General features: G+C 40.2%; 3 pseudogenes; all 3 read left to right on the forward strand.

Annotated features, from left to right (window-relative positions):
• Positions 1 to 3,786: 3,786 nt before the first annotated feature.
• Positions 3,787 to 6,036, forward strand: LOC149022988 (dynamin-related protein 4C pseudogene; annotated as a pseudogene).
• Positions 6,037 to 40,654: 34,618 nt separating this feature from the next.
• Positions 40,655 to 42,853, forward strand: LOC149022989 (dynamin-related protein 4C pseudogene; annotated as a pseudogene).
• A 21,850-nt stretch (positions 42,854 to 64,703) lies between these two features.
• LOC149022990 (dynamin-related protein 4C pseudogene) lies at positions 64,704 to 67,307 on the forward strand (annotated as a pseudogene).
• Positions 67,308 to 72,089: the final 4,782 nt, after the last annotated feature.

Here is a 72,089-nt window from a genome sequence, read left to right on the forward strand (position 1 = left end):
CGGCCTCCTGAGCAATCAAGGCACTATTGTTGGACTTCAGGGCGGTTAGCTCCTCTTCCAACCTCTTGTTGCGCTGATTGGCTTCCTGAAGAGCAGAATAGTCTTGTCGAGCAGAGTCAATGCTTTGACCCATAGATTGGACCAAAGCACAAGCCATCTTGCACACAAAAAGGCGAGGAGTTTACAAATGAAATAAAGAAAAGTAACCTTCAGTACAAGAAAGAAATATCCATACATCACAGTAATACTGTGTGCTTGCAGACGACCAAAACTTTGAAGATATTCAAAGTCGGATGGAAGGATAGCTCCACCAAGCCACTCATTGGCAACTCTAGACATCGAGGGAGACTCACCCCGGAATACTGAAGAGTTTCCATCCAATGACCAGTTTGGTCGAAGAATATTGGTGGAGCCCGAGGAGCCTGAAGCCCTGAGCTCAGCTGGAACCTCTTGACCAGAAACATCCTCTCCGAAAGAGGGGTGAGGATCAGAATGATCCGAGCTCTTCTTACTGGCCACTTTCTTTGTTGGTCGGGGAGGGAAGTCGGAAGGGTTATCTTTCCGAACATGGGAAGATGACTTATCTTTAGCAACAGTCTTCTTATCCTTAGATGGAGAAGCCTGATCAGCCCGTACTTTGTCTGGCTTGGTCGGATGTTTTGCCTCCACCTCCAACATAGTAACTGCAGCATCAGCAAGATCATCCTCACCGAGCAACACCGCATCACCTCCCGAGTAAGTTAACTTGGCAAAATATAGATGAATTAAAGCAAAAAGCAAAAGCATACATCTTACCGGTCAAGAAACCCCAATGATGAAGAATATTAGGATATTCCGGACAAAATCCATTCACAGCAAGCAAGTTCCGATCTTCAGTAGGGATCATCCGAATACGATCCCGTGCTTCCTGCTCGGATGATGAAAGGGGAGGAGGAATATTTGAACCTTTCCTAGGACTTTTTGGCCAAGAGGTCGGAAAATCAGAAGGAGAAGGAGGGCGAACAAAGAAGTATCTAGACATCCAACCCTTAGTATTGGAGGGAAGGGTGCCTATCCCAACAAAGTTACCCTCCCATCCAGACTGAAGAGCAATTCGTTTGGAAAGATAGAACCAACGACTTTGCTCTTGTTTCTTATGCATAAAAAATTGAAGGAACAAATTTAAGGTCGGAGTCACACCGACCTCCTTCTGTTTACAAAAGCCCCAAAAACAAACTATGTTACGCCAACTATTTGGCCCTAACATCCCTGGACACATCCCAAATTGATTAAGAGTATCTACAAAATCTGGGTGCACGGGAAGCCTAAAACCACTGACAAAGGCATCCTCAAACACAGCAAACTCCCCCAAATGAGGTCGGTGAGCCTGATCAGAGGAAGCAGGGACTCTAAGCACAAAATTATCTGGGATGGAATAACGAGCTCGAATGAGTTCCAAATCACTCTCCGTCAGCTCGGAAGGATAAAAACTGGGACCTGAACTACTTGGATCAAAATCTATATGTTTGGAGGTCCTAGGACGACTTCTTTCAAAAGCAAGTTTGGAAGGAGAAAGATTTGTCAGCCATCTTAGCCTGTTTTTGTTAAACCGGCCACAAATACTTAAAGTCCTAAACTCCTCATCACTAAGTAAGTTCGGACGAACACCAGGAGACAAGGAAGGGTCAACAGAGGTATCACTCTCAATATCACTATACCCCGAAGAGGAAGCCTCACTGCCCCCAGGTCGAACAGTCTCATTCTCAGAAGACGAATGACCAGAAGAAGTCATAGAGGGTCTAAAAGCTCTCTTTTTAACACCCATCACTAAGTGAAAGCTATGGTTACAGAAGTGTAAATGGAAGAAATAACAAGCAGAGTCCAAAGAAAAGGAAAAAGAAAATACGCTCAGAATGTAGCACGAAACAAAAAACAAAGACCATTAAAATATTCGTGAAGAAAAAAGGAACTCACTTGTAAGAGGATCGAAGAACAGAGCTTCTGGGAGGTCGAAATAAGGTCGTAAGAGTTTTGCAGCCTTCGTCTTCTCCACAGACACAATAGTAAGCACAATAAAAGTGAAGTGGAAGAGGGAAGGACAGATTTATATACTTCCTAAAACATCCAAATCTAATGGATGAAAAAAGAAAAAGTATAAAAAGTCCTAATCTAATGGCTTTAAAGGCATCCACATCCAACGATCTCGTACAAGATCTCTTCATGAAGATTCCAATCTAGCGCTGATGATCTGGAATTGTAAACGGTTAATCTTCTCAGATTTTTAAATCCTAAAAGGTCATTATTAAAGGTGCCACATGTCATTGAAGGAGAACGTGCAGAAAAGACGTGCGCCGTTGTTTTCCAGTTTACGGCGCAGCATTCTGTCAGATGACGTCAACCCTAAGACTTCCAAAATTAGGTTGTAAATGTACCCAAGTAACGCTGGTCAGAAGTGTTGGCGTGCTCGGTCACTAAATCTCTAAAACCCGAACAAGATAAAGCTCGGATTTCAAAGACTGGGGGGCTTATGATAAGGAAAGAATAAATAAACTTAAACCAGTTCGGTTTGAGCACAATCCGACTAGTTCGGTTTGAGCCTAGTCCAACCAGTTTGGATCACGTTAAACCGATCAGGTCAAGGTCGGTCGTATAAGTACAAAGGCTGAATATAAGGTAAATCTGAATAAGATTCTAGCCAAAGAAGCAGTATTCAGTCACGACTCAACTACTCATGTTTGAGTAGGACTCAATGACTAAGAGTCAGATCACAACCTAAATAAGGTTTGAGTCTCATTCAAAACTCATACATAGAAAACCTATAAAAAGGTAAGGGAGCACAAGAGAAAGGTACGCTGAATAGAACTATCACTATTCGTATTATTATTGTTCATTACTTTCTTGTCTTCCTTAGTTGGATTCCTAACTAGATCGTCGGAGGTGAAAACTCGACCTCCACGGTCGAGCTCATCCTTGCAGGTTCAACCGGCTGAAGGGACGAATAGGATTGTGCAACAACAGTAACAATAGAATATTTTAGGTATTTTAGTCTTATCATACATATTGAACAATCTTAGGGGCATTTTAGTTTCTATAAGTTTAAAATTTGAAAATACTTAATGGTGACTAAAAATGTTAGTTTGGTTGGAACTCACACGTAATATATTGCACAAAAAAAAAAATCTAATATTAGTTTATGATTCACTAAAAAACCCACATGTAAATTTTTTTAAAAAAAAAAATTTGTGATTAGACTTGAAAATGAGTTCAGGCCCAAGTCTTTCTTTTTCGCTAAAACATAAAAGGCACAATATATTAAATGAAAGAGACATATATCCCTTCGGGTGTAGCCTTAGTGTAGAATAGAAGAATATACTTGAAGGGATGTTTATTTGAAAAAGAAACAAGAAAATGAGAACATAATGGGGGTAAGGATACAGGGCAAGACAAGTATCAGATTCACGGAGTACTCCTCATTTCAAGCAAGAGACATATCCCTTCGGGTCTACACTTATAATACGCTTAATTGAGAAAGAAACATGAAAGATGGGAATATAATAGCAAATATAGGCAAGAAGACAAGTATCACTTGCGTCCAGTACTCTCATCTAGTACGGAAAGGAACTAAGGATGGGAATAAATATAGGAAAAGACAAGTATCACTTTCATCTACATTCTGCAAGTCTTGCCATAAAAAAATTAATAATAAATAAAATCTTCAATGTTAAGTCTTCTTCAAAATCATGTCAAGTTGCCTTTAAAATGGTTTCTCTGCTTCTTCTTCTTCTTCCTCCACTCTGTGCCCCACAACCCAAACGTCAATCCCCATTTATTCGCTTTGTTCCCAACCCTTTGCTTAATTCCCTGGAAATGACATCTATTCCTATTTTTGTTGACCAAATGACGAAATTTGGTTTGGAAAACGCGGATGATCATTATCTTGAAGTTGCACCAGAGTTGATCAAACCCATCTCATCCGTGCCACTCTACACCTCTTACAATGAAAGGATTCGACCTTTGCTCGACACCATCGACAAACTACGCCAACTCAATGTCATGCAAGAAGGCATTGAGTTACCCACCATCGTTGTTGTTGGTGATCAATCTTCTGGCAAATCCAGCGTTCTTGAATCCCTTGCCAGCATCAGTTTACCTCGAGGTCTCGGCATCTGTACTCGGGTTCCCCTCATAATGCGACTTCAGAGACACTCATCACCTGAATCTGAACTTCACTTGGAGTATAATGGTAAAGAAGTTCTTACAGATGAAGATCATGTAGCACAACATATTCAAGATGCCACCACTGAGATTGCCGGTTCCTCTAAGGGAATTTCCAATACTCCGCTCACTCTTGTTGTGAAGAAGATCGGTGTTCCTGATCTAACCATGGTTGATTTGCCTGGCATTACTAGGGTTCCTGTTCGTGGCCAACCTGAAGACATCTACGAGCAGATTTCAAACATAATTATGGAGTATATAACTCCACAAGAGAGCATTATTTTGAATGTCTTATCTGCTACTGTGGATTTTCCCACCTGTGAATCGATTCGGATGTCGCAACGCGTGGACAAGACCGGGGAGAGGACCTTGGCTGTTGTGACCAAGTGTGATCAAGCACCTGTAGGTCTGCGTGAGAAGGTTATTGCAGATGATGTCAACATTGGGCTCGGTTATGTCTGCGTGAGGAATCGAATTGGAGAAGAATCGTATGAGGAAGCAAGGGAGGAGGAGGCAAGGTTGTTTAAATCCCATCCCCTTCTCTCCAAGATCAACAAATCGATTGTGGGTATCCCTATTTTGGCCCAGAAGCTGGTGGAGATCCAAGCAAATAGTATTTCCAAGTGCTTGCCAGGTATTGTGAAGAAGATCAATGAAAAGCTGTCTTTCAATGTTTCCGAGCTTGACAAATTGCCCAAACATTTATCCAATGTCACAGATGCAATGACTGTGTCTGGGCAGATTATTAGTTCAACAAAAGAATCTCTCAAGAAAATTCTCATCATGGGTGAGTTTGATGAGTACCCAGAAGAGAAAGAGATGCATAGTACAACTCGAATGGCAGTTATGATCGATAAGTGCTCCAAAGAACTCCACCAAAAGAGCATCAACCCCAGGGCAAAGTTCTTAGATGAGGAAATTAAGGTGTTAAAGGAAGCGAAAGGGATTGAGCTTCCCGATTTCATCCCTCGCAGTGCATTTCACATCATATTAAGGCGCAGAGTGAAGGAAATATCGAAGATTCCTGTTGAATTTGTTGAGGAGACCTGGTCTTATATCGGAGCTGTTGTAGTGCAAGTCTTGACGTCTCACGCTGATGGGTATCCACTGCTTCGATCTCGGATGAGAAGGACAGTGCAGAATCTGGTGGACAAAATGAAAGGGGAATCGATTGACCGAGTGAAGGAGATGGTGGAGATGGAGAAGCACACAGCTTATACATGTAACCCAGAATACATGTCAAGATGGAGCAAGCTCATGGCAGACCAACCAACCTTTATGGAGAGATTGAAGAATGGATATGAATGTTCGCAGTTAGATGGAGTGGGTAAAGTAGAATTTGGTCATCTAAGGGAGTATCATCAGGACCTGTTGGGCAAGGCATTTGATCTAAGAATGAAAATTACTGCTTATTGGGAGTCTGTGGTGCAGAGATTGGTGGATTGGTTGGCTCTTTATCTTGTGTTTAATGTTTGGAAGCTAGTGAACAAAGAGATGGAGAAGGATATATTGACTGAGTTGTTGGGGCCTGATAGCGGTGGTATTGAACAGTTGCTGGAAGAATCTCCCTCCATTGTTGCAAAACGAGAGAGGCTCAACGACAGTATCGATTTATTGAGAGAATCAAAGAAGGTTGTACAAAAGATCATGGATAAAGTTGAAATTCCCAGCAATGACTTCTCTGCCAAGCTTGGGTGGTTTCTGAATTCTGCTCTTATCCCTTCGTCTAAGAGTTGATGGTGTCTAGTTTCCTACTTTTGTATGCTCAATATTTTTATGTTTTACATATACTATCTGGAAGTGCTATAATATTATTGTGCCAAGGGGCTTACTATTTGCTTCTAAGGGTTCTACTACTATGTAGAGTTTGCTAGTATGTAGGTGAAATATTTGCAATGGATCGAAAGAGTAGTTTGAACAATTTAGGTGTGTTTTGGTTTTGCAGTTTTTTGGAATCGGACTCCAATGGATCATGATTCTAGATTAAAATAACCGTTTGGTTTAGAATTGACTCAAAATCCACGTAATACTACGGAATCAAGTGATTCCACAATTTAGTCTAAAGTAGGTGATTTTATGGAAGTTGGTTTCCAAATAGAATCATTAAATTGGAGCACTACAAGAAAACGGACCTACGGCGGCATTTTGGAAACGCCACCATAAGTCTAAAAATGCCTCCATAAACCTTTCTAGGCACTTCAAAAAATGCAAGCAAAAGCATTACCGTATTGTTACAACGACACTAAATGCAAACGCTAGTGATGGTGACTTGCGACGAAACATTTACCGGCGTTTCGGGAGTGCCATTATAGTGTTTTATTTGCCGGCATTTATACAAAATATGCCATTTATCATATTTGTGGCATTTATCAAAAGTTAAGTAATGCCATTAATATTATATATGTCCTTCATTCGGTAACAGTCTTTTCTAAGAAAAACATTTTTTTCAAGAATCGTTTCTAGCGTTTTTATAAAAGAACGGTGGTTTGAGTACAATGTTGATTATTTGGTAAAATCTAAGCTAAGAATGTTTGAGAATGTTTGTGGAACAAATGGGCATTTGGTACATTTTGTCCTTAAGAACGAATTTTTTGATAAAAAAAACGTCATTGCTACATTTATGAAATAAATTAGAAAAAAAACCATTTTGAAGTCTAAAACACCACATTTTAATATTTAAAATACGAACATTCATAGATTGTTTAGTTATACTTAATGTAAAGTAAACCAACCACAGCTTCAATGCATGAAATAGGTAAATTGTGAGTCTCAGACTCGTGCAGGTAAGTTACACTTAAGGCAACCTGATTTAACTGCAAAATTATGGTCGAAGTTAACTGTAAAGCAGCTCATGTGGTCGGCATTTTATTCGGCTTTTAACCACTAAACTAACCCACCATTTGCAGTATATTATTTAGATTGAAATACAACATCTATAGGAATCTAGAAATCATTACCAAACTAGTAGAGAGTTTCATGGTGATCATTGAATTAGGTAGAAATGACTTCATCTCAAGTAAGGTGCTCGCATCCACTGGAGGCTAGGGATGGGTGAAAGGTTTGTTAAGCTGTTTAGGTCTAAGCACCAAACATTACTCCATGGTTTAGACGATGCGTTAAGCCTCGTTTAAGACAATGAAGGAGATTCCTAGTGGATTCCTGTCGAACTCATGAGGTTGAAACTTCTTGTCCCTGTTGGAAATGCTTTAATGTTTGTTTTTTCTAAACTTATTTATGGATCAGATTCGGCTTGAATACACCATTATTTGAATCATATAAGCAAAATCGCTATCCGAATTCAATTCCATATTTAGCGGAAATTTACTGAAGGTATTTGAATTTGAATCCGAAACTTTATCAGATATCTGATTCAATAAACTATATGATTACTAATTGTCATTTTTTTTTTATTTATCATTTCCGGTTTCCGATTTCCAATTTTCGTGTTACCGATTACCAATTTTCAAAATTGCTTATCAACCCTTTTTACAGAGGAAAAAAAAAAAATGCTTAATACTTTACTGTAACCAGATAATTTTTTATCTGGATATTATTTGACCTGATAAGCATTTATCCGAATGTGAATCCAATTGTTTACCGAACAGATATAGATATTTTCGATAAATTGTTTTTTTTTATTCAAACATCTTTAAATGAATACGAATGTGAATTTAAAGGGTCTAATCTTTTATCTTTCAAATTTGTGGTTGGACTTGAAAATGGGTTTACCCTCATGTCAAGCAAGAGACATATCCCTTCGGATCTAGCCACTCCAAACACATACCATTCCATTATCATATTTAGCCTATATTTGCCAATCTTCCCATCTTCAATTTTTCTTTTCAAATGCACCTTGAGGTGTAGTTTTCTATCGTTCTTTGACTTCTTTATGGTATCAATTCTCATTCTCTATCATGCTTATTTAAAAGAAATAAGTATAAGAATTCATTATTGGTCAAGAATGAAAAATGGTATGGTGAATTTTGTCGAAAATAAATTATGGAATGAAAAATAAGTTTGGTGTCAAAAAAAAAAATTGTTAGTAAATAATAGTGAAGAAGTGATAAAAGAGGGGGAAAAAAATATGATTTTTATAATAAAAAAATATGTATTGACTATTTTACACTTATTTTAACTATAAAATTATAAGTAAACTTGGGCATAAATTAAGAGAATGAAATCCTCACCATAATTCATAATAGACAAAAAGTTCATTGTTGATTTTGGAAGTTTTTCTATTATTTTAAATAAAAATAAAACTGATAATAGATGCCAAACAACTTAAAATAAAAATATAAAAAAAACCTCATAATTGAGAATGATAATTGATACCAAAAAGAGCCTTCATCCAATACGAAAAGAAACCATTCCCAATGACTACTTGAAACGTGTAAAATAAAACAACTATCTTTACTAACGCTTAGAACCTGGAATCTACACCTTCGTCAAGTTAAGTTAGCTTTAACTTTTAAGATTGTTTTTTTGCTTCTCCCCCCCCCCCCCCCCTAAACTCTACAAACCTTTTTCCTTTTTGGTTAATGTACTCGACAAACCTCATAACCCAGTTCTTCGCTCTCTTTTTTTATTTTTATCTGAGGTTCATCTGAACTAGCTGGTGACACCTCAATTACATCCTCAAGGGTGAGATTTATCATCTACAAGGGTCAAAGCCATGATCTCTCCACTGAGAAGTATGAATCTTACCACTCTACCAACCCTGCATTGATTATAATGACTCGTGGTTGGTAACCATGACTACCACATGCCATTAGAGACACAAATTTCAAGATAACTAAAAAGAATCCAAACTAATGTGAAATTCTGTCATCCAAGTTTGCAAACAAGATTTGGGTTTCCTCCACCCAACTGAATATTAACAGATCCTTATCTCCACTTTAAAGTAATGTTTAAAGATTCTTATCTCCATTTCAAAGTTTTTACAAATGCCAAACATTTGCAGACACTCTGAACAAATTACATATGCTTGGTGGGAGAGAGAGAGTAGTGGATTTGATTTTAGTCTATGGAGAAGTCAAGACAGAGAATAGTGGAGACTTTAGAGATATATTTGACTTAAAAGACAATTAATTTGAAAAATATTTAGGATTAAGATAGACTATTGGATCTTGAGAAGCTCAATCTCATTTTTTTGGATTCACATCTTCTACGATCCACAATCTTGTAATTCACTATATATAATCATTAGGATTATGATACCTGGTAACATTGCAACAAAAGAAAAAAGAAAAAACAGACGTGCTAATAAAGTATGCAATAAAATCCTTATTAAACTACCTTTAGTAAATTGCACGATTGCACACTGTAAAGATCCCCATCCGTCATTTTTCCATAATACCATTTAAGAATTGAAGGAAAGAAATATTTGGTAAAAGAAAGGATGAGAAATTGAGAGAATAAAAATCTGCACATAAAAACCTCATACATAAAAATGAGTGAATGGATTCTAGGGTAAGTTACAAATTACATGTTTTAGTGGAACTTAAACTCTTGGTTGCACGCTTTAGTGCCCTATATTATACATTGCACACCCTCAAAATTACAAGTTGCACACTCTGACGTTCTATCTAAGATTCTGTTAAGTAATGAGTAAAATGACCATATTACCCTCATTAGAGTCAAATGACATAACTGCCTCAATTGAACCCTCCCATACCCAACCCTTAGGTGGGTGAAGGGATTCTTCCTTCACCCATCTTCTACCTACAGCTCGCCAAAAACCACCCTAGCCTGAAAATCTCTCCGCCCACTATCTCTCTCTCTCTATAAAAGATCAAGGCAACGATTTCTTCAAAGGTGGGAACTACGATGTGAGTTTGGTAGATGGGTATAATCTTCCCATGATGGTGGATGTCAAGGGTGGCATGGGTGCCTATGAATAGGTTGGATGCTCCTCAGATTTGAACTAGCAATGCCAAATGGAGTTGAAGGGGAGCAGCAGAGATGCTTATAAAAAAGCATGTGAGGCATTTGGGAGCCTTGAGTACTATTGCAACGGCGCCTTCAATACGGCCACATCTTACCGGCTCTACGAAAAGCAATTCCTGCAAAATCTTGTTTGGCATATACTCATAAACTAAAAATCTTCTTCTTCTCAACCCAGTAACCCTATGTACGGCGATTGAATTCTCCCAAGAACTTGCAACTTGTTCTGAAACTCTATTTCAACTTGCAAGAAGTTGGATCAAGTCTCTTAACTGCAATAGACTTGCCATCACGAACTATACCTCAAAACACAGCACCTAACCCACCTTTCCCAATTGAATTATCATCAGTGAATACATTTGTCGCTGATTTAAGCTCCTTGTATGAGAATCTTTGCAGAAGTTTCATGATCCCGTATCTGAAGCTTAGAGCAGAGGGATATTAGAGGGGAAGAACAACAATTTAGAAGAGGGAATTGGGAAAGAAGAAGAAGAAATGCACAAAGGAAGTTAGGAGATTAAGAATATCATTCTCTTTCTTCTAGTTACCTTTCTCAGTTACATTTATAGATTAGGGTATCTCTCTAGTCGTATGACTTCTCTACCCCTATATTCTCTCATATTCCCTAACCCAGACCAATGTCTCACAATAACATTCTAACCCCTGACCCTCTTTCAACTACACTTACACTATATCCATGACAAGAAGCATAAGTTATTAGCAACAAATTGGGCTAGGGTTAGGGCTTGGATTTTGGGTGGATGATACCAATGATAATACGCAGAGCTGAAATTTCCTTTTTGCATTTTCTCAGAATTTTATGGTTTGTTCTTTAGATTTCAAAGAGAACAAGTACGATCAACTGATAGATGGGTGGAAATTGATTGCCCTAGAAACTAGAGATGAACAAAATTCTTGAATTGTCGATGCGTGGCTTGTGTGTGTGCGAGCAAGTGAAAGAGAGTGAGAAAGGAAGTTCGTCTAACTAAAAATTATACTGTCCGATTTGAAACTTGTATTTGCTTCTGAGTTTGAAGCTGAAGCTTGTCTTTGGATTATTGCTTTTATAAAGAGTTGAATGAAAAGCAACAAACAACAATTGGGTCTGTTGGTGCAACCTAAAGGGGGGGGGTAAATCTGTTGCAACTAGTGGAATGTCCCAATTTTTCGGTTTGATTGGAAATACAAGATAAATTGAAGATTCAAATGAATTAAACAATAACAATCAACTACAAGACAAGTATTTTATAGTAGTTCGACTTTGCAAGTCTGCATTCACTCCTCTCTTGGCCTCAAGAGAGTATTCCACTAGTGATTATCTTTCAATACAATGGGTAAAGATCAAACCCTTACAATCTTTGTTACATGGCAAGAGTACCCTTTACAATCTTTGTTTATCTTAGTGCTAGAGTACCCTCTTCAATCTTTGTTCATGGGTAAGAACACACAAGCAATCTTTGTTCAATGGCAAGAGCACCCAGAACCAATTCTAATCTACCTAGACTTAGAATTAAAGACAAGCAATATATAAGAGAAGGATGTTACCTAATAAGAAAAGTGAGACTTTACCTCTTGTATGAGTGTGATGCAATAGAAGTGTATGCTCAAATGAAAATGAATGCACCACCAAAGCCTTCAATCACCTCAAGCTTGGTTTCCACAAGCTTGCTTAACACCTTGATATGTTCTTCAAGGTTGAGTGAGGACGAGAGGCAAAACCCAATTGGTTCTTTGTAATTTGAGAACTTGCAAGTACTTGGGGAGTAGTTGATCAATTGGCAAGGTTTAAGGTCTCAAATGGGGTGAATTGGGCTTATATAGATGGCCTTTGAGTGCCTTAGTCCAACCCCCAACAGATAGAAAACGAACAGATTTTTAGTCCAGATTTCAGTTCAGACGGACGTCCATCTGAATCGGATGGAGCTCTGTCTAGAAAGTACCCGTTATAAAAGGTGGCCGTTAAGACATACTTTTAACCAGACGCACGTCCGTCTAGATTTCAACTGCAAATCTATCTGGCCAGATGAAAATTTCGTCTGGCACTCTGTGACCAGACGGACTACAATCTAGATCAGATGGACATTCGTCTGCAACACAGAGTGCATAGTAATGTGCATTTAGGACTTGATTGGGTTTCTGGTATTTCTAGCCAACCCTAAGTGTAAAATCCGGCCTTATCCTAACCCTGACCCGGCCCGAATTTTGTACTGTTGTAGGCCCGAAGACCCGAAGTGGAGGTAGAAGAAACTTGTGGGCCCTCTTAGTTGAAGATTCGATGCTTGATCCAGAGCCTATGGACATTGACAATGATGCCCCTTACTTGAGCACATTGTCAGTGTTTAGTGAAAATCTACGCATCGAAGAAGATTGAATTAGTTGAAGCACCAATTGGACCCCCGTGCTCAATCCGAGGATATTTCTTGAAACTAGACTTGTAGATTGACTTGTAGGAGAAAACCCAACTCAATTCAGATCTGTCTGGCCTTCCAATTCCCTGTTCTAAGTTGTTGTCAAGCCTTGGTCGACTGCTTGGTCAACTGACAGTCGACCAGCCAGTCGACCAGAAGTAATGAAATTCGAAAATTCACAAAATTACTTCCCATTTTGACCATACCTTTTTGGAACTCATGAATGAAGTCTACCCCAATCATTGGCACTCCAGAGAATGAAAAGTGTCACTCTCTTGGGCTTTTCTTGGTGTTTGTGAAGATCCTTGACTCCAATCATTAGTTTTACACCTCAATCATAAACTCAAGGTATGATTCCTCTTATTCTTCTTCTAATCTATTCATTATTCTATCAATTTATGATCTTAAGACCATGGTTGAAGTGCTGCAACCTTGCAAACACTTAACCATGAGTTTCCCCCTTTTAATGCCATGATTATCACCCCCACTCTTACTATGTTATGCTCCCATTAGGATTGCTTACATTTCATTGCTTTGATTCCTTTCATTTCAACCTATTCTTGATTCAAAACTGATATGTAGATGCATGTTAGGTCTAGATTATTATGAATTCATGATTCTAACTTTATTCTTAACATTAACTTGATTGATTCCCATCATTCTTTACAATTTCAATCAATTCCAATTCGATTCTTGATATTTATCATATAGAACATAGGGCTTTGATTTGGGTATTTATAATTGGACCGTTGGATCGTCATGAAATTTAGTGTGTAGTGTCTTCATATTGTTATAATCATGCCCTCCAAATTTCGTGTTGATCGGAGCACCGGAAGGTTAGTTTCGGGCCAAATCTTCAATTCTGCCCATTGTTAACAAGTCTTGGTCGACAGTCGACCAAGCCAGTCAACCAAGATATGACAGCATCCCTGTACTTGGCCGAATTGCCTTGTTTGACCTCCGATTCGATTGTTTTCTTCTCTGATGTTACTTGTATGTTGTCTAGGGTACCAACACTGACTTTTGGAGCTATTCTTGGTGATCATTGATTTTATTTACGACTCGATTAAGGTAAGGACGGTTGTTAACTCAAGTACATTGATTATGCAAACATGCTTATACTTTGAGAATTTAGTAGATATACTTCCTATGTGTACTCCTTAACCATGCATGACTATTATATTCATTTTTATCAGTAATTGTATGTTACATGTCATTCGGAATATCATGCTTAATTATCCTTTATGATTATGTATATGATTAATCATGTTATGACATGCCTTTAATTACATGATGAATTATTGATTTGATATGATATGATGAGATTGAGCTTGTGAATGACTACGTATGACTTGGGATTGAGAAGTGTCCATCGACACTTTCCCGGGTTATTGGACGACATACATAGGATTGTCTAGGTGTATGGTTAGGATTATCCTTGTTGTATCAGACCCGAATCGGAAGGGTATTGAGATCGAACGACCCGTGGTAGAGTATGGTTGATGGGCACTCAAGACCGGTAACCACTCCGTGAGAGGACTTAAACCATACTGCAGATACCCGAAAGGGGCCATTTATTGGTAGGGTTGCAAACGGATAGACCTGGGCTCACGGGCGCTCAAGACCGGTAACCAACCCGTGAGAGGACGTGAGAGCTTCCTGTTTACCATTTGTGGATGACCAATAGGGTTGATGAGTCCATAGTCCGAGTTGGTGGGAGCCATAGGATACGCTGACTCTAGTGTGAAGGATACGAAACCGAGTTGGTCAGTGCCATAGGGAAAGTATCCGGATCTGACATGATACGATTGAGTAGATGACTTGCATTGGGCTAGGCTTCGCCGTGACATGCGCCAATACTTATACCAATGGTGATGTGAGAGAGTGGTGACTTAATTCCCAACCATGGTTTTGATGAGGACTTTACCCAATTACCCCGGCAGACCCAAGATATCATGTATGATTGAGGGGGAGTGACAGACGACCTAAAGAAGTATGGTGCTATGGCTTAAAGCATGTCTACCTTAGAGACTAGCATACTTAGGGTTAGAATCATATATCATCATTGTCTCATATCATCTTGCATCATATCGTGACTTGTATCGTATGAGTTATATATTATGAAACGACTTGCCTTGCTGAGTTCTTTTGAACTCATTCCTTTCGTACAATTTGTTAGATTATCCTGCAGGTGTAGAAGACTCTGATGGCGCACTCTACGACACGAGCTATGATCATGCATACTACCCTTCGGGTGATGGCTACGATGAGAGTCAGGATTATTGTGCCGAGGAGGATTATGGTTCGTACCAGGGTTAGCCCCACCATGGTGAGGGAGCGGCCGCGCTGGGTTCACTTCGTCCACACTTATGAAGAAACAATCATAAAATAGAAGAAACCTTTGCATAATGCCCCATTTCCCTGGATTACTGTTAAACACCTGGATATGTTGTCTTTAACTTTTATGGATTTATTCTTGATATTGGTTGTAACCAAGATTGATTAACCACTTTCCGCTATATTTGAAGGAGTGACTCCTGATCACTCTTTCCCTTTTAAGATTTCTTTATGTGTAATTGATACTTGATAAATTCCGCACTCTGATTGATTATCTTTTCTTGTTCACTTGATCTGTTTATTACTTACTTTAAACGTTGATTATATTGTTCATGATTATGTTATCGTGTATGTGGGAGGCATGGCCGCTCGATCTTGATCTTCGGGCTGTGGATCACATCCCGGGTATGCCAGATAGGATACCGGCTGGGTGGATGTGACACTAAGTCTCATACACTTTCCTAACATGTCCTAGGTATGTCTAATGACATGATATGTTTATAGTTGAGTGCAATTACATATGAGTGTAAATGAAGTGACTTAAGTCCTAATTTGCTAAGTCTTCTTGCTTGAGCTTGAGTTGATGATTATTGATGTTCTTGAGTTTTCTTGTACTTCATCCTTCATACTCATCTTGACTTAGACTTCCTGTTTCTTATACTTCATTCTTCATACTCATCTTGACTTAGACTTTATGTCCATCTTGGCTTGGTCTTGGCCTTGACTTTAGACGTCCGGTGAGTTTGGTCCAATGAGTTGGGTTTGGTCCACTTGCTTTCATAATAAATAAATAATCACAACTTGATATGGACATTAGTAATTTCGTGTTTGTTATTGTTGAAAACATGGACTGAGGTTTTCTAATTAGAATAGGATTATGTTTCCTAATAAGTCTAGAGTTTTATTTCTATTTGTTTTATATTTCTTTTTCCCACTTAGTATAGGGCTTAACTAGGTTGTAACTATAAGTACCCTATTGGGGTCTTGTGAATAATATACTTTTGAGGAGAAATTCCTTACATTACAACATGGTATCAGAACAAGATTTTGTTTTCATCTTACGGAGGTATTGTATAATTTTTTTTTTGAAGTCGTTATTCACGTGTTTGTTTTCTTTTCGAGTATCTTGGAAATGTATATTGGGTGATTAAGTGCATGTCTAGAAAAATTTTGTTTAAGGAGTCTGGTATTTAAGCGGACCGGTTGTGTCCCCTGAGTCTTTTTTGGAAACTTTCCTGGTGTACTTTGGTTCAACAATATACTAATTGGAGGTAACTTGAGGAGATACTTTTCATGTGAATTAATGGGAGTTATTTTGTAGTCAACAACAATTCGTGATAGAAGCAATGACAATTTTTTCATAAATTTTAAAAAAGTTCAGGGACTTCTCTTCAAATTTTAACAATTTCAGGGACTTTTTTGTAATTTTGAAAAAGTTCAGGAGGCTATTTGTAAATTTGAATGATTTCTCCTTGCGATGATGGCTGATCCCATATCTCCTTTATTTGATACATCAGAAGAGTCTCCTATGTCTTCCATTCATAAGGATCGTGAGTTTTCTCCGCTTTAAATAACCACTGTGAAACTTAATGGGACAAATTATCTCAGATGGTCTCGTTCAGTTTCCCTCGTTGTTGGTGCTCGTGGTCTTACTGGCCATCTTGATGGAACTTCTACAAAACCTTCCACACCTGGTCTACAACTTTCCAAGTGATATACAGATGAATGCTTGGTCATGGGTTTTCTCATCAACTCCATTGAATCTAGCATTGCAGAGAAATAACTCATTCTTGATGCGGCAACTATTTGGAAAGTTACTAAAGATACATACTCCAGAGTTGGCAATGATGCACAGTGCTTTGAAATTAGATGAAAAATCAACTAGTTACAACAGAAGGACCTTACTCTTTCTCAATACTATAACACTCTTCGGGGATATTACCAAACTTTAGATTTCTATGGGAAGTTTACACTGAAGAATGCTGAAGATGCTATTGCCTATCAACAATAGGAAGATAAACAAAGAGTTTATGATTTTTTGGCAGGATTGAATATAGAATTTGATCAAATTTGTGCATAGATCCTTTCTAGAGAGCCTTTCCCTTCTATGGCTCAAGCCTATGCTATGGAAGATATCGAGGACAGTCGAAAGACAGCTATGGAACACACTTAAACATAGATCTGCATTGATGGCTGGTTATGGCAATAATAAATTTAGTTCTGGTAATTTTTGCCCTCCAATAAAGTGTCAGTATTGTGGAAAAGAGCGTCATACAAAAGACAAGTGTTGGAAGTTGCATGACGTCCAACAAATTCCCGTGGAGGAGGTAGAAATGGAATCAAGAGCAGCAATAAAACATTTGCAAATCAAGCCAATTCTGAACCCTGAGTACTCCAACACCTCTTTCCTCAGATGAGCTCCAGCACCTTTGCCAGTTGATGTCCAGACTTGATTCATCTTCTCCAGTACCGACTTCCAGTGCGAGTATAGCATCTGTCATTGTTCCCTCTGTTGATCCACAATTCCCCACAGGTATTTTTGGTTGTCACAATGTCAATTTGACTTATCCCTCCTGGATAATCGACTCTAGGGCAACCGACCATATGACAAGCTCATCTACTTTGTTTCATACTTATTCATCTGTCCATATTGCTCAGGATGTTCGAACGGCTGATGGATCTCTCTCCCCTATCTCTTGGAAAGGATCTATTATCTACTCGTCTTCTCTTACCTTATTTAACGTCTTGCATGTTCCTAAGTTTTTGGCTAATCTTTTATCTATTAGTAGCCTTACTTGTGATATGAATTACAAAATAACTTTCTTTCCTTCTCATTGTGTGTTTCAGGACTTGAAAACGAGGCTTACGATTGGCCGTGGTAGACAGAAAGGGGGGCTCTACTTAATGGATGGGTCCCCATCAGCTCTTTCTACGGTCTCTAGTTCCACCTCTCTTGCACTTTTTACCTTATTACAGTGGCATAGTCGTCTTGGCCACGTTCCTTTACTTATTTTGTCCAAATTATTTCCTGATCTGATTAAAAGGTGTAATTTGAATTGTTGGTGCAACCTCGGGGGGGGTCCTTCTCGGTTGCAACTAGTGCAATATCCCTATTTTGCGGTTTATGCAGAAATACAATGTAAATTGAAAATTCAAATGAATTAGACAATTTCAAGTAACCACAACATTGGATTTATAGTGGTTCCACCATACAAGTCTACGTCCACTCCTCTCTTAGCCTCAATATAGTATTCCACTATTGATTCTCTTTCAATACAATGGGTAGAGATCAAACCCTTACAATAATCTATGTTATGGGGCAAGAGAACCCTTTACAATCTTTGTTTAGCAAGTAGGGTAAGAGCACCCCTTAACAATCTTTGTTTACGGGCAAGAGTACCCAAGCAATCTTTGTTCACAGGCAAGAGCACCCAATGACCAATTCTAATCTACCAACCTAGACTAGAATTGAAACAGTTACAAAGGAAGGATGTTACTTTACAAGAGGTGTGACACTTTACCCCTTGTCTGGATGTGATGCAATGTGAGTTGTATGCTCAAATGGAAATGTATGCACCACCGACGCTTTCAATAACCTCAAGCTTGGTTTCCACAAGCTTGCTTAACACCTTGGTATTGTTCTTCAAGGTTGGGGAAAGAGTGAGAGGCAAAGCACAAGGCTTTCTTGCAATTTGAGAGCTTTGGATCATTTGGGGAGTGGGTGATCAAGTGTGTGTGTTCAGCCTCTCAAAAGGGGTGAATTGGGTTTATATAGAGCACCTTTGAGTGCCAAAATCCAATCCCCAACGGATAGAAAATGGACACATTTTAAGTCCAATTTTCAGTTCAGACGGATGTCCATCTGGTCAGACGGTCGTCCGTCTGAAAAAGAGCCGTTATAGGCTTTTTTAAACCAGACGGAATTCCGTCTGGGCAGACGGATTTCCGTCTCAGACAGTCATCCGTCTGCTAGACGATCATCCGTCTCAAATGAAATTCCGTTTGACTTTCGTGGTCCGGCCAGAAACTAGACGGACGTCCGTTTGACCAGATGGTCATCTGTCTACAGCAAGTCAAGTATGGGACTTGGATTTGGTTTGGGTTTTTGGTCTTTTTAGTCAACCCTAAGCCTCATGCACCTTCCTACTATGTCCTAGGTCAGTCTAGTGACATGATATGCACATGATTACATACAATTACATGAGAGTGCATATGGAGGTGTCCTAAGTCCTAACTTCATCTAAGTCTTGATCATTGAAGTTCTTGCGTCTTCTTGTATTCCATTCTTCATGGTTATCTTCATGTCCATCTTGGCATGGTCATCTTGACTTAGACTTCATGTCCATCTTGGTATGATCTTGGCTTTGGCTTGACTTGAGCATATGGCTTTGACTTGGAATTGGTACACTTGTTTCTCATCTTGAACTAAAACAACGCAACTCAATATAGCCATTAGTAATTCATGCTTATTATCATCAAAACCAATAGAGGCTGATGTGGCAAATGCTGACATGGCATTTCCCAACAATCTCCCCCTTTTTGATGATGATAAGCACATGAATGATTGGAAAATATGAATGAAAATTAATAGCAATAAATACTCATTCATATGTATGTTATTTACATTATTTTCCATGGTGAATTCTAATTCATGTTTGTTATCATCAGAACATGGTGAATTCAAATTTCATGTTTGTTATCATCAAAACCAATGTAGGCCGATGTGGCAAAATGCTAACATGTCATTTTCCAACAATTCATGGCACTTTCCAACATGAATGATTTATATTGTGAGGCATGTATTTTGTCCAAACAGACCAAGCATGTTTACCCTATTTCAGATAATCGTAGTAAAATTCATTTTTCAGTCATTCACTTTGATGTGCGGGGTCCTTCTCGGACTGTGTATGTATTTGGTCATAGATGGTTTGTTACCTTTATTGACTGTTGTACTAGGACCACATGGGTTTACTTACTTTACCAAAAAAAGTGACGTTTTCTCGTGCTTTCAAAATTTTCATAATATGATTAGGACTCAATTTGGGGCGACAGTCAAAATCCTTCGTACGAATAACGGAATTGAGTATTTGGGTTGCGCATTCCCTTCCTACTTAGCAAACCATGGCATCATACACCAAACTAGTTGCGTCGACACTCCACCTCAACATGGGGTTGCCGAACGCAAGAATATACATCTACTTTAGGTGGCACGTCCCTCATGTTTTCTATGCATATGCCTCTTCGGTTTTGGGGTGAAGCTGTTCTTACCACGGCATATCTAATTAACCGAATGCCTTCTCGAGTCTTAGACCAACGCTGTCCCCTTAAGGTTCTTTTAGGGACAATAGCCTTTACAGTCTCACCTAAGGTTTTTGGATGTGTTGCCTTTGTCCAGAACCACCATGTTCATGGAAAGTTAGATCCTCATGGGTTAAAGTGCATTTTCTTGGGGTATCCTCCTACACAGAAGGGGTATAAGTGTTATCATCTTAGTTCTCGTCGTTTTTTCATCTCTATGGATGTTGTGTTCTAGGAACAAATTCCTTATTTTTCCCCTACACCTCTTCAAGGGGAGAGTTTTAGTGAAGAGGTTCCAGTGTTGATTCCTCCTTTCGATATTTCTCCTAAGATTCCTACAGATGATCCTCCTTTGGAAGATGGAATGACCGGAAAGGAACAGCTGGTGGATGATATACAGGGAGAGAGTAGACCTCTGAAGACTTATAAAATAAAATAAAAAGCAACAAGTGACCCCTTCTGAACCTAGCCAGTCAAAAACTTTGGTTCTTGGCCCTGAACAATCCGTTCTTCCAGGTGAGTCTGTCTTTGACCCTTCTTCTAATCTTACTTTGGACTTACCAATTGCATTAAGAAAGCAGCCTCGAATTTGTACAAAACATCCTATTTTCAATTGTATTTCATTTCAGTCTCTATCTCCAGAATTTCAAAGTTTTATTTCCTCTTTGTCCTCTACTTCTATTCCTAACACTTGGCAGGAGGCATTATCTTGCTCAAACTGGAAAAGAGCTATGGATGAGGAAATGCAAGCTCTGAAAAAGAACAAAACGTGGGACTTGATGACTTTGCCCATAGGAAAGCAGACTGTTGGGTGCAAATGAGTGTTTGTGATCAAGTACAAGGTAGATGGGACTGTTGAAAGGTACAAGGCAAGATTGGTGGTCAAAGGTTTCACTCAGACTTATGGCATTGATTACCAGGAGACATTTGCCCCTGTTGCCAAGATGAACACAGTTCGTAATATTATTTCATGTGCAATTAATAAAGGGTGGAGTTTACAACAATTAGATGTGAAGAATGTCTTTTTGCATGGAGAACTCCAAGAAGAGGTATATATGGATATACCACCTGTGTATTCTACTACAGAGATTTATAGGAAAGTGTGCAAGTTAAAGACGGCTTTATATGGGTTGAAGGAGTCTCCAAGAGGGTGGTTTGGAAGGTTCTATAAGGCAATGATATCTAATGGCTATAAGCAGAGCAATGCAGACCACACTTTGTTTATTAAAAGAGATGGTTGCCACACTACTATACTTTTAGTATATGTGGATGATATTATGATCACAGGCACTAGTGAGGATGAGATTTCAGCATCAAAGACTTTTTTGGGAACTGAATTTAAGATCAAAGATATGGAAAAACTAAGATATTTCCTAGGTTTAGAGTTGGCAAATTCTACTAGCGGTGTATCTCTATCCCAGAGGAAGTATACATTGGATCTTCTTGAGGAAATTGGAATGCTAGGATGTAAGGCTGCTGAGACTCCTATTGAGCCTAACCTACACTTGAAGGCAAAGAAAGGAGAACCAGTTGATAAGGTATCAAAAATTAGTGGGAAAGTTGATCTATCTATCTCACGCTAGACCTGACATCACATTTGCAGTTAGTTTTGATGCAGTATATCGGATCTTGAGATACTTGAAGACTACTCCAAGAAAAGGAATTTTAATTTCAGCTCATGGACATTTGAAGATTGAGGCATATACAGATGCAGACTGGGGATGTCCAGATGATAGGAAGTCTACCTCTGGGTATTATGTATATGTGGGAGGTAACCTTGTGACTTGGAGAAGCAAGAAACAAGCTGTGGTTGCGCGGTCTAGTGCCGAGGCCGAGTTTAGGGCGATTGCTCAAGGCATTTGTGAGGTACTATGGCTTAAAGGGCTGCTTCAAGAGGTTGGGACAGATTTGGAGGCTCTTATACAGTTATGCTCAGATAGTAAGTCAGGAATCAGCAAAGCTCATAACCCAATACAGCATGATAGGGCTAAGCATGTAAAGATTGATAGACATTTCATCAAAAAAAAGGTTGAGGCTAGGCTGATCCATATCACCTTTGTTACTTCAAACGAGCAATGGACTGATATGCTCACAAAGAGCTTGAGCACGAAGATATTCAATTACATTATGAGCAAGTTAGGCATGATAAATATCTATGTTCAAACTTGAGGGGGAGTGTTGAAAACATGGACTGAGTTTTTCTAATTAGAATAGGATTATGTTTCCTCATAAGTCTAGAGTTTTATTTCTATTTGTTTTATATTTCTTTTTCCTACTTAGTATACTAGGTTGTAACTATAAATATCCTATTGAGGTCTTGTGAATAATATACTTTTGAGGAGCAATTCCTCATATTACAATAGTTATCATCAAAACAAATGGAGGCTAATGTGGCAATGGTGGCATGACATTTCCCAATAGGTTCTAATTGTGCCGATGAAGACCCAAATTAAATAGGATTATGTTTCCTCATAAGTCTAGAGTTTTATTTCTATTTGTTTTATATTTCTTTTTCCTACTTAGTATACTAGGTTGTAACTATAAATATCCTATTGAGGTCTTGTGAATAATATACTTTTGAGGAGCAATTCCTCATATTACAATAGTTATCATCAAAACAAATGGAGGCTAATGTGGCAATGGTGGCATGACATTTCCCAATAGGTTCTAATTGTGCCAATGAAGACCCAGATTAAAATTTCCAAGAGAAAGAGATATATTTTCCAACCAGGGTTAGGGTGGTTACCGACGAATTGTAGGTAGAAGATGGGTGAATGAAGAATCCCTTCACCCACCTAAGGGTTGGGTATGGGAAAGTGGGGTTAGTTATGTCATTTGACTCTAATGAGGATAATGTGATAACTTTACTCATGACTTGATGGAATATCAAAGTGTGCAACTTGTAGTTTTGGGGTTCAAATTGTGCTATTGACCACGAATTACGGGGGGGCCACAGGGTTAGGGGTGAGGGATTTTTTTTTTTTAATATTTTATTATTTTTTACTTGTGAACCCCGCATAATTCGTATTTGTAATGTCATCTCGCCATCAGGATAGATGATCCACACTCTTAATTTTGAGAATGGGAAATGTGTAATTTAGGATACTAAAGCGTACAATTCAAAGTTTAAGACTCACTATAGCGTGCAATCAGTAATTTACTCTTAATTCTATTAACTGCCGAGCTGAAATATCGGATTAAGCTCAATTATTATTTGGCGTCTACTTAGAATTTAGGTTTCTTGGTTCACAAGGTATTTGAACTCCTTTTCAACAAAGAATCCGGTAATTGCAATAGCGTCCTTCTACACAGGAAATGGCAATCGCGTCCTCTTACAAGAAAACTTTCAATTGCATCCCCTTAAAGTTTCCTATCATTAAAAACATGTTATAACTCTTCTTCTTTACCGGATTATGGTTAGGGTTAAAGTAGCTATCCTGCCGCTGTAATTTGCTAAATCATGTACGAATTTCATAAATTACCTAACATTGGATCAACATAAAAACCCCAACCTAATTATAACCACTCAACCCCAACCCTAGGAAAAGGAGGATCCAAATCTCCCTTCCACTATCGATAGATTTGTGTGATATTTTTATGACTGCATCTTAAAATCTGCATATGCACATTTACATTATATTGTTAAGATTGAAATGTAACATATATGTGAGTAGAGAAATCGTTATCAAACTAAAGGAGAGTTGCATGGACAAAAAAGCTATGGATGCCGTTGATTTCTAGTGGAGTCTGGTTATCTATTCAAGATTTGGAAACAATCATTCACTTTGTTTGTGGAAAAGCCTTCACCATTAGGTTGTTTTTTTTTTCAAAAAAGTAAAAAGAGTAAGATATTTTTGTTTGAAAAACAATTTGGCTTTGGTTTTGCTTTAATGTCTTGTAAGGTATGTAGGAGCCTATATACTTAGCATGGTAATTGTACTTTAGGCACAAAAATGCTTTAATGTGTCTTTTATTTTCTAAAGAGTTTTTTATGTGTAGGACCGTAGGTCCTATTAGTGGACCATAAACTAATGTTGGGTATCTTTAGTATTAGGGCTGCAACTGGGCCGGGCTTTTGCAATCCCAAACCCAGCCTATATGTTCTAATTATAGCTCATTCCCACCCTGACCCTAGTTCAAGGCCAATGATTATTGTCCTTGGCCCTAAGCCCTATACAGGACCAAGCCAAGCCCATTCCCGCCTTAATTGGCCCTAATTGGGCTAGGTCGAGATGGGTTGGCCCTAATTGAAAAACATAAAAGTATCACAAGTAAACTAAAAATAAAATTCCTAGAAATATAAGATAATTCAAGCTCATACAAAATGATAAAATAGTCAATAAGTTGATAGTGTTGCTTTAAACATAAAGAAATTCATACTCCATAATCTATATTGAGCCCTAAAAGTCTCCCATTGCTTTGGTGATTGAAATTGAAAACCTCTCTCATTACTTTGGTGATGGAAATTAAAAACATCTCCCATTGATATCCTTATTCATTAAAAAAATTTATATTCAAAACTTTGTTAACAAGTAAATCAATGATAATTTAATATAAATATTTTTTTTCAATAGTTAAAGAAAATAATATTTTAGTTATAAACATAGCGCTATCTATCCTTAATAAGTTTTTTTTTCCCCCTAAAGTATCACATTGGAGGCAAAAGAAATATGCCAATATTCATTATAAAAAGTTGGGGTGTAGATTTGTTAGATATTAATTCTCTATATACTAGCTTTTATTATTTGTAATGTATTATCTTGCCTTAGTCAAAAAAAAAAAAAAAAATCAATGATTTTTGGGAACTAAAATGACTTAGTTCAAAAAATAAAAATTAGCTTAAAAATAATATAAAACGTGAACTCATAGTCTAATATGATCAAAATGACTGAAGGTCAAAGTCGAGACTTATAGTTATATCAATGTTAATATGGAGATTATGGATTAAAATCTAGTACATGATCATAGTCAAATTAACATTAAGACTAGAGCCAAAATTAGGATCGGATCGGACCAAAATCCAGATGGATGCTTACTACATTGATAATAAGGATATAATTTATTTATATTAATTTTTTACAAAATATGATTATGTTTTTAAAATTTGACACGTGTCAAGTATTCACCCATGTGGATTATAATTAATTCCTCCGTATGGATAGAAGGTCCAGACTCAAATTAAGGCCAGAATCAGGGTCAAAATCGTGGGCCTAGATTAAGGCCAAGATTATGGCCAAGATCAATGCCAAAATCAGGGTCAAGATCAGGGCCAAATCAGAGCCAAAATCAGGGCTAGAATCAGGGCCAGGATCAGGGACGGGCCGAGATGGGTTGGGCGGGCCAGAGAGTAATCCCAGGCCGGCCCTTGGCCCTAGTTCAAGGTTAGAATATTTTGGCCCTAACTCGTCCTTAGGGCCAAAATCTTTAGCCCAAGCCCTATTCGGGCTCAAGGCGGGCTTAGGGCGGGTCATGGCCAAACTTGCATCCCTATTTAGTGTAATATATTACGTGTGAGTCCCAAGCAAACTAACACTGTTAGTCACCATTAAGTATTTTCAAATTTCAAACCTAGAGGGACCAAAATGCCTTTTAGGTTATTTAATATGTTGATAAAACTAAAACACCTCAATATTCTATTGTTATCAATCATATAGATGGGTAGCGGAATTCTCCTTCACCCATCTTCTTCCTTTGCCCTGTGGGAACTACTTCTCCACAAAAGAAAAAAAAAGACAAAAGAAAATACCACCATGGTAGTGTGAGGGAAGAGGGGTGGAGTTGGAACGATCCTTGAAAGGGAGTATTAAATTAAGAAGGAAAAAAAAAAAAAACCTGAAAAGTCAGACGTAACTGTCTTTATGCCTTGAAATTAGTAAAAATGCTCCCTTGCAACTTATTTATGCCTTTTCAATTATTCTTTTTCTTTTATCCTTTCTTTTTTTTTTTTTTTTTCTTTTTTTTTCTTTTTTTTTTCATTCTAGAAATGGAGCACCCAATGAAAAGATGACAAGCAAATCACATAGTGTTTAGAAATATTTGGGTTGTGATAAAGAAAGAATAAATAAACTTAAACTAGTATGGTTTAAGCCCAGTCCGACCAGATCGGAATCAAACCAGTTCGGTTGAGCCTAGTGCGACCAGCTCGGATCACGTTAGACCGACCAAGTCAAGGTCGGTCGAATAAGTAGAAAGGCTGAATAACAAGGTAAATCTGAATAAGATTCTAGCCAAAGAAACAGTATTTAGTCACGACTCAACTACTCATGTTTGAGTAGGACTCAATGACTAAGAGTCAGATCACAACCTAACTAAGGTTTGAGTCTCACTCAAACTCATACATAGAAAATCTATAAAAAGGTAAGGGAGCACAAGAGAAAGGTACGCTGAATAGAACTATCACTATTCGAATTCTTATTGTTCATTACTTTCTTGTATTCCTCAATCGGATTCCTAACTAGATCGTCGGAGGTGAAAACTCGAACTCCACGGTCGAGCTCATTCTTGCAGGCTCATCGGGCTGAAGAGACGAACAGGATTGTGCAGCAACAATTGGCACCGTCTGTGGGAAACTTGATCAAAAAGCCATCGCGCAAATTAGATCATGAATGCTATATCAACCCTCCAAATAATGATTAAATATGAGGTGATCGAAAAATTCCCTCGTGAGGTAATATTGTCTTCGGATTCCCTTTAGGGTAATTTAATTGTAAGATTTCTGAAATCCGATCACTTCACTGACTACATTGGTTATATATAATTACGTTACCTAGGAAGGTCCGGATCACTGGGTGCATTGGTTTTGCATGATAATTTTGCCAAACGATGTCATTTGATTCACAATAACGTGATTGAAGTTCAGTATAACTATTATATATTTGTCTTTTAGCCAAAGCATGTCATAAACTCTAAGTATGTTCAATAAAGTAATCTGCTTTATTTGTCTTTTTGCCGAAGTATGGTAACTTATCTGCTTCTGCTTTATGGATCCTCATCAATACTATCACTCTGTGTTTTCTTGAATTTTCCCTTGTGAGGTGGGAAAACCGGAAGAGATTGGACCCATATCTATGCGATCTACGGTTTAGAAGAATGGCAGACTGATTTTCCTGTTAATTCATGCATTGTCTTCATGCCGGAGCACCTCGCTTCATTGCTGGATTCACCGGTTCCGTCACTGCAATCTTGGCTCTCGGTCTCTTCTGCGCCACAGGCAGCAACCCTTCACTGGGAAATGGCACAGCGTATGATCAACGTCGTCAGTGATTGGTCAACCGTAAAAGCCGCCCTGGACTTTGGATGCGGCCGAGGAATCCTCCTCAATGCAGTGGCGCTACAGTTGAAAAAGGAAGCAGCTCCGGCCACGTCGTTGGTCTCGATTGCAGGAAAAATCGCGGTCGCAACGCTGCGTATTTCAGAAGCTGAAAGAAACTCATATTCAAGAATGGCAAAGATATTATATCAATTACAAATTAATGAAGAAGAAAGTAAAGCAGTACGCTCAACAAATTGAAGTTGGCATACAAGATCGTCGTCATGTTCTGAAAGAATTTTCAAGGATGCTTGAAAATCAGATTGAAAAGATTGTTTTGTTTCTTCTCCCATAATTATCTACGAATAACGTAAATGTGAGTTGGGTGGAAATTTTCTGCAGCATCTCGAGTCGACTTCGTTCTTCGAGTCAGGAAAGGAAAGTGTTGGAATTTATTAATTTGATTAATAAATTAAATGCCCAAGGGCAATATTGGAAACTCACTATTAGGGCGGTTACAAAATAGGGTTATATATTTTGGTAACCACCGCATTAGTGAGTAAGTAACTGAGTGATTCATTCGCACGAGCGAATCTCTGAGAAACGGCGGCTCCATCTCTCTCTCCCTCTCTCTTAGAATCGCAGGCTTGGAAAATTTTCCTTTCCTAGTTTTTGATCTTCATTCCATTAATCCACGGCATTTGGGTTGTGGATATTATTCCCTTTCCCAGTGATTGTGGAATCTCGCCGGTAAATCTTTGGTGGTGGAACGAGAACGTGGATCTAGACTTCCGCTGCGAATACTTCAAGAAAGCGAAAGCGAATCCAGGTAAGGAATCTTTCCCCCATCAATTAATTGAATTGAATTGTTTTTTATGTATTACCAACATTGGTATCAGAGCCATTGGTTCCCACGTTTATTGTTCCTCCCCATTGTTTAATTTTATTGTATGGATCCAATGGGAGGATCAAGGGTTTAATACGAAACCCATGGGAGAATTGATAGGGTTTTTGAAAACCCTTAATTTTGATTCGGATCCGAGTGGGAGGATCCCTGTGAATTTCCCTAATGAAGATTTGCATGAATTGATAATCTATGATGATAATTATTTTTGTTTAATAATTGATGCTGGATTTTTTTTTTCATGTATTTTTTTTGGATGATTTTTTGGGTGAAAAAACGTGTTTTTCGTTTTTTTTGAAAAAAAATTCGTTCAAGAAAAATTGAAAAATCGCCGTTTTTGGTCACTGTGGACCAGACGAACGACCGTCTGACTAGACGGTCGTCCGTCTATTATCAGAGTAGTCATAGTGACCCAGACAGAATTTCCGTCTGGGAGACGGTCATTCGTCTGGTCACAGAATGTCAGACGAAATTTCCTTCTGGGCAGACGGAATTCCGTCTGGGCAAATGGCAGTCCGTCTAGGAGATGGATTTTTTTGGATATTGGTCCGTCCGATTCGTAATGTGTTTCTAACTTATCTTGGACACCAATGGCCCGACAATCTGTGTGATGTTTGGGCATTAAGGGCCTATTGGGGCCTAGTGGGAGCTAATGAGGTAGAAGTGTTCTGTGTGAACCACCTCATAGCTTTAACATGATTGCATGTTTTATTTTAATAAAACTATTTTTTATTTATGGGTCTATCAATCATGTTTCTTGCACAGAATGAAGCTAGTGTATAAGTCTATGTGGGTTTGCATGAGAATTTGATTGAATGTTTGTTAGCATCTCTTTTGGTTTAAATGCTTATCCTATAAGTTGACTATGCTAGTGTGATTTGCTGTTGCTTGAGTTGTGTTTTATGCTAGAATAGTTGAACTCATCCTACTATGTAATGTCTCTAGAATAAATGGCTGCTACCAAGAGCATTGTTGCTAACTTCGCGAAAGGAGATAAACCGAATGAGAGGTATTATGACCTTTGGCACCGAAAGGTGCAGTATCTCCTAGAAGAATAGAACATGCTGGAAACCGTAAACTAGACCATGTCCCCACCTGAGGAAGGTACCACTGCACAGTATAGCAGGTACCTTGAGCTTTACAATGCCTGGAAGAGGAAAGACCGGGTAGCCAGGATTACAATCCTGAGCTCCATGAGGGATGACCTCGATTCTTCGTTATGAGAAGCATAGGACTGCAAAGTCTTTGTGGGAGGTCGTGGAAGTTCCAGTATGGAGGGACTTCCACCACAAGAGGCCGCCGACTTGGACTCACCTTTGACGGTTATAAGATGCGCCAGGGTCACACCATGAGGCAGCATATAACCATCATGTCTAACATGATTAGTGAGTTGAGCGCATGTGGATTGTGGGCCCCAGAAGACTGATGAGGAGCAAGTCTCTGCGTCATCAGGTCTTGGGAGCAATGAAGATCTTCTTGACTCATGTTGATGAGGTCAAGACATTTGATCAAGCTGCCAAGCACCTTGAGCTAGAGGAGGATCGGATGTTGGCCGATGTCCCTCACACTGAAGTAGTTGCTGCTGAAGCAAGCACTAGTAAGGGTGCAAGCTTCAAGCGCAAGAAGGAGAGAGCTCAACCTCAATGGTCTAGGCAAAGTAACAGAGGTGGGAACATAAACAAGAGTGGTTTATGAGACATGGTTTTAGAGTTGTATTTGAAAACAATTCTTTGGTTTTGTATCTGGGTGATACAGTTTATGGTTATGGTTTTCTTCTGAATGGTTTCATTGTATTGGATACAATTGATTATTCATTTAATTCTAGTAGTGCTTTTGTTTGCCAAAATACTGTGTGTATTGATTCTAATTTGTGGCATGCTAGACTAGGACATATTGGCTTAGATAGGATGAATAGGTTGGCAAGAGAAGGTCTCTTAGGCCAAGGTTCACTATCTGATTTGCCAACTTTGTGAGTCATGTCTAGCGGGAAAAGCAACTAGAAAACCATTTAAAAAGGCTTTGAGAGCCTTTCTTCCTTTAGAACTTATCCATTCAGATGTGTGTGGACCCATGAATGTGCATACTAGAAAAGGACAGTCATATTTCATCACATTCATAGATGACTATACAAGGTATGGTCACATTTATCTAATTTCTCATAAGTCAGAAGCTCTGGAATGTTTTAAGAAATTCATGAGCTTGGTTGAGAATCAGTTAGATAAAATGATTAAAACTCTTAGAACGGATAGAGGTAGAGAGTATCTCTCCGATATGTTCAAAGGGTTATGTGATGAAAAGGGGATATCTAGACAACTTACTATTCCAGGGACTCCATAGCAAAATGGGGTTGCTGAGAGGAGGAATAGAACCTTGCTAGACATGGTGAGATCCATGATGGCACGAGGCAAATCTACCCATCTCTTATTGGGGAGATGCTTGCCGATCACGGCCTATATCCTCAACAGAGTTCCAACCAAATCGGTTCCTTCCACACCATATGAGTTGTGGACCGGAAGGAAGCCAGATTTGAGTTACTTGCGCGCATGGGGATGTGCAGCATATGTTCACTCTACTTCTCACCAATATGGAAAGCTTGGACCCAGAGGAAAAAAGTGTATCTTTGTGAGATATTCTGAACCCTCAAAAGGCAATGTCTTCATTGGACTAGATGAGAGTGAGAGGAGAACGGAACTTGAGTCTAGGGATGCAACATTCTTGGAGAATGATTTTCCATCTCTTTCAGGAGTTAACAAAGATTCGTCGGAATTCTTTGAGATACAAGATAGTGGTCTTGTCACTCCAGGGGATTCAGATTCTCGGATAATGAACCCGGGGTTCATCCGTGAAGATCCTAGTGGGAGTGGGAGTGGGAGTGCAGATGTGATAGCTACCTTAGACGGTGAGCAATCTGACATGCACTTGCGCCGTAGTGGGCGCGGGCTAGTTCCTCGTCGACGTTTCGACATAGAGGATGAAGCCTACATGGTAACTCCTCGAAGAGATCGACCGTGAGATGATTTCAGTCGATGAGCATGAACCAAAGAGCGTGCAGGAAGCTCTTGCGGGGTCAAGCTCAAAGGAATGGTTAAAAGCAATAAAGGAAGAGTTGGAGTCGATGAAAGTTAATCATGTCCTGGGACTTGGTTGACTTGCCGCCGAGCCGAAAGGCGATTGGGAACAAGTGGGTTCTCAAGATCAAAAGAAAGGCGGATGGATCTATTGAGAGATTCAAGGCTCGTTTAGTGGCTAAGGGCTACACCCAACGAGAGGGCGTTGATTATGAGGAAATTTTTTCCCCTGTGGTTAGGTTTGCCTCAATTCGCCTCATACTAGCTATTGTTGCTCAGTTGGACTTGGAGCTTTATCAGATGGATGTAAAAACTGCTTTTCTCAATGGAGACCTTGAGGAAGAGATCTATATGGATCAACCTCAAGGCTTTGAAGCACATGGACTTGAGCGCAAAGTGTGCAAGCTTAAGAAGTCCATATATGGCTTAAAGCAAGCATCTAGACAGTGGAATGTGCGCTTCCACCAAGCTATGATGGAAAATGGTTTTTCCATGCTTGAGGAAGACCACCGTGTTTACACCAAGAGATCCGATAATAATTATGTCATTTTGACACTGTATGTAGATGACATACTTATGGCTAGCAATAGCAAGGAGCTATTGGAAACCATTAAGAAATGGTTGTCCTCCATATTTGATATGAAGGAATGTGCTTGGTGTCAAGATTGTCAGAAATAGGCAAAAGAGATTACTGGGTTTATCTCAAGAGACCTATATTGACAATGTCTTGACGAGATACTGATGATGCACAACCGCAAACCAATTGATACTCCAGTGGAGAAGGGTTTGCATTTGAGCCTTGATATGGGTCCTAAGACTCCAGAGGAGAAAACCAAGATGGAAAGAGTTCCATATTCCGGTGCGGTGGGTAGCCTTATGTACGCTATGATGTGTACTAGGCCGGATATTTGTTATGCGAAGTGGGTTTGGTTAGTCGGTACCAATCAAACCCCGGCATAGAGCACTGGAAAGCGATCAAGAGGATATTGAGATATCTCGGAGGAACGAGTAACTGCATGTTGTGTTACCAAGGATCGGATTTGCGGTTAGTTGGCTATAGTGATGCCGACTGGGCTGGAGACATCGATGAGCGCAAATCAACCTCTGGATATGCTTTCTTGCTGAATGGCGGGGCCATTTCGTGGTGTAGCAAGAAGCAGGCTTGTATATCCCTCTCGACCATGGAAGCAGAGTATGTGGCATGCTCAGCTGCGGTTCAAGAGGCTGTTTGGTTGAGAAGATTCCTTCGACATACTGGGATTGTGATGACATCCAAAGAGGCTGTCCTTGTCTACTGTGATAGTACGGCAGCTCTTAGCTATGTCAAGGACCCCAAGTATCATGGGAAGACCAAACATATACAGTTGAGATATCACTTTGTTAGAGACATTACATCAAGAAAGAAAGTTGTACTTAAGCACATATCTACTAGTTTGATGGTAGCTGACCCTCTTACCAAACCTATAGCCAAGGATGTTTTTATTTCTCATGTAAAATCCTTGGGCTTGCGTAGATTGTGACTTATTTTTGTACTAAGACTTTCTTATTAATGAGTAATATGAGTTCATTCCAGCATTTTTTTTTATTCACTTTCTGTGTGATTGTGTTTTGCTAGCATAAAACAAGATATGTCAATAGGCAAGAGAATGGCTCACTCACACGAGCATTCGCCTCTGGCGCCTTGGAGGCGAGCAGAGATGAGACAGATTGTGAATGACTTTGTGTAGGTCAATTCATAATCATGATGTCGCCTTGATTTGGAATCAAGATGAGTTTCTCTATTATAAAGAGAATCGACATGAATGTTCCCACTATTCATGTTGCCTATAGGAGCAAGGTGCGAGTACTTTATGTGGCGCTAGGGTGGCGACAATAAAGAAACTCGGGTTAGGCGCAAGAGGTTGCGACTAGACTAAGACCTGTATGGTGTTGAGATGGACATACGTTCTATTGTATATAGAATGCTCCACCATAGCACATATATCACACTATGTGTGCTTAGCGATCATTGGAAATAAGAGGATGGATCCCTGCTCCTCTCATTGTGTGAGTCCTGGACCTTATGGTCCATTAGTGTTCTTAGTGACTTTCGACGACATCATGAAACGAAGGGTTGATGTGGCTACTTTGGGGTGTTACCTATGGTCATGATTGATTCGACCTAAAGGGGCACTACCGGGAAAAGAGTCAATCCTAAATGTAGTGATGGTCTGGGGCGAAAGGAAAGGTTTGATTCAATTACACCCTAAAAAGTGTTTGCTGGCGCCAAGCTGTATGTGTTACGGTAGTGAACATTTTAAGGACAAGAAGGTGATCTCTCGGAGGGATCGAGATACCTTTAGTCCGGTGAGTTTGAATAAACCTAGGACACTTGTGTTATACTAATGCTTATTTGATTTGTTTCTATGAGTGATGTGCCATTCGGCTTTCTCGGGAAGGTTTCTAGTTTGGGGCTCACGCGTGCAGGTATATCACCGGTCGCACAACCCATTTTGCCATTATGACTTGTGGATATTAGTGTCTGGGACACAGGTGGTCTATGTATCTAGGATACATAGTGAAGAGATCAATATATATGTATATCTGGGATATGCATGTGTATCTGGGACACAAGAGGTCTATGTATCGGGATACATAGCGAGAGAGATTGAATATGTATATCTGGGATATGCATGTGTGTCTGGGACACAAGAGGTCTATGTATCTGGGATACATAGCAAAGAGATTGAATGTGTATATCTGGGATATACAAGTGTTTCTGGGACACATTAAAGATTAACACTTGCCATTGTGCAAGTGGGAGCTGTTGGAATTTATTAATTTGATTAATAAATTAAATGCCCAAGGGCAATATTGGAAACTCACTATTAGGGCGGTTACAAAATAGGGTTATATATTTTGGTAACCACCGCATTAGTGAGTAAGTAACTGAGTGATTCATTCGCACGAGCGAATCTTTGAGAAACGGCGGCTCCATCTCTCTCTCCCTCTCTCTTAGAATCGCAGGCTTGGAAAATTTTTCTTTCCTAGTTTTTGATCTTCATTCCATTAATCCACGGCATTTGGGTTGTGGATATTATTCCCTTTCCCAGTGATTGTGGAATCTCGCCGGTAAATCTTTGGTGGTGGAACGAGAACGTGGATCTAGACTTCCGCTGCGAATACTTCAAGAAAGGGAAAGCGAATCCAGGTAAGGAATCTTTCCCCATAAATTAATTGAATTGAATTGCTTTTGATGTATTACCAACAGAAAGAAAGAAAGAAATCCAAAGCAATCGTAGTTAAAGTGCTTTATTGAGTGCTTTGTCATATTTGCTTATTTTATTTGTTGGTGGTTGGTTAAAAAAAAAATGCAGAAGTTTGGGTGGGGAGATGAAGACGAAGGAACCTTTTTTCCAATGCAGAGGTTGTCCAGTGCTCTAAAGATATTCTCTCTCTTCTCCAAAAACTTTTATTCTTCTGGATCCGAAGACAATGATGCCGTGATCAGTGGAGGACCTGGTGACTATGTTGATGCCATTAAAGCTGCTTAGTTGAATCTCAAGATTATATGTGTCGATAAACGTGGGACTCTCGGTGATAATTACCTCAATGTCGGTTGCATCCCATCCAAATCAGATGCCTCCAGCCCGAAGAAGGATGTTCCTACAAATGAACCAGCACCCACTTCAGAGCTCACGTCGATTTCTGCTCCTTCAGAAAAGCAACTGAAGATAACGACAGAAGTACCAGCACCACCTCCTCAATGCAATATAATTAAAGTGCACAGAGAAAAGCCTGTGCTGCACTACATTCAGCAAAAGGGACACATTCAGGACACTGAAATTCGTGCTCGCGTTTTAGGCGTCTCGACCTCCAAAACCGAAGACATGATCCCTTCGAGATTGAAATTATGCCCCAACATCGCCTTCAAATTTCACCACCACGTGTTCGATGAAAAGCCACCAAAGGCTTGAACGGTTCTGGTGGCAAAGAATTTGGCAGAATTCCTCCGAATGCTTCTCCTTAACCTTCTATCAATTGTACTCTTTGCTCGAATTTTCGAGCTCTCAAAGAGCAGCCCTCGACGAACTTTCCCAAGTTGAAAGACTGCCTACGACAATCACACATCTTTCTGGAGAAGTTGCGTATGGATGGTACGATTGGATTCGAACTACCAGATTAAATCTTCCATGTTGCTCGCTATTACAATATCAACGTTGAAAATCTTCGAAGTGTGTTTTCGCTTCGTCTCAGGCAACACTTGATGCTGAAGCAGTGAAGCTTATCCGCTAGGATCTAGTTCCCATGGCATGATTTAATTGCCGAAGCAGTATGGCCTGAACTGTTTGCGGACAAGACTGGTACATATTGGAATGAGCCGTTATTGATGGCAATAAATCTGGCTTCTCTTCCGTCCGACCTTCAGCAGTCAGCATACCATGATGATGGAGGGGAGCCCAAACAATCATATGGCAGTGATTGGGTGAATCAGATACCTCCTACATTACTCCCTGGGATTTGTCTCAAACATGCCTTCTCTTTCAAAAGAGATATGGACATCTGGAGAAGTAAAGCAGGAAAATTGAAAATGGTACAACCATATGACATATTCCTATCAAATCCTCATATTTCTGCATCAGGAATCATTGAAAGACAATTAATCAATTGGTTACAAGAGAGCTGAGGCAATGCCCATCAGTTTCTTTTACCAGTTGGATCCTCCTACGCATGATTACGGATATTATCCTTCAGAGGACCAGGGACTTCACTTTCTTCGGCTTGACAATGGTGTTAAATATGAAAGTGATGACAATAAAGTCGTTATGCAACACAGATAGAAAAGACTGTATCCATATCAAAATGACTATTCTCCAGATCGAAATCCTCCATTGTTTCTCTTATACACGTGAAGTTACGATTCAGAAAATCGATTCGCAACTGGTGGAAGAGATGAACGAAAAGACTTAGAGGGCTCTTTCTGGTGGCGATTACGATATATTATCTTAACCCATCATCATATTTATAATATTGTTCAAGAATCAATGTTGACTATGCTTCTTTTATCATATTCATTGATGCATGATCGGAGTTATTCGCCATATACAACCTACAATTGGATGTGGAATATCAAGCAATATTACTCTTTAAGTCATCTAGCACTGGAATTCAGCAGCAACAATATATTTAGCTTCAACAACAAAAGTCTTATATACAATATTCTCAAAGCCTTTGAGCTCATGGATAGCAAAATATCATCAAATTTACAAGTATGGAAGCTCAAGATATAATCGACCATACATGATCAAGAGAAAGGAGTTCTACATACAGGCAAAAGTTCTCAGTTTTATGAAGCATAACAGCTCAGAAAAGACTTGACCTATCATGCTCGAGGGAGTAAAGAGAGATAAACATCTCACATCTCGACCTCCTTGTACGCAAAGCAAAGAAGTAGCCATGCTCGACGAAAAAGGTCTAGATATACAAGTCTAAAAGACTACTATACTAGGAACCTACGAGTCGACCACAATCGCTCTACTCGAGCAACATTGAAAGGACGCTGCTCAACCAGATCAATAACCCTACTCGACCAGCATGGGAAGCAAAAGCCCTAAGCTCCTTAGGCACAAAAGCCCTAACATTGGAAGGACGCTGCTCGATCAGATCAATCACTCTACTCGACTAGCATCAGGCAGAAAGACCTAAGTCTCTTAGGCAGGTAAGACCTAAAATTCTTAGGCAAAAAAGACCTAAAATTCCTTAGGCACGAAAACTTCAAAGATTGTTTCATACTCAAAGTTATCATGCCCGGGGGGTAGTAGGTTATGACCGAGCAACTGTTGACGAACAATTACTTGGACTTATGACCGAACAAGCCCTACTGAACAGCATGGCTAGAATGATGAACATAAAAGACAACGAGCATTGAAAATTACTTCACATGTTCGGTATCAACAAAGACGAAGGTCGGATTCTTCATAACCGCCTACCAAGCAACATACTAGCAATCGTATGGAAGGATGCTACGAATGACCGATACACATTACTTCAGTATACCGAACAAAGATACTTGAAGAGAAAGGATGATGAACAGGCACAACATATGACCGAACAAAGATATTTATTTACTTCAAATTCACATCGTGTTCGGGGAATAACCGAACATAAGGTGTAAGACCTAAAGGCTTCCAGAAAAAGTGTAAGACCTAAGGGCTTCCAGAAAAGGTGTAAGACCTAAGGGCTTCCAGAAAAGGTGTAAGACCTAAGGGCTTCCATAAGAAAGTGAAAGACCTAAGGGCTTCCAGAAGAAAGTGAACGCAAAAAGACCTAAGTCACTTAGGCCACCGACCTACTAAGGTCGGGAAGAAAAGCCCTAAGCAACTTAGGCACAAAAGCCCTGAGCAACTTAGGCACAAAAAGCCCTAAGGCACTTAAGCACAAAAGCGCTAAGCAACTTAGGCACAAAAAGACCTAAGTCACTTAGGCCACCAACCTACTAAGATCAGGAAGAAAAACCCAAAGCAACTTAGGCACAAAAAGACCTAAGTCACTTAGGCCACCGACCTACTAAGGTTGGGAAGAAAAGCCCTAAGCAACTTAGGCACAAAAGGACCTAAGTCACTTAGGCCACCGACCTATTAAGGTCAGGAAGAAAAGCCCTAAGTCACTTAGGCACAAAAGTCCTAAGCAACTTAGGCACAAAAAGCCCTAAGTCACTTAGGCACAAAAGCCCTAAGCAACTTAGACACAAAAAGCCCTAAGTCACTTAGGCACAAGAAGCCCTAAGAAACTTAGGCACAAAAAGCCCTAAGATCCTTAGGCAGGAAAACCGACCTACTAAGGTCGGGAAGGAAAGACCTAAGATACAGGCAACAAGAACCGACCTACCCAGGTTCGGGAAAAGCCTTGAATCTATTAGGCACCAAAAAGATTTTAACTCTTTATCAAGTATATAAACAACCAAGCTGTTTTCGAAAAGGCAAAAGCATTGATAAAACTGAAAAATCTTAAATAAACTGCTTCATTCTGAACAAGCAGAGATTACAAATTGAGAAAGGCAGAAATGACGAGTAAAGTCAAAGAGAAAGAAAAAAGGAAAACATACTCAGAATACAGCACGAATGCAAAAATAAAAACCAGCAAAAGATTCATAAGGAGAAGACGAACTCACTTGTGAAAGGAATCGCTGAACGAGCACAGGAAAAGGGCCTGGAAGGTCTTCTGAAAAATCTGCAACTCTCTTCGTCTTCACAGATGAAAAGAAATCCACAACAGAAGTGGAGAGGGAAGAGAAGAAAAAGGGGTTTCTATACCTTTGAAGAAGTCCCAATCCAAGGGACCAAAAAAGAAGGTCAGGTTACCTCTCCAGAAGATTCCAAATCCATGGTTTGCCTAAGTAGCTTTATCCAGCGACCAAAATGATTCGATCCAGATCCAAGGGACCAAATGAAGCACCAAAAAACGGTTCAAATTCACGTCTTTTGAAATCCCTCATGATCACGATGGACCTTAATTACTTGGACATGTGTCCATGAAGGTGGAACCTCTAAAAAGTCGTGCGCCGTCAATACCCATTTTACGAAGCTGCAGTCTGTCAGATGACGTCAGGCTTAAAGATCTCCTAAATCAGTTTGGATATAGTGAAAAATCTCAAGTGATATTGGTCGAAAGCTGATATGTGTCCACCGAATCTCTAAAGCCCGAACAAGAGAAAGCTCGAACTTCAAGAGACGGGGGGCTTATGATAAGGAAAGAATAAATAAACTTAAACTAGTCTGGTTTAAGCCCAGTCCGACCAGATCGGAATCAAACCAGTTCGGTTTGAGCCTAGTGCGACCAGCTCGGATCACGTTAGACCGACCAAGTCAAGGTCGGTCAAATAAGTAGAAAGGCTGAATAACAAGATAAATCTGAATAAGATTCTAGCCAAAGAAACAGTATTCAGTCACGACTCAACTACTCATGTTTGAGTAGGACTTAATGACTAAGAGTCAGATCACAACCTAACTAAGGTTTGAGTCTCACTCAAACTCATACATAGAAAATCTATAAAAAGGTAAGGGAGCACAAAAGAAAGGTACGCTGAATAGAACTATCACTATTCGAATTCTTATTGTTCATTACTTTCTTGTCTTCCTCAATCAGATTCCTAACTAGATCGTCGGAGGTGAAAACTTGACCTCCACGGTCGAGCTCATTCTTGCAGGCTCATCGGGTGAAGGGACGAAACAGGATTGTGCAGCAACAGGTTGGATAAATCAATTCAAACACTTGATTTATTTATCTTAAGGAGACGTCGTATCGAGAAGAAGAGGGTTTCAAGGAGCCGATGACTGCTAGATGGGTAAATATGGTGGTGTATTTTTATTTTATTTTTTGTGGTTTCTAATAGGGTGATTTCCTACAATGGTTCTAGCGGTAGTTCCATAGGGTGGAGGAAGAAGATAGGTGAAAGGATTCCTCCTTCACTCACCTACATTGTTAGTAACAATAAAATATTCTAGGTATTTTAGTCTTATCATATATGTTGAACAATCTGAGAGGCATTTTGGTCTCTCTAAGTTTAAAATTTGAAAATACTTAATAATGACTATTAGTGTTAGTTTGGTTGGAACTCACCTGTAATATATTGTACTAAAAGAACCCAACATTAATTTATGGTTCATTAAGAAAACCTACATGTAAAAAGTTTTTTTTTTTAAATTTATGGTTAGACTTGAAAATGAATTCAGGCTCATGCCTTTTTATTTTTTGCTTAAACATAAGAGCCATAATATATTAAATGAAAGAGACATATCCCTTTTGAATGTAGCCTTAAGGTAGAGATAGAAGAATACACTTGAAGGGATGTTTATTTGTGAGAAGAAAAAAAAAACAAAAAAGGAATATAATGGCAAATATAAGCAAGATAAGTAATTTTGGTTTTTTTGGGTTCAGGCAAGACAAGGATCAGTTTCATCGAGTACTCCTCATTTCAAGCAAGAGACATATCCCTTCGGCTCTAGACTTCGGGTAGAGACGGAAAAATACACTTCGAGGCGTAATTGAAAAAGAAACATGAAAGATGGGAATATAATAATAACAAATATAGGCAAGACAAGTATCACTTGCACTAGTACGGAAAGAAACTAAAGATAGGAATAAACATAGGAAAAGACAAGTATCACTTTCGTCTGCAGCATGCAAGTCTTACTCTTGCCATAAAAAAAAATTAATAATAAATAAAATCTTCAAAGTTAGGTCTTCTTCAAAATCATGTCAAGTTGTCTTTAAAATGGTTTCTCTGCTTCTTCTTCCACTCTGTGCCCCACAATCCAAACGTCAATCCCCATCTCTTCGCTCTGTTCCCAACCCTTTGCTTAATTCTCTGGAAATGACATCTATTCCTATTTTTGTTGACCAAAAGACGAGATTTGGTTTGGAAAACTCAAATGATCATGATCTTGAAGTTGCACCAGAGTTGATCACACCCATCTCATCCGTGCCACTTTACACCTCTTACAACGAAATATTTCGACCTCTGCTTGACACCATCGACAAACTACACCAACACAATGTCATGCAAGAAGGCATTGAGTTACCCACCATCGTCGTTGTTGGTGATCAATCTTCCGGCAAATCCAGTGTTCTTGAATCCCTTGCCGGCATCAGTTTACCTCGAGGTCTCGGCATCTGTACTCGGGTTCCCCTCATAATGCGACTTCACAGACACTCATCACCTGAATCTGAACTTCACTTGGAGTATAACGGTAAAGAAGTTCATACAGATGAAGATCATGTAGCACAACATATTCAAGATGCCACCACTGAGATTGCTGGTTCCTCTAAGGGAATTTCCAATACTCCGCTCACTCTTGTTGTGAAGAAGATTGGTGTTCCTGATCTAACCATGGTTGATTTGCCTGGTATTACTAGGGTTCCTGTTCGTGGCCAACCTGAAGAAATCTACGAGCAGATTTCAAACATAATTATGGAGTATATAACTCCAAAAAAGAGCATTATTTTGAATGTCTTATCTTCTACTGTGGATTTTCCCACCTGTGAATCGATCAGGATGTCGCAACGCGTGGACAAGACCGGGGAGAGGACCTTGGCTGTTGTGACCAAGTGTGATCAAGGTCCCGAAGGTCTGCGTGAGAAGGTTATTGCAGATGATGTCAACATTGGGCTCGGTTATGTCTGCGTGAGGAATCGAATTGGAGAAGAATCGTATGAAGAAGCAAGGGAGGAGGAGGCAAGATTGTTTAAATCCCATCCCCTTCTCTCCATGATCAACAAATCGATTGTGGGTATCCCTGTTTTGGCCCAGAAGCTGGTGAAGATCCAAGCAACTAGTATTTCCAAGTGCTTGCCAGGCATTGTGAAGAAGATCAATGAAAAGCTATCTCTCAATGTTTCCGAGCTTGACAAATTGCCCAAACATTTCTCCAGTATCACGGATGCAGTAACTGTGTTGATGCAGATTATTGGTTTAACAAAAGAATCTCTCAAGAAAATTTTCATCAGGGGTGAGTTTGACGAGTACCTAGAAGAGATGGATATGCATGGCACAACTCGAATGGCGGATATGCTTGTTGGGTACTCCAAAGAACTACACCGAAAGAGCAACAACCCCAGGGCAAAGTTCTTAGATGAGGAAATTAAGGTGTTAGAGGAAGCGAAAGGGAGTAAGCTTCCCAATTTCATCCCTTACGCTGCATTTCACAGCATATTACAGGGAAGAGTGAAGGAAATATTGAATGTTCCTGTTGAATTTGTAGAGAAGATCTGGTCTTATGTCCGAGCTGTTGTAGTGTATGTCTTGATGTCTCATGCTGATGGGTATCCAAAGATTCAATCTTGCACGAGAAGCGCAGTGCAGAATCTGGTGGAGAAGATGAAGGCGGAATCAATTGAACGAGTGAAGGAGATGGTGGAGATGGAGAAGCTCACAGATTATACATGTAACCCAGAATACATGTCAAGATGGAGCAAGCTCATGGCAAACCAACCAACCTTTATGAAGAGATTGAAGAATGGATATGAATGTTTGCAGTTAGATGGAGTGGGTAAAGTAGAAATTGGTCATCTAAGGGAGTATCATCAGGACCTGTTGGGCAAGGCATTTGATCTGAGAATGAAAATTACTGCTTATTGGGAGTCTGTGTTGCAGAGATTGGTGGATTGCTTGGCTTTTTATCTTGTGTTTAATGTTCAGAAGCTGGTGAATAAAGAAATGGAGAAGAAGATAGTGACTAAGTTGATGGGACCTGGTAGCGGTGGTATTAAACAGTTGCTGGAAGATTCTCCCTTCATTGCTGCAAAACGAGAGAGGCTCAACCACAGTATCGAGTTATTGAGGGAATCAAAGAAGGTTGTAGCAAAGATCATGGGTATGGTTGAACCTCCCAGCAATGACTTCTCTACCGGGCTTGGGTTTTTGAATTCTGCTTTTATCCCTTCTAAAGTCGAGCCCCCTACCTCTGGAAATTAATTGCTTAGGTGGTGCGCTGCAGCAAATGGTCGAGATCTCGACAGTCTATTTTCGAAACAAGTGTTTTTAGACTTTTGAGAAACGTGATGGTCAAGATCAAAATCTCAGTTAGGATCTCAATCTCGACCGTTCGCAGCACAGTGCTCCACAATAATTGCATTGCACTGAAGTCGAGCCTCTACCAGTCTACCTCTTCCAGCACTGGTGTCTAGTTTCCTAGTTTTGTACGTTCAGTATTTTTATGTTTTATGCATCCTGTCTGGGAGGTTACCCAAAAAAGAAAAGATGTATACCCTCGGGAAGTGCTATGCTATTACTGTGCCAAGGCAAAGCTTTACTATTTGCTTCTAAGGGTTCTACTGTGATAGAAATTCTGGCTGCTGCGAGCAAGAGATAATTTTTAGGTGTATTATTGCAACCGGGTAAAGCAATTGAGATAGTGAAAAGCCTTTTAAGTCTCGAGTATTGTTTTTGGGAGTGGAGGTTGGCCAAGTTGTTGAATCACTACAAATCTTTGTGACTTCTCTTGCTTCTTGCTTTCTCTCCTCTGCGTAGTTGTTGAGTCTTCGCTTGAGTCTCAATTCATTCCATTTCATGTGTTGCCTATCAATCCTACAAATGATCCTTTTATTTGTTAAACTTGGTACAGCAAACTGTGGTTGTTGATCTACATTAGAAGATCCCCACCAACCAACCGTTAAACACCCCCCCAGAAAGAACCAAGAAAACAATTTCCAAAATCCTAACCCCCCCCCCCCCCAAAATTATAAACCCGGGGGGGAAAAAGAAAACAAGGGAAAATGGTTTTAACTTCAGTAAAATTATCACAGCATCTTAAAAGAGATTTTTTTTTTTTTTTTTTTTTTCACAAATGTTGCCATTGATTGAAAATTGACAAAACTCTCCTTACTTCCCAAGTGATCAGAATACTTTAGTACCAAGAACTTCAGCTCTGCCACTTTTGCTTTCCTCAGTATAAATATTAAACTGCACTGGAGTGATGCAAAACCATAAGAATTTTCATTAAAATGGCTTTCATAAAGAAATAAAAAGGTAGTCATTGTTGTTAAAAGTAAGGATTTTGGTTGGCCCTGAATTTAGGGCGATGGACTTCATCAGGCTCAGGGTGAGTTTGGGATCTTCAATGTGGCCATTGGGGCATTAATGCAATCTAGGTTGATGAGCGTAGGACTGCAACTGGGCCGGGTTTTTGTAATCCCAAGTCCAGCCCTATATGTTCTAACTTGAGCCCATTTCTATCTTGCAGGAAGAAGCCCAGCTTCTGCTCTCTTTTTTCTTTGCTTTCTTCTTGAAGAATATCAAAGGTATTCTTGTTCTAGCCTGTGATTGAGATTCAATTCTGTTACTATGATGGAGAATTCCTGATCTCATCCATTCTGCTCGAAATCAAGAGGATGAAATTCTGATATTCATTCAATCACTATTCTACTGTATTGGTTGGCATTCTGAATTGATTTTAGAAGAAAATATTTAATCTTGTTGCTTTAATCTATATTTTCTTATTGAAGCCGGAGTTGTTTTTGTTAGAGATTCAATTGTCAGATGTTCTATTACTTGATCATGCTAATATTACTTGTCAGATGTTTCTGTTCAATTACTTGTGGTTTATCACTGAAGGTTGATTTGATCATGCTAATATGCAATGTCTATTACTAAAAAGTCCTATTGATTGGCTACTTTTGAGGTTTCTTAGTGGCATTAAGAATATGCCCTTCTGATGCATCCAAAAATTGTTTAGCCTTCAAATTCCTACAAAACAGACATTAGACGTGTGCCACCACGTGGTCAAGTAGCCAGCTCCGAAGATTAAATCAGCAATTGGAACACCACAGAACTCTAGCTTGATGCATAGCTTTAATTGAACAAATTAATGAAGGGAAACGATTTAGTTACCTTCACTGTTCAGCGTAGTTTCTGACCATCCAAAATTGTACTTGACCGATATTACAGGGTTCCTTGATGCAGTTACCTCACTATGCATATGTACATTGGTATTGGAGATTAATTGGTAAACTCATTTAATCTTACTGTTAATCTTCCAGATATGTCTTTTCTATTAAGAGTGTGTAAGCTTAAGCAAACACTGAAGAAAATTCATTTGGAAGCTGTGTCTTGTGCTATATTAACTAAAAAGTGCCTCTGGAAAAGTTTTTATTTATTGACCTAATCAAAATGTTATTTGGTTGGGTTTTCTGATGCTGATTGACCTAGTTCCATTGATGATACACTCACTTTGAAAAGGTGTAGTGCTAAAGTTGAGTGTATGGCCATGGTTTTAGGGTATACTTCTAAACTGATGTGGGTAAAGTCATTACTTCAGGAGTTACATTTTCCTATCACTAAGCCCGTGCAGATGTTATGAAAATTTTGATTTATACCCTGTTTTTCAATTACCAGTTAAGTAGGAGATATGTTTACCATACCACTGTTTGGACCTTCCTTTTGAATGTTCCAAGCTTAGGCCATCGTGACTAGTATACACACGAGCTTTTTTTTTTGTGGGCGTGGGGGAGGGGTGTGATTAATTTGGCAGCCCCTAATTTCCCTTCCATCTGCCAACGCAGAGCTGTTCTAGTAGTGAAATCAACACCTCTTAGTGAAAAGATCATGGGTTCGACTCTTGCTAAGGCATATTAATATCCTCATCCCCCGGCTTAATAAGCCCCCTTTGTACCAAAAAAAATATTTTCCTTCCATCTTTCTTCTCCTCTATCACCACACGTCCCTGTTTTGATTTTTCCTAAAAGTTAGGTTTTGTGATGTAGGAGTTTCTTAATTTATTGTCAATGTAATTTGGCCAAGGAGAGAGGAATTGTTTTCCGCTCCTAGGCTAATCAGGATTAGGCCTTTGGCCATATTATAAATAAAGAGGATTCTTTTCCAACCTTGGAATTTTCAAGAAATTATGCTATTGTAAGCTGCCTTCTCTTCCTCTACAATACTTTGTATTGTGTGAGATCAAGATAGGTGAAGGAGTTGTTTGATCTAAGACATCTAGTGCATAGTTATCAAAGCGTTTGTCAAGACACTTTTTTTAACATTCAAGATTTAAGCAAGGTTATCGCATAAGAGTTGCAGCATAGGCGCTAAAGCTTTTACATTTTGACATTTTGTACCTAGATTTTTTTCTTTTAGAACATCAAATTTTATTCTGCAAAAGCATATGTGGATATCATAGTGATATGGAGAGTTTATGATCTGACCGGGTTCATACCTGGTCCGACCCTCGACCCCGGTCGAGACAGAGAAAACCGAATCGCTCCCGAGCGAACCGGAGCCGGAAGATGGCTTGCTGAAGAAGAAAGATTATTCTGCTGCAAGCGTGCCCTAATCTTACTTATGGATTAGGGTAATCACCCTGATGACAGCAGACTCAAACTGACGGCTGCGGATAATCATCATCAAAGGGATAACTATCGCATAACCTAACGGTTATCTCAGGAGTCCTCTACTAGCCCAAACTAGTAGAAGTCTATCGCTCAACGGATCTTATTGATAAGATCCAATGACTACCCGAAGAAGGCTCGAGTGCATCCAACGAAGGAGATTCGAAGGTACACTCTATATAAACCTCACTACCATACAAGGTGAGGGAGGGATCAATCGATCAAAAAGAATACTATCTCGAGACTCGTGTTCGGATACATACCGATAGATCCAAACTATCGGCGTCCCCGCTATCTAGATCACCTTTCCCGTTTCTTCATTCATTAGCTCTGTGCTTCTAGCAGAGCCGTTTGTGATTAAGTTCATCAACCGACTTAGCCTTCGGAGGTGGGACTCCCGACCCCAGCGGTCGGGCCACATCTGACGCTTTCGTTTTGCAAGACATCACGTGGAGATCCAAGGGCTGAGCAGATTTTGGACGCATCATTTGGCGCCGTCTGTGGGAAAGACTTGAAAAAGCCATGGTGACTAGATCAGCAGCCGCAGCAGCCGCCGCACAACGCAATTCCGGTGTTCGGATACACCGGGTGAATAATCCAGGATATTCCCCCAGAAAGCCAAAATCCTATCGAGGTGGATGATGGCCGGGAGGACGTAATCTTCCTCCCGATACAATCCAAGATCAATTGGATCAGGTAAAGATTCAACTCTTGGAGGTGAGCCAAGCACTCCGCGTGCTCACCGGGACGAGTGGTTTTACCACAAGAACCTGATCAACACGATTCAGGGAGACGTGCATTGCCACATGATCAAATACCACGTGACCAAAGAATGGCTGAAGATCGGAATGTTGATCAGAATTTCCGTGAAGGAGACCGAGGACTTCGGAGGATTGATGATCAACCAAGGCGAGGCGATCGGTTCGACGGAGCGCAAGAGAGTACAACCGATTCAAATACAAGGTTGGATACAGGGGTAAGAACTCACTCACCCACCGTCGAAGAACCGTTCGTGATGATCGAGCAGTTCGTGACGAGAGAAACGTTCGTGAAGGACGGGCTGTTCGTGATGATCGAGTAGCACGTGATGATCGTGTTAATCGAGGTCATGATCGTATTGCTGAAGATCACCCGACCCAGATTGGTCAAGAATTGGCCAACATCAATGAGAAGTTAGGGCAATTGGCTAAGGGAAGAATAATCGAGGATATTTACTCGGTCATTTGGAAGACTCCTTTGCTGAGCCAATTGTGGGATATCGGTTTCCCCATAACTTCCGCTTGCCTACCTTCTCAACATTCGATGGCTCCGGAGATCCAATAGCTCACATCGGCTATTACCAACGCACCATGGCGGTTTCAGGTAATTCGATGAAATATTATGCGGGGTTTTCGGTTCATCTCTAACGGAGCGGCACAAAAGTGGTTTTCTAACCTCCCCTCGGGAAGGATCGTAAACTTTGACAAATTGGCGCGCCAATTCATAGGGCGATTCCAGAGTGGGATACAGGTCAAGAAAACGGAAGAAACCTTGTTTATCGTCAAACAAGGAAAGAACGAATCGATCGAGAGTTTCCGAAAAGATTCAACAAAGTGACGATGGAGATAGAAAACTTGGATGAACAGTAGCCGTAACCGCTCTATTCACAGGACTCACAAATCGGAAACTCCCGGAGTTATTACTACAGGATATACCCACGACTTATGCCGAGTTGGTACAGAGATGCCGAAGCGAGCTGAAGTCATGGAGATTCTAGATGCGCGCTAAGGAGATAATAAAGTCTCCAATAAGGAACAAAAGGCTCCCTGAGCGTAAGCGAAGCCAAAGAAGAATGTTCGCGATCGGGTTGGAAGATCCCAACCTTGGCGCCAAAGATCCCCCGGTAGAAGTGAGTACACTCCATTGAATGCTCCTCGGGCCGATATTTTGAATATCCTCAAAAGAAAAAATATTTTGAAGTGGCCGCCTAAAATTCTTTTGAAACCCGGAGAGCAGCAGGATCGGGAAAAGTATTGCCGATTCCACAAGGACTATGGTCATTACACTAATGACTCGTCGTCATCCGAAGGCGTATATTGAGAGATTGATATCTCAGTGGACATCTGTCCAGCTTTGTTAGCAGGAGAAGGGAGGAGCCACGTGGGCCACGTGCGGCTGCCCCTAAAAGGAATCGTTTGGTTAGTTCAGAACGATCGAGGGAGGCCCCAAAGTCTAAAAAAGGCAAGGAGGTGATTGAAGCTGCTACTCGGTCACCGATTCTTACCATCTTCGGGGGTCCAGAGCCCGAATCATTCCGGAGTTTAAAAACCAAATCCAAATTTGTTGGAGCCGGAGAGGCGCAGAAGCGGAAGAAGCTGAATGGTGAAGATTCTATCACCTTTAGCGAAGAAGACGAAAGAGATGTTTGTTTACCTCATGATGATGCTATAGTCATCAAGGTAGAGATTGCACGGCGGGAAGTGCATAGAGTATTGATTGATACAGGGGTCCAGCAGCTGACCTAATTTCTTACGAAGTGTATCAAAAATTGAAGGTGGATCAGACTTGATGAAACCTTCATCTACACACCTATATGGCTTTGCAGGGGTCATCTCAGAGAGGAAGGATCGGTTCAGTTGGATCTTTCCATTGGAAGTTTTCCTAAAGAAACAACTGTCCGAATCAATTTTTTGGTGGTTCGAGAACTACCAGCCTATAATATGATTCTCGGGCGACCATCTTTATCCAAGATAGGTGCTATTGTTTCGACAAAGCACCTGAAGATAAAATTCCCGACTGATATGGGAATCGGTCAAGTCTCCTCCGACCGTAAGATCTCTCGGCAGTGTTATGTTGCCTATTTAAAAGACAAGGAGGGTCCGAGGAAGGTTACTGCCCTCCCCATAGAAGTTCGAGATGATCGGGAAGAGACAGAGATGCAAAGGCCCGAACCAAAGGAGAAATCGGAGCAAATCCAGCTGTGTACCGAGGATGAGAAAAAGATTACTTATGTCGGGTCCGAACAAATGGAAGAGTTTAAAGATGAGTTGAAGTTATTTCTTCAACAGAATAAGGATGTATTCGCATGGTCTCCTGAGGACATGCCGGGATCGATCGGGCCATTGCAGAGCACAAACTCGGATAGACCCTAAGGCGAAACCAAAGGATACGTAAAAGAAGAAATTTCTCTATTGAAAAGTATGAAGCCGTTCGGAACGAAGTTGAAAAACTTAAGAATTCTGGTTTCATAGAACCAATCGAGTGCCCAACTTGGTTGGCCAACGTGGTGATGGTGAAAAAGGCGAATGGGAAGTGGAGGATGTGTACAGACTACACGGATCTAAACAAAGCTTGCCCAAAAGATTGCTACCCGCTGCCTCGGATTGACCTCTTGATAGATGCTATCACAGGATATGAAACTTTAAGTTTCATGGATGCCTACTCGTGGTATAATCGGATCCTTATGAATAAGGAGGATGAGAAGTATACGGCTTTCATGACTGATCGTGGAAAGCTATTATTACAAGGTCATGCCTTTTGGCCCGAAGAATGCAGGAGCAACATATCGTAGGGCCGTCAACAAGATTTTCAAAGAGCTAATAGGAAAGAATGTTGAAGCATATGTTGACGACATGCTTGTGAAAAGCTTTACAAAAGCAAATCACATTGCAGATTTGATCGAGGTTTTCTCAAGATCGAGGAAACATCAAATGAAGTTGAACCCCGAAAAATGTGCCTTTGGAGTCTCCTCGGGCAAATTCTTGGGTTTCATGGTATCACAGAGGGGAATTGAGGCAAATCCTGCCAAAATACAAGCTCGATTGATATGGAGGCTCCCAAAACCGTTCGGGATGTACAATGTTTGACAGGAGAGTTGTCGCCTTAAATCGATTTATCTCCAAGTCCGGAGAAAAATGTCTGCCTTTCTTCAAGGCACTTAAAGACCCGAAGGGCAGTAAGGAAGCAAAGTGGATCAAGAGTGCCGAAAGCTTTCGAGGAATTAAAAGAAGCACTTGGACAACCACCGATCCCGTCTGCACCGGAGAAGGGGGAAATATTACAGCTATATCTAGCGACATCCCTTTCGGCGGTCGGTGCAAGACTTGTTCGGGAGAAAGATAAGAAACAAGGGCTGATTTACTATGTAAGCCACGTGTTGCTAGATGCGGAGACGAGATATTCGCAGATTGAGAAGCGTGCTCTGCTCTCATGATGGCCGCCAGAAGCTAAGGCCATATTTTCAGGCTCATCCAATTGAGGTATTTACAACTTTTCCTCTTAGTAAAGTTCTTAACAAACCCGATTTGTCCGGAAGGATGGTATCCTGGTCGGTTGAGCTAAGTGAGTTCCAAGTGAGTTTTAAGCCCAGAATCGCAATCAAGGCTCGTGCATTAGCCGACTTTGTAGTAGAAACTACCGCACTGGGAACCCACCATTGAGGATCCCATTATACCAACCACTTGGGAGGTATATGTGGATGGTTCGAGTAATAAAGATGGAGCAAAGCGCTGAATTCTATTAAAAAGTCCAGCAGGATTTATTATTCGATATGCTTTGAGATTCGCATTTGATGCAAGTAATAACGAAGCGGAATATGAGGCCCTGATAGCAGGACTTCGGTTGTCAAAGGCATTAGCTATTGCAGATGTTACTATTTATAGTGACTCTCAGCTTATAGTCAACCAAGTCCAGGGGGAGTATGGCATTAAAGAACCACGCTTGCAAAAATATCGGGAGATAGTGCAGGCATTTCAGAACCAATTTCGGAATTTGAAGATATCTCAGATTTCGAGGAATGAAAATTCAATGGCAGATGAGCTATCCCGACTAGCCAATGCCAAGGAAAAGAATCTAGACCCTTCGGTCTACATTGAAGAGGTAACTTTTCCAAGTTATCATGAGAAAGAAATTTCTTATATTGAAGCGGAACGTTGCTTTGGATGGATCCAATAATCGAATATCTAAGGGATGACAAGTTACCCGAGGATCCAAAGAGAGGCAAGGTTGATCAAGACTCGATCAGCTAGATTTGTCATTCGAATGGGAGACTATACAAAAGATCTTATGCTGGACCCCTTATGAGATGTATAGGCCCCGAAGGAGCAAAATCAGCTTTGGCTGAGGTGCATGAAGGAATTTGTGGCGCTCACATGGGTGGCAGAGCCCCGGCCCACAAAATTCTAAGACTTGGGTTATATTGGCCTAAGATCCAAGAGGCTGCTATGGACTACGTTCGTCGATGTAGTAACCGTCAAATTCATGCTACAAAGATCGAAGCGCCCGGCGGAAATTATGACTTCAATTCTAAATCCCATTCCCTTTGCAATGTGGGGAATTGATATCATGGGCAAATTCACCAAGGCATCAAAGTGGACGGGAATATCCGATAGTAGCAATTGATTACTTCACAAAATGGGTAGAAGCTAGTGCAATCGGCGACAATTATCGAGAAAAAAGTGGAGAAATTTGTGCTTGAATCAATCATATATCGCTTTGGGATTCCAAAGATAATTGTCACCGACCATGGTACTCGGTTTGACTCGTCCACAATTTGAGCAATTTCGTGGAACATATATGATCGAGCATCGTATGTCCTCGTGGCATACCCCCAAAGCAATGGCCAGGTAGAGGTTACTAACCGAACGCTACTGGAAGGAATAAAGAGAAGACTCGAAGTCGACAAAGCTTCTTGGGTCGAAGAACTACATAATGTATTGTGGGCTTATAGAACTACGGTTCGAACACCTACAGGAGAAACTCCATTCAAAGTTGGCATATGGATCCGAAGCATTGGCACCTGTGGAGATAATGGCGGGGACGTTACGGGATCGTGAGTTCGAGGAAAAAGCAAATGAACAAGGACTGCTTGATAGTCTTGATTTGTTGGACGAAGTTCGGGCAAAGGCAATAGCACGAACTCAACATTATCAAAGAAGGATAGCGTCTCATTATAATACTCGAGTGAAGAATCGTCGGTACTTAGCCGGAGATTTGGTGTTGAGAAACACCCTAGCTTCCGACCCGCGTCACCAAAGAAAGTTGGACCCTTCCCGGGGAAGGACCCTATATGGTTGTGAAACCGGTTGGTTCAGAGCTTATAAGTCAAGAACATAGATTCCCGTAAAGAGTTGGATCGTTCGTGGAATGCTAGGCATCTCAAAAAGTTTTATCCTTGAGGATGATTTCGATTTTGTTCGTGATGTAATCATTTTCAACTCAATCAATGCAATTTTTGGCTTTCAACAAACTATCTTTTGATTGGGGGGCATCATACACCACATTCAAGAACAAGATCCAACTATAAGGCATCGGATGAAAATTCGTGTGGGTCCTTCAACACTTCAACGCTTATGGAAAATTTTTTCAACTTTCTTAAGTCGGGGCATCGGATGAAAATCCGAGTGAGTTCCTTTTGCAAGGCGTCGGTTTGATACCCGAGTGAGTTCCTTCGAGACTTATTGAATTTTTGAATTATCCTTAAGTATAAGGCATCGGTTTAAAACCCGAGTGAGTTCCTTCTCGGACTTCTTGTATTTCTCCGGAAATCCTTAAGTATAAGGCATCGGTTTAAAACCCGAGTGAGTTCCTTCTCGGACTTATTGTATTTCTCCGGAAATCCTTAAGTATAAGGCATCGGTTTAAAACCCGAGTGAGTTCCTTCTCGACTTATTGTATTTCTCCGGAAATCCTTAAGTATAAGGCATCGGTTTAAAACCCGAGTGAGTTCCTTCTCGGACTTATTGTATTTCTCCGGAAATCCTTAAGTAAAGGCATTGTTTCGCATAACTAAGACCTAATGCAACGGCGATTCAAGTGGCTAGCAAAGTTCAAAGATAAAGTAATTTCTTATTTCTTCGTAAGATCCAAAGAGGCCAGTATCAAAATAATTACAAGAGCTGGATACAATCTTTGATCAAAGAAGAAAGTCATTACAGGATCATAACAAGTTATACAAGATCGACGCGACTTTGCTAGAACAAACATATGAGTCAACCATTGGTGGGGAGTCAAGGAAAAGAAGAGAAGAAATGAGGATTACAAAAATATTTCGATATTCGGAAAATCCTCCGCAATTTCATACTCTTTGTCCAGCTTTGTCCAGGAGAAGAATGGTCCTCGACCAAACTCGCATTCGGCACAAGCTCGTCATAATTGACTTCTTCCAGCGGAGAGAATAAACAGGAGAATCTTCCAGATATTGCATAATATTTGGATCGGAAGGTGAAGGATCAATCTTATCCTTGGTCCAATCGGGAGGAGGAATACCTAGGTCGGTAAATACTTCAGGATGGCAAACAAGACTCAGTAGGGAGTCGTATCAAAATGAGGATCTTTCCTTAATATTGATTCCCATACTTCGTTCTCACCATCCCAAGACGCCTCGCAAGTTATAAGCATCCAAGATATCAACAAAAGGCTTACCGTGTAAATACTTGAAGACGCAGGCTCTGCGAACATCGGTTGGAAGGGATTCGGGCAAAGGAACGACAGCTTGCCTTTCGGGTAATGTTTCGATCCTTTAGCTCCCGACTTTCCAACTGTCCGCTCAGCCGCCGGATCTTCTCCCCGGCATCATCCAAGTCCGACCGAAGACGACCAATCATCGAATTCTTTTCTCCTCGCCACCTCCCAAGCTAGATTCCGAAGGCGAGCAATCTCAACACCTTTAGCTTCGGAGATTTCCCGAAGCCTAGAAACTTCATTGCTCAACCTACATCGAGTCTAGTAACCGCTTCCACTTGGTTGTGGAAGTTACCAAAGAAGACTCCCGCAAACAACTTTCGAGTTAGCGAGGAGCAGAAAAGTAATTTTTCAAAATCGAGGATAATGAAGAAAACTTACATCACCAAAGTGATTTCGTAAAGACTTCATCCGGAAGTTTGGAAAGAACTGCGCTCTCGAAGTCATTCGAGCAGCAAGACACCATTCCAACGCTTTGTCAAACTCGTTTGACACTAATTCAAGCGAAGGATGAGAAGGACGAACTACACCAAGCAAAGGCCGAGCTTCATCACTTGTCACCCGACGGCGCTTCCCGGTGGCAAAATCCTCCAACTCGAAGGAGAGGAGGAGGATGCCAAACAAGCACCGGAGTTAGAAATAGGAGCAGCACCGCTGGGACCACACCTTCATCGACGCCAACATAGTTGCCTCGGATGCCCGAAGAGTCTTCTTCGGGGTGCACCAACAAGCTCACCAGCAAGAGTGCCGGCAGCACCATCGGCAACGGAGTGATCAAGATCTTCCCGGGAAAGACGAGCGATCACTTCGGGCAAAGGAGGCGTAGGGACGGCATCAACGTAAGCTGCAGGAATCGACTTGAAGATTCACCGCCAGCCAGCCGCCTTACGCTTGGAGGATTCACTAGCTGAAACCACCGCGACCGGCCCCAACCACAACCGACGGAACGCTATTCTTACGAGATTTTGCTCTAATAAAGTTCGGGTTGATCTTGGGAGCCACTATGCAAAAAAAAAAAAAAAAAAAAAAAAACAGCCATATCGAGTATAGAAATAAACGACAACGAACATGAGGAAACCCTAGTTTTCTAAAGCTTCGACGGACCAACAAACTAAACCCCAAGTATAACTACCGTGAAGTTTACTTCGGGGAAAGAGGGGAAAGAGATGAGAAATCAAAAAACTCACTTGTTCGAAATGGATAGAGCTGTCTTTGGAGTACGAGGAATACGGAGGGCAGTCGAAGGACGAAAGGTTGCTTTGGCACTTTAGCAAATCTATCTTGCGGAAGTCGGGATAGATGGAGAGTACCCACGAAGGCTTTAAATAGCCTAAGGTATAAGACGACGGTTGAAGGCTAAGGACAACCGACGACCCGGATCGAAACGACGCTTCAAATCCGCAGGAAGCAAGATCAACGGTCGAAGGGATGCCACATGGAAACATGTGGAAGCGAGCACCGATGCAGAGAAACCTCCAATCGTCGCACCGCCATTAAAATAATGGATGTATTTCCGATTCATTGGAAACAAGGAATGGTACACAAAAGCAGAAAACGTTTGAACTTCGCAGAAGGGAAACGTGCGGACTTTGCAATAAATGAAGTAGTGGGGAAGATTAACGCATCTTCCCGAAACGCATCTTCACAATATTTCTATAAGATCATTATTCGGCGAGGAATGAAAAGTTAAGTGATAAGTTTTATCATTAATACTTTGATATTCAAGGCAATACTTCGGCAGGAGACGGGGAAATTTTGAGGCCAACATGAATAAAGAAATGTCTATTCATTAAATTGAGGGTACATCTTTACAAAAGAACAACTCCCTAAGCCTTTTCTTCATTGTTGCCCGAGGGACCCCGGTCGGGATGACTTTTCTCGGGACCATGAGAAGAGCCTTCCTCAAGAGTAGCATCGGCTGAATCCTCTACAAGAACAACTTGAGACTCGGCTTGTGATTTCTCCTCCGGAAGTGCCGGCTCGTCATTCAAATATGCCTCATATTGAGGGTCAGCTAGAAAAGGATCATCTTCTCCCCGAGCCCGCCTCTGGAAGATCCATACCAACTTTCCCGAAGACCTCTCGGGTGGCATACCTCACGAAAAGGAGCAAGTGTCGAAGTCGGGGATCGTTCCAAGGATCTGCTCCCAAACGTCGTTCTGCCCCATGCGATAAGCCTAAATGTTGTAGAAACCTAGCAATTCGGAGAAAGGTACGATGTTTAGGTATTTCCGAATGCACTCCTTCCGAAGGTCTGGCTTTATATGCTCAGGCTTGCTAGGGATTGCCAACTTCGGATGTTCTTCGAGCTCCCTACTTTTGATTTCAAGGCTGTCACCAAACAACGTGGCAGCTGCCTTTTGCTTCCCGGCCTCGCGCTCGGCAGCAGAGACACGAATTCTCGAAGCTTCAAGAGCTTCCTTGAGGGAGATCACTTCTTCCTCATGCTTTTTCTGCAGCTCCACAAGAGCTGCAGTCACTGGTCTATTTCGAATTGGCCTTGGCCAATTTCTCTTCACAAGTTTGCGGCAAGGAGCTGAGTGCGCACCAACCCGGCTCAATGCTTCCATGTGTTGATAAAAGCTCAACACAGCATTCCCGGGGAAGACGGAAGATATCGAAGAAGTCATAAGAAATTATGAAAACATAAGTAAGCAAGAAGACCGGTACCTTGTAGATTGACTAACAAGGGAGGTGTCATCCAGGGCTTCAAACTCCTGGCGATCGAAGGAGCAAGACCGAGGGAGCTCCACTCAGCGGCTTTCTCAGGATCCCGAGTGACCCTGTCGGTCATCTTCAGGGTCCACTAGGGGATGAAGACTTCCTCACCATCCGTCGAAGCTTTGGATTTTTTGTTGGAGGGAGCATCAATTGTGTCATGCCTCCTCTTGGTTCGGACGGAGGAGGAGACATTAGCCCTCTCCACCATTGGTTTCTTCCCTTTACCCGAAGCATCAGCTACAGGCCGATATTCCCGATACCCCGTAAGAGGGGTCGGGAGAGGGAAGAGAAGCCTCTTGATCTGCAGTCAAGACCCCGGGCGATCATTGCTCGGTTGTCACAACGGCCCTAGCGGCCTTCACCCGCAGAGCTTTCGGGTTCGTTCGGGAGGCACCGCAAAGAAGAAGGACAAAAATCAGAATTCAAGACATATCACTTCAGTCAAATCAAAGGATGATGGTTAGAAGCTCACAATGAGCCAAGCCCCGAAGATCGAAGGATGGAGTTATACTCCATTTCATATCCATGTATCTCTTGATACCACGGAATGGATTTGATCTTCCCGATGGCCGCCTCGTCTTCTCTCGGATAAGGGAAGGCCCCGGTTACTTTCGGACGAAGAAGTAAACCTCCTCCGTGGTCGGGAAGTTGAGATCCGATGGAGGCGCTCGACAGAAAAAGTATCGTTCGCGCCATCTTTTGTGATTAGAAGGGCAAGTTCCTTTGACAAGGATGCTGCCCCTCCGATCAAGTTCAGCCTTATTGCGTTTGGAAAGAAAGACCCATCCGGGAGGATGGGAGATAGAAAGAACATGAAAATGTACAAAAAGAGAAAGAGATGGCGTAATGCCAAGCTCAAAACACAAACCCAAGAAGCCGACGATGAGACGACAGCTATTGGGGAGGAGCATTCCGGGACAAATGTTCCAATGATTCAAAACTGCGGAGAATAAAGGATTAAAAAAGAGAAAGCGAACCCCGCTTTCCAGGTGCATCTATGTACGAGAGAAAATTCACCCGAAAGGGATGAATCAACCCTCTCATCAAGGTGGGGAGCCCTAACTCGATATGAGGAAGGAAGGTCAAAATCTTGGACAGCTGAAAGAAGGGTTTCTCCATTATAAATGGAAGGAACAGAGCCGGGCCCACCATTGGACCCGGAGGTTTGAGGCTGCCTAGAAGACTCGACAATCTTGGAAGATCCAGACTCGAGAAGGACAGAGAGAAGTTTCGGTTTTTCTTTCAAAACCTTTTTGAGAAACTTCAGCGAACTCTGCCGGAGGACGATTAGGGTTTTGTTATCACTATCCGATCGTTCGGGAGCAGGAGAAGCAAAAGCATCATTGCTATCACCAACATGGGGTACTAAAGAAGCCCTATCGTCCGCCATTACTCGCTACGATAAACTACAAAAAGAAAAGACCAAGAAACTTACCGATTCAGTGAGACGGAAGCTTGAGAGCGAGGAAGGCACGAAGGCGAGACAACAAAGGTTCAAATTCCAGACAGAAGAATGAAACCTACGAAGACAACGAACCGCTTTTAAAACTCCCGCACGAGTGTTCGGGAATCTGAACGATCGAGATTGATTCAAAATCAACGATCAAGATTCAAAGACGTTTTGAAAGTTTGAACTCACGAATCCGAAATAGGCGTTCGGAAACCGTCGCTTGGATGACGTGAGCCACGACAGATCAATCAGAACGAAGATACGTGGCCTAACACTCACAACGCTTGAGGAAAAGTGACCACCGCATTAAATTTGATATGACATTTAATGAAGCACGCAGAGATCGTCACTCCGACGACGACCCAGTTAAAAACCAAGCCCTCGGGATCGACCGAACGCTTGGTCCGGGGGGGCTCGTGATATGGAGAGTTTATGATCCGACCGGGTTCATACCTGGTCCGACCCTCGACCCCGGTCGAGACGGAGAAAACCGAATCGCTCCCGAGCGAACCGGAGCCGGAAGATGGCTTGTCGAAGAAGAAAGATTATTCTGCTGCAAGCGTGCCCTAATCTTACTTATGGATTAGGGTAATCACCCCGATGACAAAGACGGACTCAAACCGACGGCTGCGGATAATCATCATCAAAGGGATAACTATCGCATAACCTAACGGTTATCTCAGGAGTCCTCTACTAGCCCAAACTAGTAGAAGTCTATCGCTCAACGGATCTTATTGATAAGATCCAACGACTACCCGAAGAAGGCTCGAGTGCATCCAACGAAGGAGATTCGAAGGTACACTCTATATAAACCTCACTACCATACAAGGTGAGGGAGGGATCAATCGATCAAAAAGAATACTATCTCGAGACTCGAGTTCGGATACATACGATAGATCCAAACTATCGGCGTCCCGCTATCTAGATCACCTTTCCCGTTTCTTCATTCATTAGCTCTGTGCTTCTAGCGAGCCGTTTGTGATTAAGTTCATCAATCGACTTAGCCTTCGGAGGTGGACTCCCGACCCCAGCGGTCGGGCCACATCTGACGCTTTCGTTTTGTAGGACATCACGTGGAGATCCAAGGGCTGAGCAGATTTTGGACGCATCACATAGTTATTTTTTTTTTTTGTCCTAAAAAAGGTTATTTATTTTGGATTCGAGAATCATTGGATGGAGAGTTGTTCAGTATACTGTGATCTATTAATTCATCGATTCAGTAAAAAGAGAGGACAATTAAGTTCTCATTCGGATTCAAGAAATACTTGTTCACTTAAAAAAAAATTGGATGCTTAAGTTGACCAACAAACGACAATTGTATATATTATAGGCCGCATCATGCATATTTTTTCTTAATACAACAAAAAATGTTTTCCCCTTAATATATAAGATAAACTTTTTATATTTTGTAATATAAATATTTTTCAATGTTCTTGAATCCATTAATGTATAATTACTATCAGAGAAATAAGTATAATTACTACTTTTATTTTCATATTTATAATTTTATATAGTTCATAATCATATGTTATAATGTTATCGCATTATGTTGCTAATTGCTATTTTATACTTTTTTATGATGAGATGAACTCATGTTTGTTTTTTTATGGTAATCTTTCATGATTATGATTTTTAATATTTGTTTAGCTTATAATAAAGCTATATCAGTTTTTGCTATACTTTTGCGCCACATAAATTACTTTTACTTAACAAAATGTACACTAAAACGCCTTGTTTGCCGTATTGCCACTTTGGCGCTGCTTTATCTCCAACGCACTTATATAGTGTCCCAACTGTTTTGATCACCTTGTCGCCTTGACAACCATGTTCCAATTGACTCGTTGGTGTGAACCCCGAGAGGTTGTAGTTGAAGCCTTCCTTCAGGTTCTTGAATCTCTCCTTTAATTTCGAGTTGGAGGACAAATAATCTTTCTTTGTTCAAGAAGTCAAGTTGCCCAAGAAATCCTATAAATTTTGCCTCCTTTTCTACCTTGCTGGAGAAACCTCTTTTGGTAGAATTTTTTATTGGAGTTTTGGCCAGAACACCTCCTAATTTCATCGACAACCCTCCTACAATATATGCAGCAAGGATTGAAGACTTGAATATCCATATACACAGAGTTTCCAAACTAGTGGTTTCAGACCTAGTTTAGAAGGTCTTCTAAACAGAGAGGATATAAAACAAGTTCACATGAACACCTGGGGGTCTTATCAAACTTCTCATGTGGGAATGCATGATTTACAATATATCATAGTTGTTTGAATTCAATCTCTCTTATATGATCCCTGTGACCATTGCAACCAAGACCCCTTTTCTATTTCCTTTTGGTATCTGGAGATTGTCTCAAATTTTGTGATTTTTGGCTCAGAATTTATTTGAAATATGTTTCTACACTCTGAGATCTATATCCCCCATTTACATTTCTCATCTAGATAGGGGAACCATTGTGAAATATTTTGATGTTTCGAGTCTTTTGTTTGATTGATTAAAGAGATTTTTTTATTGGGTTTCTCTCTAGTTCGACAATGAATCTTAGCCTCTCTTGGGGCTACGGATTTGTTTCAGTTTATGGGTTTGTCTATGATAATCAACTAAACCCTAAGCAAGCATCTGTGGTTTGATATATGTTTGAGATCCTTGCCCTCTCTCTCTCTCTTACACACACACAATGTTGAAATCTTGAAATCTCTCAGGGTTTTATATATATTTTTTTCTTGTTCTGTGATCCCGACGACAACTCAGGTGAGACCTCTATTCTATTTTCCTTTTGGTTTCCAGGGATTGTCTGAAAGTTTGGATTTTTGGCTTAAAGTTTATTTGAAATCTATTTTTCGGGATCTATATCCCCATTTTGAGTACATCTATTGCACATTTCTCATCCAAAGGAACCATTATGACATATTTTGATGTTTGATTTTTCTGTGTGATTGATTGAGGATGTTCTTCTTAATTGATTAAGGAGGTGGTTTTATTGGGTTTCTCTCTAGTTTGACAACAAATCTCAATTCACCAAACCCTAAGGCTGCCTTTGTTTGCAAAGGTGGGATGAAAAAAAAGGGGTGGGAAAAAAAAACATGTGGGTCTCATGTGTAGTGGGGTGAGGGAGAAGGAAAGGAAAGGTGGGGTGGGAAAAAAAAACATGTGGGTCCCAAGTGTAATGGGGTGAGGGAGAATGAAAGGAAATGAAAGGGTTTTGTGGAAAAGTGATAGGGGTGGGTCCCACTTTTTACTTTTCCCAACTTTCCCACAAAGTCCCACCAAATATGTGGGGTTTTAAAATAGCATGGGGTGGGAAAGTTGGGCTGCCACATCAGCAGACAAGTTCAAGGAAACTTGTCTCCCACTTTCCCACCCCAAGCAACCAAACAATCTATCATTTTAGGATTTAAAGGAAAAATAAGAAATCTACACTTTTTTCAAGAATTTTCCCACCCCACCTTTATTCCAGCAAACAAACGCAGCCTAAGAAAAACTAGGGTTTATTAAGAAAATATGGACAGAGAGAGAGAGAGAGAGAGATTTCGTGCAAGGATTTGGAGGTTTCTAGCAAAGGTGAGCAATTTCTTGCCAAGCTGTTGGAAGAAGATGGATCACTTACCTAAGGATTGGATAGTAGAAGGACATTATGGTCATTACACTTCATTAACAGCAAAATTGGCACTCAACTTTTAAATTTTGAAATCACTAATAGCATAATTAACCGTGAAATAATATTAAATTTTATTAAAAGTGAGTCACCATTAATTTTTCTCACTTGAATGGATAGACTAAAATTTTTACCTCTCTTAATGTCTCCACCAATATAAAATCTCTAAGGGCCTGTTTGGTTACATGAATCTAGAGATTTCAAATCTCTGGATTCATGAACGAGAATTATCCCCTTTGGTTGTAAAAACTCTAGAGTCATGAAACTCGATTCACGTTTTAGTGTAAAAGGTGAATCGAGATTATGGGAAGGGGTGAAACCGAGATTTCAAAAAAGCTATACAATTGTACATTCACAAAAATCATGTCGATCAAATAAATTTTTAGGATGAATTCACAGATTTCATTCCACAACCAAACACTTAATTTTATAAATTATAACTCCATAGATTTGGTCATGTTTGAAATCTCGATATTTGAAATCTCGCTCGTCCAACGCCCTAAAAGAAAAAAAAATCCACACTACAGGAAAGTTCAACCTTTATTTCCCATGAAGTTTTGAATTAGAAAGGAGCTAACCAGATATTTCTTTTCAGAAAGTAAATATGAGTATCTTGTATTAGCCGTTGGATCAACATGTAATACGTGGTTGAATCCAATTCACTTCAGGGATGGAGCATTCATACATAAAAGATGAAAGAATTGATTCTATTAGCTGATGATCCATTATATTCTCCTTCCATACCTGTGATTCTATTAGGTATGGGACAGCAAATGTCTACCTAAGTTGAAATCCTTTTTGTGGAAAGCTCTAGCTCAAGGCTACAGGAGAGAACCTGGTTAAAAGGAAACTACCAATTGATCCCATTTGTAGGAGGTGTGGGTATGATATAGAGACCACAGATCATATTCTTCTTGAGTGCCCATTTGCAAAAGTAGTGTGGTTCGGATGCAAGCTGTCTTATCTCACGCCGGATGCTCAAGAGGTGAAGTTGGCCCAATTTATTGAGCATTGGAGGAAGTTGAAATTCCCTTCAAAAAAGGCAGAAGCTGAAGCCTTTAGTTTGGTCATGTTTGTCTGTTGGAACCTCTGGATCTCTAGGAATGAAATGATTTTCAGAGGAATCTCATGGAACCCAGAGGAGGTGATCTCTAGAGCTGAGAAAGGACATTCTGAATTCTGGAGTTGCAGTGATGGAAATTTGGAGTTTAAAGAGGATACCAGAGAAAAAGCTTGGTCTCTACCACAAGAAGGGTGGTTGAAATTAAATACGAGACTTCTCTTGGTTTGAGGATTCTGGGCAAGGAGGTGCAGGTGCCATCTTGCGGGATCACTTGGGCCGAATCATCTGGGCTTGTTCTGATCGAGTGGAGTGTGGGTCGGTACTTGAAGGTGAGGCTTGGGCCTTGAGAATGGGTTTGGAAGAGTTGGTCTATGGGGGCTTCTCCAACATCATTCTCGAAGTGGACTGCAAAGAGCTCGTGGATCTTGCTTATGGGCATGCCCCGGATGACCCTTTCCTTGCTTCTCCTTTGTTAACCGATATCAGAAATTTTATTTGTAGGTCTGATTCCTTTGTTCTTCAGCCCATTTCTAGAGCTGCCAATTGTGTGGCTGATGCTCTAGCCAGGAAGGCCTCATCCTTGGTAAGTAGGGTGATTTGGCCAAATTTCACTACATGGCTCCTGGACCTGTGTTGCCAGGATGTTGTTGGTCCATCTTGCCCCTTTCAATGAAATTACTCTTTACCAAAAAAAAAAAAAAAAAAAAAGAATCCATTATATTTTCAAAATACCAAAAAAAAATAAAATTGATCCATTATTTTTGGTCGTCTGCTAGAGTTTAGGTTTCTTGGTTCACAAGGAACCAATGTAATTTATCCCCCACCAAAAAAAAATGTAATATCTTTTCTTGGGACCCTCTGAATAAGAATAAAGTGTTCCATCGGAAAAGAAAAGGTAAAAAGCCTTCTGTTCAAAGGGGCAAAAGCTAGAAGGGTAATTGCAACCGCATCGTATTACTATAAAAATTTCAATCGTATCCTCTTACAGAAAAAATTTTCAATCACAACCCCTGGAAGTTTCCTACTGTTGAAAACAGATCTTATTATTTACCCCCAACAAAAATATTTTATTCTTTGTTATAGTTGAGGTTCCTTTTTACTGGATGGGTCAACTACCAAGTGTTGGATCAACATAAAATGGACACGGTAAAAACAGCAGTTGGAGGCAATTCAATAACCACTCAACCCCCAAAACCCTTGTAGTGGAAGATCCAAATCCCCTTCCTATATGCAATTTTTACAATGATTTTTTTTTTCTTCTGATAGGAGATTGTGTCTTCAAAGTCATGTATGCTCATTTACATTATATTGTTAAGATCGAAACACAACATCTATACAAGCAAAGAAATAATCATCATTATTTACCCAAAAAAAAATCATTAATTGAGAGTTGTTGCATGAAGAAAGAACCTATGTATGGCAATGGTTGCCAGTGGAATTTGATTATTTCTTTGGTATTCAGGAGTTGGAAACCATTCATTAATTCATTCTATTTGTGTGGAAGTCTTTGGTATCATAGGTTATTCTTTTATACAATACAATACAAGAGATGGAGCCTAGAACATTTTTATTTGAAAAACAACGTGAGTTATCGACTTTAGTTGCTTGAATATCTCGTAACTTAATTTGAAGGAGTTGATAAATATATTTAGCATACTCATCATACCTTAGGCACAAAAATGCTTTAACATGCTTGGAAATAAGCTTCTAAATTTGTAGTAGGCCATAGGACAGGAAAATGAGTTTACCCTCATGTTGAGCAGGAGACATATCCCTTCGCATCTAACCACACATAGAATTGCATTATCATTATAACAAGGATGAAAGGGCGATGGAAGTATGCACTTCAGGGGGTATTTGAAAAGAAACATGAAACATGGGAATATTGCAAATGTAGACTAAATAGGAAGGTGTGCCAGTAATTACTCTAGACATATCACTTTAATCCAGTACTACCATTAGTACGGAAAGAATCTATTCCCAATAAATGTGTAAAGTAAAACAGCCAATCGTCTTTTCTAACCCTTAAAGCCTGGAATCTATACCTTGTAAGCCTTCTTCGTCAAGTCAAGTTGCCTTTAAAATGGTTTTTCTGCTTCTTCTTTCACTCTGTGCTCCACAACCCAAACGTCACTCCCCGTTTCTTTCTTTGCTCTATTCACTATTCCCAACCCTTTGCTTAATTCCGTACCAGGAATGACTTCTGCTTCTGTTCTTGTTGACAAAATGGGGAGATTTGGTTTGGGAAACTCAAATGATCATGGCGAGATTTGGTTTGAAGTTGCACCACAGTTGATGACACCCATCTCATCCATGCCACTCTACACTCGTTACAATGAACGAATTCGACCTCTGCTCGACACCATCGACAAACTACGCCAGCTCAATGTCATGCAAGAAGGCATTGAGTTACCCACCATTGTCGTTGTGGGTGATCAATCCTCCGGCAAATCTAGTGTTCTTGAGTCACTCGCCGGCATCAGTTTACCTCGAGGTCTCGGCATCTGTACTCGTGTTCCCCTCATAATGCGACTTCAGCAACACCCATCACCTGAATCTGAACTTCACCTGGAGTATAACAATCAAGAAGTTCATACAGATGAAGATCATGTAGCTCAAGATATTCAAGATGCCACCAGTGAGATTGCTGGTTCGTCTAAGGGAATTTCCAATACTCCTCTCACTCTTGTTGTGAAGAAGATCGGTGTTCCTGATTTAACCATGGTTGATTTGCCTGGTATTACCAGGGTTCCTGTTCGTGGCCAACCTGAAGACATCTACGAGCAAATTTCAGACATAATTATGGAGTATATAACTCCAGAAGAGAGCATTATTTTGAATGTCTTATCTGCTACTGTGGATTTTCCCACCTGCGAATCGATAAGGATGTCGCAACGCGTGGACAAGACCGGGGAGAGGACCTTGGCTGTTGTGACCAAGTGTGATCAAGCTCCCGAAGGTCTACGTGAGAAGGTTATTGCAGATGATGTCAACATTGGGCTCGGTTATGTCTGCGTGAGGAATCGAATTGGAGCAGAATCATATGAGGAAGCAAGGGAGGAGGAGGCAAGATTGTTTAAATCTCATCCCTTTCTCTCTAAGATCGACAAATCGATTGTGGGTATCCCTGTTTTGGCCCAGAAGTTGGTGGAGATCCAAGCAACTAGTATTTCCAAGTGCTTGCCAGGCATTGTGAAGAAGATCAATGAAAAGCTGAGCCTCAATGTTTCCGAGCTTGACAAATTGCCCAAACATTTATCCAATGTCACGGATGCAATGACTGTGTTTATGCAGATTATTGGTTCTACAAAAGAATCCCTCAGGAAAATTTTCATCAGGGGTGAGTTCGATGAGTACCTAGAAGAGAAGGACATGCATGGCACAGCTCGAATGGCGGATATGCTCGATGGGTACTCCAAAGAACTCCACCAAAAGTGCAGCAACCAAGGGGCAAAGTTCTTAGTGGATGAAATTAAAGTGTTAGAGGAAGCGAAAGGGATTGAGCTACCCAATTTCATTCCTCGCACTGGTTTTCTCAGCATATTACAGGGCAAAGTGAAGGAAATATCGCATATTCCTGTTCAATTTGTTGAGAAGATATGGTCTTATATTGGAGCTATTGTAGTGTATGTCTTGATGTCTCACGCTGATGGGTATCCAAAGCTTCAATCTTGCATGAGAAGGGCAGTGCAGAATCTGATGGAGAAGATGAAGGGGGAATCGATTGAACGAGTGATGGAGATGGTGGAGATGGAGAAGCTCACGAATTATACATGTAACCCTGAATACATGTCAAGATGGAGCAAGTTCATGGCAAACCAACCAATCTTTATGCAGCAATGGATCAATGGATATACTACTATGCAGTTAGATGGAGTGGGTGAGGTAGAAATTGGTCATCTAAGGGAGTACTATCAGGACTTGTTGGGTAAAGCATTTGATCTGAGAATGAGAATTACTGCTTATTGGGAGTCTGTGTTGCAGAGATTGGTGGATTGCTTGGCTCTTCATCTTGTGTTTAGTGTTCAGAAGCTGGTGAACAAAGAGATGGAGAAGGAGATGGTGACTGAGTTGATGAGACCTGGTAGTGGTGGTATTGAGCAGTTGCTGGGAGAATCTCCTTCCATTGCTACAAAACGAGACAGGCTCAACCAGAGTATCGAGTTATTGAGGGAATCAAAGAGGGTTGTGGGAAAGATCATGGATATGGTTGAACCTCCCAGCAATAACTTCTCTACTAGGCTTGGGTTTTTGAATTCTGCTTTTATCCCTTGTGCCCCTCAAGAAATTGAAGTCGCGCCGCCCTCCCATGAAAATTGCTTGGTAATTATGCAGCACCTGCAGCAACCAAGTTCTCGACCGTCCATTTCTGAAAATTGTGTTTTCACACTTTTGAGAAACGGTCGGTTGAGATTGAAATCTCAGTCCAAATCTCAATCTCAATCGTTCGCAGCACAGTGCTGCACTATTATTGCACAACAATCAAGTTGAGCCCTCTACATCTTCCATTTTTGTATAGGAGATGATGGTGTATGGTTTCCTACTTTTGTATGCTTAGTATTTTTATGTTTTATGTATGCTATCTGGGAGGTTACCCAAAAATAATATATACTCACTGGGAAGTGCCATGCTATTATTGTGCCAAGGTGAAGCGTTCCTATTTGCTTGTAAGGGTTCTATTACTATGTAGGGTTTGCTAATATGTAGGTGGAATATCTGCAATGAAAAGAATAGTTTGAATATTTTAAGGTTTGCATTTTATTTTATATTATTTAGGACTAGGGTCATTTGGGGATAGGATTGTGCTGTTGTGCTTCTTTTACACTATTTCATACATTTAGTTCTTTCTTAGGGCTCAAAGAGAGATCCATGTTTACATGTGTGATTGTGAGCAATTTTTGTTCACACTTGCACAGATATCGTCAGTGCAGGCATGAGCTTATGACATGTTGCATGTAAGAAATCTAATAGTTGTAACACGATCGCATTTGATTTTTATTTTTCTAAGTTCAAAATTTGCAAAATTGTTAATTGTAAAGGATGTGAACCATTTCTTTTTTCTATTAGAAATTTGGGAATTGAAAGGTGAAGAATATTTGGTAAAGGATGGAAGAGAAACTGAGAGGAAACATGTATGTACATTCGAACCTCAGACATAAAAATGTTTTCATAAAAAAAAAAAGAATTTAGGTTTCTTGGTTCACAACGAATCTGAACCCAATGTACCAACGGTGTGGCAGTGGCTCACTCTATTCAGACTAGGAAATAATGACACGAAATGGGTCTTACTAGGGTCCTGCGCATTAAATGCGCAAGACCATCGCACAAATTTTAGTCGTTTGATCAAAATTTTGATCTTGACCATTGAAATTCAACTGTTGAGATTTAATCTTGATCAAAATTTCAGATCTAATGGTCCGAAATCTCGGCTTGACGGTCATGCGCATTTAATGTGCATGACCCAAGCAACTTCCGAAATAATGACACGCCTCTATTCCTCTGATAAAGGTCAAGCCTTGATCAGATTAGATAAAGTAAAAGCATTCTTTTTAAAAAAGAATAGGGTAATTGCAATAACATCCTCTTTCCTGAAAAATTGCAATTGCATCCTCTTACAAAATTTTCAATTTGCTTTTGTGAAAACAGAATTTTCCAATCTGCAAGCCCTTTTAAAGTTTCTGAAAAACCACGAGGCAAATCTACCCGTTGAAGGCAACACTATAACCACTCAATCCCAACCCCAGGCAAAAGAGGATCCAAATCCAACTCAAATGATAGATAGGTTTTGTCTGATATTTTTACAATTGCACATTAAAATTTGCATATGCACATTTACATTATACTAAGGGTGTCAATCGGTACAGTGTCGGTGCGGTACCAACTTTGAATATCGAAAACCAGAACCGTACCGTACCAAATTTAAACGGTACGGTATGGTTTTGGTATTTATAAAACCGTTTGATACGGTTTCGGTATTAAATCGGTACGGGAAAATGGTTTAAACACGGTATGTAGTGCGATACATTTTTGGTATGAATGAACTTATGCCACTTTTGTTACTAGTTCATTAAAATCCTAATGAAATTATGATCAACCAATCGATATAATTTGAAATTAACATAGATAAAGTAAATAAATCTAATTAATAGTGACAAAACAAGTAAATCTAAGAAGAGAAGTAGATGATGAAACGAAAAATTGAAATAGAGAATTAGCGATAAGGAAATGGTTAAGTGTTTTAATTGTAAAATTACAATTTATATCTCTTAATTTTGTATGGTACCAATTGGTACGGTTTTTGATACGTACTAACGGTATGAGTACCTAAAACCGGAACCGTACCAAAGAAATTCAGTTTCGGTACGTACCATACCAAATTGTGAACTATACGGTACGGTGTGGTTTTAGACGGCACGGTTCAGTATGGTTAAACGGTTTCAGTACGCAAATTGACACCCTTACATTATACTCTTAAGATTGAAATACAACATCTATACGAATGGAAAAATCATTGCCAAACTAGTAGAGAGTATCTTGTGAGGTATGAACGTTCAAGCAACTATATACTTGGCACGGCGGCCATACCTGCTGCTTAGGCACAAAAATGGTTTTTTTTTGGATTGGTGGGATGCTTTATTTGGTAATTTTTCATTTATTCTAGTAAAGAAAATTTTACACACAACTAGTGCAAGTTTTTTCTCGCAGAAGGGGGAAAAATACAAAAGGTGCAAGTTTGTTCATGATGATTTGAACCAACCCATCTTGACTCTAAAGAGGGTTTGGTTGGATACACAATTTAGGCCAATGGGGGCTGGTAAGGGCCAAGCTAGGGAGGTGTTGATTCAGATATGGGGTGGAGTGGAGGAATCCGGATCATCATCCCCGACGGTTTTTCCACCACAAAATCGGTGGGCCCCACATGACCATCCGAAAAAACAAAACTGGACAGAGACACTCAAAATCGGGACCTCTACCCTTCTATTGGGCCCCTCTTTTCCCTTTTTGGGTGGAAAAGAACCGTTGGGGAGCACTCTCCTTGTTGACTTGAGGTGGAGTTGGTGGGAGGAAATTATTGTGGGGGAAAAAAAAAAAAAGAAAAAAGGGGAGGGGGATTTGGGGGTGAAAAATGGGAAAAAAAAAAAAAAGAAAACCCCCCCGGCCGGTGGAGAGTGTTTGTTTATTACTCACATTATCATAAATACCTCTATAGGGGCTTGGCAAAAGGTGTATGAATGTATCTTCATTACATTTTATTTATTAAAATATGATGCCATTTGTTGTCATCTTTGAATCACATATTTAAGAAAGAATTTATTTTAAGTTTATTTATCAGCACTCAAAAAATAGATTCTCTACCTAAATAGTAAAAAAATGAAGAAAAAAAATGTAAGAAATATAACTCATTTCTCAAATCAGCAGTTAAAATAACATTGCTACCATTCATAACCCTAAGGAATCTCTCTTTAGAGATATATTGAAAATCTCTAAAGTTCAATTGACTTAGGAATAGTAGGTTTCTTCTCAGTCCAAACACATGCCTAACTTATTCAAGATCCCTAACTTTCTTATCATTCAATTTAAGTTTTATAGACCCTATCCCCACAACATCATATGTATTGTCATTATCCATTAACACGTTATCACCTTTTATAGACTTAAAAGAGACAAACCACTCCCTCCAATGAGTCATGTGAAATGTACAACCGGGATCTAAGATCCAATGGTCAAGGTCACCGCTTGAGGATATTACATCACTTGTAACATCATCCACATTTGTGGCCTCAATCCTCTCAGTCCCATTCTCATTCTGTTTGTTTTGAAGTTTTCCCTACAATACTTTCTTATATGTCTCTCTTTCTTATAATAATAACAAACCTTTTTTATTATTATTATTATACTTGCCATTATTATTATTATTTTTGTTATTATTGACATTATTATTCTTTCCCATTAACTTCTTATTTTTCTTATTATTATTAAACTTCTTCTTAATTTCAAATCCATTCTTATTTTTAGAATTACTAAATAGCCCATCACCAACTTGTTTGCTTTTCTTTTCAGTTTTAAGTTTTATATCCTTAACCTTTAATGCTTCCATAACATCATCTAAGGTTATAGATTTCCTATCATACTTTTGGATTATGATCCAAAGGTAATAAATCAGGGATACTCCGATAATTAACTCCGTGAAGTTAAAAGTAAAACAGGTTTTGAATTTTACAAAGGACATCCCCCAATAACAATCAAATTCACAAAATAAAACCCTAAAACCTGGAAAGAGATTTTATGAATCAAAACACCCTAGCCGACTGTCCTCATCGCCAGTAGCCCAATCCACCTTCAACGCGTAGGTTGCAACGGTTACATCTAGTTCAAGAGGTATTCGAGCTGGTCTTTATCACTGCTACATCCCTTGCAATCCCTCTTAAGTAGGAAACCCCATCTTCTTTGTCGACGAGAATTGAGTATTCTATTGCGGATTTGACCTTTGCAATTTCTTCGAACGTGAATCCCTTTTCAGATGCAACGATGAACCGGGAAAGCCTCAAACCCGGTAGTCAAGGGATACCTAAATTGGAACTAAGCCTTTGTGAAAAAGTCTCTTGACAGAGGATAAAGATATAAGGGCCTAAGGGACAACCTTGTCTAATCCCTCTTTGTGGCACAATAGGTTTGGACAAGGCAACATTGATTTTGATTTGATATTCAACAGTGGATGATGCACTGCATAACCCATTGAACCCATTTAGAATCAAAGCCTAGACGTCTCAAAGTATGTTCAATGTATGACCACTCTAATTTGTCATAGGCCTTGCAAAGATCCAGCTTAAGAGCCATATATCCAGATTTGGATTTGGATTTGTGCATAGTGTAAGTACTCATGAGCAAGATATATATTATCAGAGATGGCACGACCTGAAACAAAGGCACTTTGAGTCTGACTAATAATGGACCTCAAAATGGGTTTTAATCTATTAGCCAAACATTTTGCTATGACTTTATATGGAGTAGTGCATAGACTGATGGGTATAAAGTGAGAGACATCCTGAGGGTGGGTTCTTTTGGGAATTAAGGAAATAATGGTTTTATTAAGACTGCGCAACATATATCCCCCATTAAAGAAGTGTTGCACAACAAGGGTGAAATCAAATGCCAATGATATCCCAGTGCCTTTGAAAGAACCTAGCAGGGAGTCCATCATATCTAGGAGCCTTTGTGCCCTTCATTTGAAACAAAGTTTTTTTAATCTCATAAGGAGAAAAAGGGTGAGCAAAGAAGAGAGTTATCTGAAGTTGTAATGCATACAGGAGTGCTAATGAGAAACTCCTAGGGAGGGATAGGGTGAGAAGTGGTGAAAAGGGATGTGAAATGAAACCATATTGCAAAATTGATTTGAGAGTCTTCAGACAACCAGTTACCTAGATGGCCTTTAATTTTTGTGATAGAATTTTCTTGCCTCCTTTGTGCAGTGGAAGCATGAAAGAACTTTGTATTTCTATCACCTTCT

This window comes from Hakea prostrata, chromosome 3 (genome assembly GCF_041222555.1).
Source record: "Hakea prostrata isolate BN-2017 chromosome 3, UWA_Hpros_2, whole genome shotgun sequence".
NCBI classification, from domain to species: Eukaryota; Viridiplantae; Streptophyta; class Magnoliopsida; order Proteales; family Proteaceae; genus Hakea; species Hakea prostrata.